The 54,586-nt window shown below is 52.2% G+C and overlaps 3 protein-coding genes, 1 long non-coding RNA gene and 1 other non-coding gene across 7 annotated transcripts; 3 read left to right on the top strand and 2 right to left on the bottom strand.

Moving 5' to 3' along the window:
- Nucleotides 1-1,136: 1,136 nt before the first annotated feature.
- LOC123603467 lies at nucleotides 1,137-4,526 on the bottom strand. Of its 2 annotated transcripts, none has more exons than XR_006714898.1 (3): nucleotides 3,494-4,526; nucleotides 1,785-2,226; nucleotides 1,137-1,340 (listed from the first exon to the last, which is right to left on the bottom strand). It is a non-coding gene; the product is annotated as an uncharacterized LOC123603467 (long non-coding RNA). The 2 variants fall into 2 exon arrangements; XR_006714897.1 differs by lacking the exon at nucleotides 3,494-4,526 and adding an exon at nucleotides 2,789-2,897.
- ACSF2 (acyl-CoA synthetase family member 2) lies at nucleotides 2,522-37,122 on the top strand. The gene is made up of 16 exons (XM_045488433.1): nucleotides 2,522-2,957; nucleotides 23,936-24,131; nucleotides 24,506-24,634; nucleotides 24,894-24,947; nucleotides 25,315-25,433; nucleotides 25,575-25,740; nucleotides 26,314-26,409; nucleotides 26,551-26,708; nucleotides 27,001-27,092; nucleotides 27,376-27,452; nucleotides 33,773-33,880; nucleotides 34,741-34,892; nucleotides 36,156-36,297; nucleotides 36,395-36,505; nucleotides 36,666-36,734; nucleotides 36,964-37,122. The coding sequence occupies exons 1-16, from the start codon at nucleotides 2,830-2,832 to the stop codon at nucleotides 37,012-37,014; spliced, it is 1,848 nt and encodes a 615-aa protein (XP_045344389.1). The 5' UTR covers nucleotides 2,522-2,829; the 3' UTR covers nucleotides 37,015-37,122.
- TRNAQ-UUG lies at nucleotides 10,165-10,250 on the top strand. Its single transcript has one exon. It is a non-coding gene; the product is annotated as a tRNA-Gln (tRNA).
- On the bottom strand, nucleotides 27,656-31,836 carry CHAD (chondroadherin). 2 transcript variants are annotated; one of them, XM_045488436.1, is made up of 4 exons: nucleotides 30,834-31,836; nucleotides 28,818-28,981; nucleotides 28,398-28,543; nucleotides 27,656-28,062 (listed from the first exon to the last, which is right to left on the bottom strand). In XM_045488436.1, exons 1-3 carry the CDS (start codon nucleotides 31,605-31,607, stop codon nucleotides 28,402-28,404), a joined length of 1,080 nt encoding a protein of 359 aa, XP_045344392.1. In that variant the 5' UTR covers nucleotides 31,608-31,836; the 3' UTR covers nucleotides 27,656-28,062; nucleotides 28,398-28,401. The 2 variants fall into 2 exon arrangements, with proteins under 2 accessions (XP_045344392.1, XP_045344391.1); XM_045488435.1 differs by having other exon boundaries at nucleotides 27,656-28,154; nucleotides 30,834-31,823.
- A 952-nt stretch (nucleotides 37,123-38,074) lies between the features above and the next one.
- On the top strand, nucleotides 38,075-46,670 carry RSAD1 (radical S-adenosyl methionine domain containing 1). Its single transcript, XM_045488434.1, has 9 exons — nucleotides 38,075-39,390; nucleotides 39,800-39,933; nucleotides 40,047-40,251; nucleotides 43,148-43,513; nucleotides 43,708-43,771; nucleotides 44,166-44,313; nucleotides 44,533-44,587; nucleotides 44,962-45,065; nucleotides 45,250-46,670. Exons 1-9 carry the CDS (start codon nucleotides 39,256-39,258, stop codon nucleotides 45,365-45,367), a joined length of 1,329 nt encoding a protein of 442 aa, XP_045344390.1. The 5' UTR covers nucleotides 38,075-39,255; the 3' UTR covers nucleotides 45,368-46,670.
- The last annotated feature ends 7,916 nt before the right edge of the window (nucleotides 46,671-54,586 follow it).

Raw genomic sequence — 54,586 nt, 5'->3', positions numbered from 1 at the left:
TGAGGAACTGAGTTGGTTGCAGGGACTGGATGGCAATATGCCCTGCTCACCACTCCCTCAAAGAGACCCAAGAATTCTGGTCAACAGACTCAGGGGCTCCCTCATTAGGCCCTAGCATTTTCTTTCCTCCCAACCGTTCTCCCCTTTTATAGAACCAGTGCCTACCACATCTTTCAAGGTTTTGCAGAGATGAAAAACAATTCCTCCTGCTAAAAAAAGGTTTGCAACACTGAACACAGAGGAAAGTCTCAGAGTGTAGACAACAGGAGGAAGGAGAGGATAGAGAGAGAAAGTAACAATCGCTGAAAAAGGGTCAAGTGCTAGGTCTGTGCCACCACACCCAATCCTTACCCCAACCCTCTGCATGAGGCTGGTGTTATCTCCAGGTTTTTTTTAAGTTTTGAGAGAGAGAGAGAGAGAGAGAGAGAGAGAGAGAGAACAAGTGGGGGGTGGGGGGTGGGCAGAGATAGGGAGAGAGAGAATCCCAGGCAGACTCCGTGCTGACGGTGCAGAGCCCGATATGGGGCTTGAACTCACGAATCATGAGATCATGAGATCATGAATCACTCACGAATCACTGAGCTGAAGTCGGACGCTTAACCGACTAAGCCACTCAAGTGCCCCGTCCCCATTTTATTATATTATTTATGTTGAAAGAGAGCGCATGCACAAGAGTGCAAGCAGGGGAGGGCCAGAGAGGGAGAGAGAGAGAGAGAGAGAGAATCCCAAGCAGGCTGTGTACTGTCAGCGTGGAGCCAGAGCCGGATGCGGGACTCAACTGGGAGCCCAACTTGGGGCTCAACGCAGAGCTCAACCTCACCACCCTGGGATCATGACCTGAGCCGAAATCAAGAATCAGACGTTTAACTGACTGAGCCACCCAGGTGCCCCTATTATCTTAATTTTAGACATAACGACTTGAGGCCCGGAGAGGCCCTGTGACTTGTCCAAAGCCACCAAGTGAGTACAGGCTGAGCCCTGGCCTGCACTCACTGTGCTCACCTTGACCTTGGGCAAGTAGCGGAACCTCCCTGGGGCTCGGTTTCTTTTTCCTTTCTTCTATTTTTGTAAAGATTTTATTTGTAAGCAATCTCTGCTCCCAGTGTGGGGCTCGAACTTACAGCCCCAAGATCAAGAGTCACGTGCGTTAGTAACTGAGCCAGCCAGGCGTCTTTCAGTTTCTTCATCCATAACACCAGAGACATATTCCAAGGCATGTCTGTTCCTTGCGGGGTGATTGTGAAGGGAGATAATGCCTCTTAAGAGTAGGGATTGAGGAAGGTATCCTGAAATCGGTGACTGTTATTCCATGGCACTCGTGTCCGGGAAGTCAGAAAAGCCTGCGGATGGAGACCTGAGGCTGAAGCAAAGTTCGAGGAGGAACCCATCCTTCTCTTGCCCCAGGGCTACCCTCAAACTAGCAAGGTAACTACCAGGACCACACAGCCAGTGACTGGCAGAGCTGATACCCTGGACTTGGGCTGTGCCCCGGGGCACTCCGTCCCTGGGCCAGGCTGTCGGAGTCGGAGAGTTAGTGTCATTAGAAAGGTGTGTCCTTGCCAGCTCAACTGGTCGTAATTTCTCTGCTCGCCTGTCTTCCTGCCCCATCCCCACACACTCTGAAGTGTGGAGACCGTCCCCCAGGAGCCAGGGTTTCGGGAGGATCTGAGGCCACTCCCATCATGAGGACGGATGCAGCATAGACTCCTCAGGACCTCAGTCAGAGGCCAAGTCCCCAGATAAGGGCAAAGATCTTCTCAGGCCAGGCCCCACCCCTCACTAACCTTTCTGCTTGGCCCAGATTGTCACTGCTTCCTCTGGGGCAGGAGCGGGGAGGTCACCCTGCCAGGGCCTTTCCCCCATTGCTGTCCTCCTCCTCTGGAGAAAGGGTCAAGACAGTGTGGACCTGGCACTTGTGCCACTCGGGTGCCCGGTGCCGCCTTTCCCAGTCAGGACCGGAGATGGAACAGGTGCGGTGGGCTGAACCTCTGTCCACTGCTGCTTTCCATTCACGCCTCGGACAGGGCACGGAATGGGGCCCTGGGCCCGAGCTGGGGTTGGCAGATGGCGGTGAGAAGCCCAGGTTTCAATCCCTGACGCCACCTTACACGGTGCACTGCGAGCCGGGGCGGAGGGAGTCGAGGCAGAGGCCCAGGGTGGGAGGCTGCCCGTGGGAGAAGGGGGTACCAACTGGTGTCCGTTCTGAAGCTGACTTCTGGCTTCCACCTGGAGTCGACCGAGAGGGGGATCGCCCACGGCACCCTTTGTCTGGGCCACTTCCCTCCCCCCCCCCCCCCCCAGCAACCCACCCCCGGGAGCCCTCTGCTCCAGCTGGCACGCCTCGGGGCGCTTCTCGGAGGCGCCTCTGGCTCGCACCCCGGAGGGGAGCTGGCAGCCTATGACCCGCTCTCTAAACCGGGCTGGGGCGGGGTGGGGGCACGGACGCGTCCGGGCCTCGCCGCCCGGCCCACACTCGCGCCCCGCGGGCTCCCCCTCTACAAAATCAACAAGCTCTTGAGCCCCCAAACTTAGGCCCCCGGTGGTCGGCAGGGGAGCCTGGCCTCGGGCTGTGGCCGGGGCCTTGGGATCCGCAGGGAAACCCGGGCACGTCTTCGAGGTGGGCGGGGAGGGCCGCGGGTCCGAGGGGAAGGTGGCCCCGCGCGCCGCAGCTTCCTCCACGCCTCGCCCCGCCCCCCGCCCCGGCGGGACCGAGTCCTCCGCGCCCCATAGGCAGAGGCGACCCTCCCCGCCTCCCCGCCCGCTCCGCGCTCGCCCCGCCTCGGCTCACTTTAAAAGTTTCCTGGGGCCGGGACGCGGGCGCAGAGAGCCATGGCCATCTACCCCTGGGGGCTGCGCCTCGGGAGGCTGTGCGCCGGGAGCCCGGGGGTGCCGGGGACCCGGGCCGTCCTCGCCCGGGCATGGCAGGAAGCGAGACTGCAGGGCGCCCGCCCGCTCAGGTACTCGGCCCCTGGGGGGAGGGGGGAGGGGGGGCTGGGGGAGAAGGGGGTGGCAGGGGCCCCCGGGAGGGAGGGAGATTGGGGGTTCCTGCAGGGCTTTTCTGGGGGGCCGAGCCCACCCCAGCTGGCAGGCCCGCGGCTGGGCTGCCGCACCTCTGGATGGCACCCGCTGGGGAGCAGGTAGCCCGCGCTCAGCGCCTGGGCAACAGGAAATGCTGGCCTGGCCCGCGCAGACCCGGGCTGCTGCGGCTGGTGGCTGCCAGCGACCCTGCACTGACTCTGAGTTCTGGTCCAGGACTCTAGGTTGTTTCCGTTCGTGAGCACAGAGGGCCAGGCGTGTGGGCCTTTGGCGATCTAGCCTGAGAAGGAGGGGCAGGGGCAAGGCTCTGTCTTCAGAACGCTGTCTCCGAGCTGGACCCCCTTCAGGGATAAACTTGGGCGGGGGGGGGGGGGGGGGGGGGGGCTTTGGGACCGCTATGCTCAGCCGCGTCCCCACTCCTCCTGCGGTGCTGACAAACATCGGTTTCGCACCTTACCGCCTCCTGGGCCTGTCTGCTCATGTCCTCCGTGCAAAGGTGGGATGGGGACTGGCAGGTTCCCACTCCTAGTGGCTCCGCTGCCTCCAAAGCCGTGTAGGAATTCGTGCCATTTTCCGGTAAGATCGAAGTTTGAGCGCGCGTTGGCTGCTTAAGCAGAGCTGGGCTCCAACTGATGTTATCGGTGGTGGTTGTCTTCAGCACCCAGAAGCGGGAGGCCTGGGCGCCACCGAGCCTGCCCTGCCTCCCAGAAGGGCCAAGAATTAAGTTGGGGGAAGAAGAGGGAAGAGAACAGTGGGACTTCTCCTCTGAGAGAACTGTTTGCTTCACAAAAATCGGATGGGGGCGGAGGGGATTGGAAGGAGAGGCAAATTCCTCTTTGGGCTGAAACTTCGAGATCAAAACCTCTCCCACTTGCTGGTTCCGACAACTAGAAAGCACGCCATGCTCTAAGATGGCTATGCCTAGTTTTCCAGGAAAACCCGGTGGCTCAAGGCTGCTCGGTAGATGGGATTGTGAGGAAAACAGCTGGGTTTTCTCACCGTGCCTCCCTAGGCAAATTCTGTCATCGACACCCCTAGCCTCCAAGCCCCACCTCTGGACTCCTGGGTGCCCTCTTAGGATGTGAGGACCCTATGGAAAGTTACCCCCCAAAGTGTACATGTTTCATGATGCTAAATCAGGCCACTTCTGCTCACATGGCAACATTGCTGACCTTTGATGTTTTTATGTGTAAACAAAGCAGGACCCTTACCTGGTCCAGGCCTACCATCTCAGGGTAGGGGCACCAGGCCTCAGAGAAATTCTGACCCTGCTCCTGGAGGAGATCCCTTTGTCCAGAGAGAGAAGGTTTCCTAAGCATTTGGTTTAATTCCTTCCCATCCCTTCCCCCCCCCCCCTCGTTTTCTGTTGACTATGATGATTTGGCCTAAGTTCACTCCCACTTTCCCCTAAAGAAACCCTCAGGAGTCTCAAGCATTCAATAGATATTGCCGAGTACATACGTCATGCCATGTCAAGCACCTGGTGGGCGCTGTGGATATAGAAGCCAAAAAAAAAAAAACCCCGACTTCCAGGAATGTGCAGTTTAGTGGGGGAAAAGCTAAGTCAGGTGATCACTACTCAGTGTTCCGGTGTAATGATATGTGGAAAGCTCCTGGAGTTCTGTTCTTTGCTCTTCCTAGTTACACATAAAACCTGCTCTTCTGCTGTCCACCCACCACCCACCCAGGCCTATTACTTATCAGATCCCCAGCTTTGCCTGTCAGGAAAGAGCAAGAACTTTGAAGCCAGACTGCCTTGGGTTACAGTCCTGGCTCCTTCACCTACTCACTGCGTGACCTTGAGTGCGTTACCTAACCTCTGAGCCTGGTGAGTTTGTCGTTAATGCTACCGGTCCGGTCCCCGAGACCTTCAAATGATGTCTGGGTAGGAATTCCAACTGACTTAAAAGTGGCAGGGCGGGGGGGATCAGTGACCTCTTTCTTGCACCTGCTTCTTCCTTCTGCCAGTTGCCAAGATGGTAGTCTCTGCCCAGCCACAAGTCCAGCCCTTGGATCTCCAGACCGCTCCCTGTCCATCAAAATCAGGGTTGTTCAGAGCCTTTTTCCCCAGAAGGAAAGAGGAAGCAGTCCATTGCTCTCCGGATCTCCTGAACCACCAGCTCCTTCCCCTTGTCCACACATCCCCTTCCCCTGAGGAAAATGGATGGGCTAGTCTGGGGCTTCAGGGAGCCTTGGAGGGAAGGTTCCTTGATGAACCTGAGATGAGCAGGTTTCCTCCAGACAGACCTCTAAAGCTGGCCTGGGGTTGCCTGTGGGGCAGTTGCATCTGGGGGCACTCGGAGCTGAGAAAAGCAGAAAGAACATTGACTTACGCCTTTCAGAATCGGGAACGATGTTCGGAGTCGGGGCCGCAGTGACTTGATGCTGGTAGTAGGGCAGAGGGGTACGTGAGCTTCATGGACTACCCTCTAGGGGGATGGCTGTTATCAGGTGGGACCAGTAACAGCAACTATAAAATGCCATCCCTATATGAGGCATCCCTATATATTAAGTCAGGAAGTGTTTTGGTTGGAAACCATAATGGTTGAAAAAATTAGACTCTTCCCATAGTTCCCCAAAGATGATTAACAAGTGATCTAGTAATGATTTCCCTACACATTCCACTGGGGATCCTCCATTCTAAATGTAACAATAGAAAATAAACTACGAACTTGGACGTTGTAACCAGTGAGTGGTACACATCAGCTTTGGTTACCCTTTTGGGCCTGGCATGCAGTAGAGGGAGGTGCTGTCTACTGTGGAAGGTGCAGAGAGAGTATAGAGATGAACTTGTTTTCACTGAGTTCTTTTTGCCTAAAAGGGATCTACAGGGGAAGACCATAGACCCCCCTGATTCAAGGCAGAAAGGGTGCTGTTCCTTGGAAGATGCCGATCAAAGCAGGAAACAATCTGATTGGTGGGAACGGGACCGAGGAAGCCTTGCTGGCGAGGCTGAAGTTTGAAATTGATCCCTCCGGCGATAGGGCTGTAGTTCGAAGCATGAAGCCTATATACTCACGTGAAATCTTGCCTGTGCTTGAACTCTTTTGAATCCTGGGTATGCACCTCTCCTAACACCCCCCACATTTCTATAGGCAGAAACTTTGAAGCCAGGCATATCTGGGTTCAAAGGAACCATTTTAGCTGGTTGCTTTGGGACGAAGTTGAACTTGATCTTTCTCATGTGTAAATAATATTGTCTGAGAGTTAAAGAAGGTCACGTGAAGAAAATTCTTGGGGCACCTGGGTGGCTCAGTTGGCTGAGCGTCCAACTCTTGATTTCGGCTCAGGTCATGATCTTGAGGTCCATGGGTTTGAGCCCCGAGTTGAGCTCTGTGCTGAGTGTGAGAAGCCTGTTTGGGATTCTCTCTCTCTTCCTCTCTCCCTCTGCCCCCGCCCCCTCCCTCTCTTTCTCTTTCTCTCAAAATAAATTTAAAAACTTAAAAAAAAAAAAAAAAAGAAGAGAAAATTCTTTTTTTTTTTTTAATTTTTTTTTTTTTTCAACGTTTATTTATTTTTGGGACAGAGAGAGACAGAGCATGAACGGGGGAGGGTCAGAGAGAGAGGGAGACACAGAATCGGAAACAGGCTCCAGGCTCTGAGCCGTCAGCCCAGAGCCCGACGCGGGGCTCGAACTCACGGACCGCGAGATCGTGACCTGGCTGAAGTCGGACGCTTAACCGACTGTGCCACCCAGGCGCCCCAAAAGAAGAGAAAATTCTTAACTCACACCCTGATGCTAAAGACATCTTCAACCCTTGCACTGATGAGCTATTATACAAGTAGTGTGCTTGGTAACAGTGGGTTAGTGCATTCCTATAATGATCTCAAGGCCCACAGTTCCACAGTTTAGTAACTGTCTGAAGAGTTAAGAGGGAGACAGTTCTGGTAGGGCAACTGCCTAAACCAAGCTGGGCTGCTCGGGGTATATAACAGGCCCATGCTCACACTTTCTGTGTGTGTGGGGGGGGGGGGGGAGGGGGAGGGGGAGGGGCAGGAGGGGTGTCATATATTGAGCAAACCAAAGTACAGTACAGGATGTAATTTCATGTCTTGAGTAGGCCTTGCTAGGGGAGTGTCCTAATAAATGACAAGTACCAATAATTCTGCCAGGTGCCTCTCCCTACATAAATAAACAAGTTGTGTCTCCAGCTCACAAATCCTGTTTTGCGGACCTTGCTGGCGTGAGTGTGTGTGTTTCTCAGTTTGGGAGTTCGATGACAGGAAAGCAGGTCCCAGCCCTGTCACTTCCAACTCAGTATCGTGTTGGACAAGCCACGCCATCTCCCTGCACCTTGTTTGTAAAATAGGCCACTTGGACAAGAAGCACTCTACATTTCTGGAGACATTCTGTGATTCCTAAGGAGGCTCGGCTTTGAGCCCAGTCCCCTAATTCAAGAGGGCTGTGGGTGAAGTGGGAACCCTAGTGAATTCCTCCTAACCTCCTGACACTCTGTGACTCGCTCTGGTCCTCCAAGTGAACAGAAAACATTGAGGGTTTTGTTAGATATCTAAGGTCGTAAGCTCACCTCGTCTGTACCTCGGCGACCCCATCAAGGAGCAAGTGTTCTGAATCAGCCCCCACTCTGTACAAGTGACCCAGGGGAAGACTTACAGTACGAATGCCTCACATACAGTACGTAAGCTTCGCAGACTTACAGCATGAAGCCGAGAATGTCAGGCTTTCAGAAACACCTTCTTGGGTTTGCTAGAGTCAAATAATAACTTCCTGCCTGTTTCTATATACGTGTAAACACACACGTGCCAGTAGTTTTAGTCAAGATGCTAAAAACGGAAGCTTCCACCAATACAGGGTATCTTGCTCACATCTTTTTTTTTTAACGTTTATTTATTTTTGAGACAGAGAGAGACAGAGCATGAACGGGGGAGGGTCAGAGAGAGGGAGACACGGAATCTGAAACAGGCTCCAGGCTCTGAGCTGTCAGCACAGAGCCCGACGCGGGGCTCGAACTCCCGAGCTGTGAGATTGTCACCTGAGCCGAAGTTGGACGTTCAGCCGACTGAGCCACCCAGGCGCCCCTGCCACTCCGGAGTTCTTTGTAGTCTGTGTCCTTTGTAAGCTGTAGACCCCTTCGGGAAGGTTCTATTGGGTGGCGGAAAAATCAGGAAGCTTTGTGGTATAATTAGAATGCACAAACTTTGTACAGTTTGACGCACTTTAACAAATGTGTGTATATACTCAACCCCCCAAGATACAGGACTTGCCTATCACTTTAACCAGTGCTCTTCAATCGATATATGAGCCCCATGTGGACTTTTAAATTTTCTAGTAGCCATATCAACAAGATAATGAGAAATATGTGACATTAATTTTAATGGTGTACTTTCTGTAACTTAGTATAGCCAAAATGTCATTTCAGCAGGTAACCAACCTTTTAAAACTTTCTCATAAAATGTTTTACCTTTTTTTAAAAAGAAAGTCTTTCAAATCTGTTGTATATTAAACATTTTTTTTTAATGTTTATTTATTTTTTGAGAGACAGAGCACGAGCAGGGGAGCGGCAGAGAGAGAGAGGGGACACAGACTCTGAAGCAGGCTCCAGGCTCTGAGCTGTCAGCACAGAGCCCGACGCGGGGCTCGAACCCATGAACTGTGAGGTCATGACCTGAGCCACTCAGGTGCCCCTCAATCTGATGTATACTTAACACTTACAGAACACCTTCATTCAGACTAGCCACGTTTTTTTTTTTAATTTTTTTTTTTAACGTTTATTTATTTTTGAGACAGAGAGAGACAGAGCATGAACGGGGGAGGGTCAGAGAGAGAGGGAGACACAGAATCTGAAACAGGCTCCAGGCTCTGAGCGGTCAGCACAGAGCCCGACGCGGGGCTCGAACTCACGGACCGCGAGATCATGACCTGAGCCGAAGTCGGCCGCTCAACCGACTGAGCCACCCAGGCGCCCCGAGACTAGCCACATTTTAAGTGTTCCACAGCCACATGTGACTAGCAGTTACCGTATAGACAGCATAGCTCTAGAACTTTGTCTCTGCTCATTTCCAGTCAATCTCCTTCCCTCACCAGAGGCTACCACTGTTCTGATTTCTAATCTCCGTAGGTTAATTTGGCCTATTCTTGAATCTTAGAGTATATGCTCCTGTGTCTGCCTTCTTTTGCTCAAAAACCAAGGGGGTGCTTTTGGGAGGAGGGACCTGTTAACCTTGACAAAAAATCTTGAAAATGTGTGTATTATGCATTAAACAGCTTAAATAGTTAGCTTTCCTTGATAACCCTAGGGAAACAGACATGATCTCATCTGCCCTATATTTTACCTCTTGGGTGTGACAACAGAAAGGCAAACTGAGAAATGGGGCCTCAGATGTGTCAAGGGGCCGTCCCAGCAGAGAGTGGTGGGGACACTGTGGCTTCTGGACCTACTGAACTGGGTAGCCTGGTTATACCTTGTGGTCCCCAACATTATGTAATCTAAGTTAACCTTTTTATTTTGAGATAATTATACATTCACATGCAATTGTAAAAAATAGTGCAAATGGGGGCACCGGGGTGGCTCAGTCGGTTAAGTGTCTGACTTCGGCTCAGGTCATGATCTCGCGGTCCGTGAGTTCGAGCCCCGCGTCGGGCTCTGTGCTGACAGCTCAGAGCCTGGAGCCTGCTTCGGATTCTGTGTCTCCCTCTCTCTCTGCCCTTCCCATGCTCATGCTCTGTCTCCATCTCTGTCTGTCAATAATAAATAAACATTAAAAAAAAAAAAAAAGAAAAAGGAAATAGTGCAAACAGATCCCATATACCCTTTAGTCAGTTTCCCCTAATTGTAACCTTTTGCAAAGCTAGCACGGTATCACAGCCAGGATACTGACATTGATATAGTCAAGATACAGAACATTTCCATCTGCACAAGGATCTTTTCATAGCCACACCCAATTCTCTTCCACTTCCAGCCCCTGCTTAATCTCTAGCAATCTGGTATTGGTTCTCAATTTACGTGATTGTGTAATTTCAAGGTATTATGTAGATAGAGTTATACCATATGCTACCTTTTGATACTGATTTTTTCACTCCACATAATCCTCTGGAGATTCATCCAGGTTTCTTTGCGTACCAATAGTTCCTTTCTTTGTATTGCTAAAGAGTAGTCCTTAAGGGGCGCCCGGTTGGCTCAGTGGGTTGAGCATCTGACTTTGGCTCAGATCGTGATTGCACAGGTTCGTGAGTTTGAGCCCCACATCGGGCTCTCTGCTCTCAGCCCAGAGCCCGCTTCAGATCCTCTGTCCCTCTCTCTTTTTGCACCGCCCCCCACTTGCACGCCCGCATGGTCGCTCTCTCTCTCTCTCAAAAATCAATAAAACATTAAAAAAGAAGAACATTCCTTGATATGAATGTTACAGTTGGCTTACCCACTCACCACTGAAAGACATTTGGATTGTTTCCAGTTTTTTCAAATAAGGCTGCTATAAGCATTTGTGTACAGATTTTTGGGTGAACATAAACCTTTGTTTCTCTGGGAGTAGAATTCTTTACCTGGGATAATTGCCCCTAATGTGTAATTGCTGGCTCGTATGGTAGTTGCATGTTTGGTTTTAAAGAAACTGTCTGTTTTCCAGGATGCCCATTACCATTTAATGATGCCACCAACCGTGTGTGAGTGATCAGCATCCTCGCCAGCATTTGCTATGGTCACTATTGTTTATTTTTGCCATTCTGATATGTATGCCATGATATGGCAGCTCTAATATGAATTTCCTTAATGGCCAATGATGTCGAATATCTTTCCATGTGCTTTATTTGCCATTTGTATGTCTTCTTTGGCAAAATGTCTCTCTGTGTCTTTTGCCCATTTTGTAGTTGGATTATTTTTAACCATTGAGTTTTCAGTATGCCTTATGTATTCTAGATACTTGTTCTTTGTCAGATACGTGTTTCGTGAATATTTTCTCCCACCCTGGAGCTCATCTTTTTATCTTTTTTTTTTTTTTACGTTTGTTTATTTTTGAGAAACAGAGTGAGACAAAGTGTGAGCGGGGGAGGGGCAGAGAGAGAAGGAGACACAGAATCCGAAGCAGGCTCCAGGTTCTGAGCAAGATGTCAACACAGAGCCTGATGCGGGGCTTGAACCCACGAACTGTGAGATCATGACCTGAGCCGAAGTCGGATGCTCAACCGACTGAGCCACCCAGGCGCCCCTCATCTTTTTATCTTCTTTTTTTTATGTTTATTTATTAATTTTGAGAGAGAGAGAGAGTGAGAGGGTGCATGAGAGGGGCAGAGAGAGAGGGAGAGAGAGAGTATCCCAAGCAGGCTCCACACTGTCAGCAGAGAGCCTAACGTGGGGCTCGATCGCACAAACCATGAGATCATGACCTGAGCCAAAATCAAGAGTCGGATGCTTGAGCCACCCAGGCGCCCCCTCATCTTTCCATCTTAACCAAAATTTAATTTTGATGGGGCCCAGTTATCAATTTGATGGGTCATGCTTGTGGTATCGAGCCTATAAACTTTTTGCCTAGCCCTAGATCCTGAAGATTTTCTTCCATGTTTTTTAAGTTTTATGTTTTACATGTAAGACTGATTTAGTCTGGGGTTTGTTTTTTTTTTTTTTTTTCCCTAAGAGACTTAAGTAAAAATTCCTTTTTTTTTCTTTCTTGCCGAGACTCTTTTTTCACATCAGTCATTCTGTGCTATCAATTAAGAAAACGACCATTCAGTCGTGCTCTTGTTTGGGTTTTGTCACAGCAGCACTGTCCTTTTCTTGAACAAAGCTGTATGTTGTCGCTGTCGTAAATGTGTCGCCCATCTATGCAGATACATGAAAACTAGAACTTTATTTCAGGGTGAAACAGCTATTACAGGCTCCACGTTGTCCCCTCCTGCCCAGGCATCTGCTGTCTCTACTCCCATATCGAGTGCCACTCCCAGGTCAACCAGCAGCCTGGTGTCTTTGTACAACTTAGGGGGAGGACGGGACACAGCCCCATGATGGGATCAGTGTGTAGTCCAGGGGCATGAATCTTGGGGTCATATCCAAGCGGGATAGGAGAAGAGGAGAATCTGCCTCTTCTCTGCCACGAACTAGGAGGCATGCTGGCACTTTTAGCTACAACTGTGCCTCCCACAAGAGTGAGTGTGTTGACTGAGGACTGAGGCTTGCCTGTGAGTACGGCACGTGAACTTCATGCACAGACCGGGGCTCTTTCTCTTTCATTAACGTTGGTCTTACCCTGGCCCTTCACATGACAGGGCCGGTGCGTCTCACGCCTTCCACGCCAGGAAGTTGCTCAGTCTTTTGAACGTTTTAGGTGCCCCTTCTTGGGAGTTTATCAACCTCTGGTATTCTCCTTCTTGAATATTTCATATAGAAAAAAAAAAAATTAACCACGATCACAAGCTAAAATAAGAAACACCTGTGTACCTACCACTCCAAATGGACATAGAGCTATGCTTGGTAAAGAAATTTATGAATAAAAGAAATAAAACATTATGGATCAAGTTCAAGTCCCTTTCGTAGCCGTCCTCCAGCCCGTCCATCATTGAGAGCTATAGTTCGAATGCATGTCGTGTCGGAGTGAGTTTTTTGCTTTTAATATGTCTCTGAATCCATAAACAGTATATTGTATCCCGTGGAAAGCACTTTGAATCGTATCAAGCCGGTAATCAGTGCTTTCAGTTTCCCTATTTTTTGTTTTCATAAACAGTGCTTAGGCTTTTATAATTTCAGCACAAGCTGCACCAGAGTGCCATTCTTTTTTTCTCTCAACAGTAGGTTTCTAAGATCGATTTACACGGACGCTATAGATCTGGATTATTCTTTTTCCATTTTATGACTATGCCTCTAGCAGTGCAATTGCTCTATTAAAGGGTGGACATTTCCAGCTTTTCTGGAAATAGCCCTGGAGAGGCTTTGCTGCTGTGACCACCAGAAGAAACCCCGAGTCCCGTGTGCACGCATTCTTGCAAATGCTTTGTATTGCCTAATGAACATTGAAATGTTTGCCCCTCCAGAAAGGGCCCAAGCATATCTCACTGTGGTCTGAATGGACCTTTCCCTGATTAGCAGGGAGATCGGGCTCTTTTGAAATGTCTTCTGTGAATCTCTATTCATAATCTTTGCCCATTTCCTACGTTGGGTTCCTTGTCCTTATTGATGTGTGAGTTTGTTTTAAATACAAGCGAAATACGAATCCTTGGTCTCTTACGTGTAGAATGAAATTTGTAAACCCAGGCAGTTACTTGTCTTTTAGCTTTGTTGATGATTTATGTTTTTCTTAGGGCCCGGGGACCAACCAGCCTGGGATCAAATGCCTGTGGCGGGGGAAGGGCAGAGGCCAGTCCATGACTTGGAACCAAAACAGTCTATTGCTTTCAATTTCGTTTCTAAAGCCTTCTTGCTGGTGGCTGGCATGGCACCTTGCCCAGGGGAGCAGTGGCCTGCCTCAGCATGGGGTGTATTCCTGCAGTTCCCAGGGGGCCCTCGCATCCAGCCACCCTCCCTGCCTGGTGGCTTCTGAAAGGATTAAGAGCTTTGGCCTAAGTAATTTCAACCCCCAGCAAGGGCAGGATCCACCTGCAAACCTCTGGCCCCTGTCCCGAGCGCCTCCTCCCAGCAGGTAACGTGTAACAAGAGTCAAAAGAGTTTCTAATCCAAGCAGAGAGTACAGACCTGTTTTCTCAGGTGTCATGAAGGTCCCTGCCTCCCTTGACTCCTTCCAGGCTCAGTTCTGCCCCTGTCAGGACTGTGGGATGCTTCGCGCCCATGGTGGCCTCCAGCCCTGACTTTAGCCGCCAGCCCTGCAATGTCCAGAATGCCACGGGACCTCCCCAAACCAGCCAGCCCCCTCTTTTCAGTCTAGGTCCTGCTGGAAGGCCAGGCCGGACTGGGCAGGGCCAGCACTGGGGCACAAGGCTTACCATCTTGGTGTAATGGGGGAACTGGCTATGCACTTATGGGGCAAAGCCACTGTGGTTGGTGCTAGGAGAGGTGAGCTGGAACATGAGAACGGGACAATGAGATCAGAGGCAGTGAAGGTAAATCAGTTTCCACAAGTAAATCCCAGAAAAAGACCAGTGTGTGCTGAAGGTCTGGGAGGTAGGGGCCGAGTGGAGATATTTCTCAATGGGCTGGTGGCATTCCTAGGGCCCCATCAGCCTCAGGTTTGCTGCTCCAGACCCCATAGGGGCCCCCAGAGGAGGCTGTGGACTGGCTGCAGTTTAAAGAGCAATACACATAGAAAGGGACCCAAAGTTGCCACCCACCGGATTTGGAACCCTAAGAAAACCAACCTCTTTCTTCTTCGTTAATAAACCAGAATAATCCTTGTTATAGATGGTGCAAGACTGATGTTCATGTAACACACATGGGGAAGCCCACTTTTAGCCATAAATTCACTTTGTATTGTATGGAGGCCTTGAAAGTCCTGGGTTTGAATCCCAGCCTGGTTACTCATTGGCATTTCTTTGGGCTTCATTCCCATGTGAAAGTAGGTATGAATCTTGCCTCCGGGAGCACTTAAGAAGATTATAAGAGATCAAACATAATGGAGTATTTAGAAGAGAACCAGCATGAGGACACATCAGTAAATGTCTGTTCACATTATTCTGAAATGTGCTTTTTCACCTCAAATGTATTAGACATTTTCCATATCGTTAAATATAGAATGTCTTCATTTTTTTTTTTTAATGGCATAGGTTTCCATTATACAGATGCCCATGATGTGCTGATCTAATCCCTTACTTCTAGAAATAAAGTGTTTTTCTCAATTCTTTGCTAAGCAGCAATTAATCATACTTTTAGGCATTTGCTAGTTTGTTGTTGTTGTTGCTTGTTTTTTAGGATATATTCCTAAAAGTAGAGTGGCTGGCTGAAGGGCATGCGTATTCAAATGTTAACAGATAGTACTAAATCAGAAGGGATTCAGATTTGGGGGTCCTGAAGTTTATTTTTTTTTAATTTTTAAAAATTTTTTTAAACGTTTTTATTTATTTTTGGGATAGAGAGAGACAGAGCATGAACGGGGGAGGGTCACAGAGAGAGGGAGACACAGAATCTGAAACAGGCTCCAGGCTCTGAGCTGTCAGCACAGAGCCCGACGCGGGGCTCGAACTCACGGACCGTGAGATCATGACCTAAGCCGAAGTCGGACACTCAACCGACCGAGCCACTCAGGCGCCCCGGGGGTCCTGAAGTTTACACAATTTTGGATGTGTCTTTATAAAAACCAAATTGAATGCAAATTGACTATTAACATAACAAAAGAATTTGCTACATAAGAATTGCTGGGGCCTTGAATATTCAGGTCCTCCTGAGATTTTTATGCTGTTTGCCAGAAATGCTGACATATAAATGCTTCTTTTTTTCTTAAGTTTATTTATTTATTGGGGGCTGGGCGGGGTTAGGGGCAGAGGGAGAGGGAGACCGAATCCCAAGCAGGCTCCGAGCTGTCAGCACAGAGCCCATCATGGGGCTCGATCTCACCAACCATGGGATCATGACCTGAACCAAAATCAGGAGTCAGACATTTAACCAACCGAGCCACCCAAGCACGCCAACATATAAATGTTTCTTAATTTGCAATCAGCCTCCCTTTTGAGTTTCCAGGAAGTTCCGGCTCTGGGAGGTGGGGCGGGGGGGTCCTGATGCATAAGCAGCATTATGGCTGCTGTCTTTACTGCCTTGTTAAAATTTTGTACCAATTTACACTTAGGCCCATTTCTTCACATCCTTGCCAACAGTCTGTGTCATCAGTCATTCTTGTTTTTATGTTGAGATTAATAGCCATGTTATTAATCTTGTCTAATTGGGGAGCTTTGTTTTGGCAATATTGAGGGCAGTGTTGTAATCCATGGGCTCTCTGCTGAGTCCTTCTCCCTGTCCTGGGATAAGCTCACATATTGGTTGCACAAAGCCGAGGATGCCACAGACTGGGTATCCAGGGGTACCCTGAACTCTCATTGAGCTGAAAATGCTTTCCAGTGTTGCCTGTGGGGACTCTTTGGCAAGAACACCTTGTGGGGAATTTTGAAATTAGACTTAGACTCCTCTAGAAAGACAGCACTCTTTGCTTGGGGCAGAGGATTACTGGTTTGTTACATTTTCCCCTGGAACGACTTTTCATTTATTACAGAATCAGACAGATTGAATCACTTTCAAGATATGTACATATATACATACATATATACACACATACATATATACATACATACATACACGTATATATAATTTTTGGGGGAACAGCTTTTTGGGTCCGGTGCTACCATAACCTAGATGAATGGCCGAAAAGACCGAATTTGAAATACCAGCTGCTAAAGTGTCGGGGAGTACGTCTCTCCCTCCATACATGCCCTGTCTCTCTCTGCACATACATGCATGTGCCACACCACACCACACACACACGCATCACACACGATGCACCACACCACACACACGCACACGCACACACCTCACAGTTCTTGCCACCACTTGAAAATAAGTTGCAGACGTTGTGACATCAGTATTTCCCACCTTTGCTGATCTCTTGGGAGACAAGTGCCTCATGGTTGTTTTGCCCTGACTTGGGCAACATAGCGGACATCTTTCCCTATGCCTACCCGCCACTTGTCGACTTCTTCCCCGAGTCTGTGGCCCATTGCGTTTCGTGGGTCGACGCCGCTTGGTCTGTTTTTGCGGAAAGCGGTTTGCGATCAAATGATGAGGCCGTTTTTATCAACTTTTACTGCAGCATTTGGACAAGTCGCTTAACTTCTCCCTCGATTTCTCCATTTGTAAGACAGGGACAAAAGCACTTGGGACGATTTCCCCCCCGAGAAAACCCACATGACGGCCTTGCGGGGGAGATGCTGAACGTTCTCTTCCTGCCTTCGGGTCACCCCCCTGCAGGAGATTCACCCACCTCCGCCCTTCCTCCCGGACAGCGCCCACCTCTTCCGTGAATCAGGACCCTCACACCCCCGACTTGTCACTAAACGTCTCTACAGACGTCCCTGGATATTACATTGTAAAGTAGATAGCTATCCAGTGGTCCTGGCTTCCCGCTGGAGCAGTATTCCACAGCCTTTGCATCCAGTAAGCGACATTCTGAACAGCAAGCAATGTGTCACAAGCTGCTCTGTGCTCTTGAACCTGGAGAACATGCGGCCTTGTGGGTCACGGGGTGGTTGGCCCAGGAGCCCCAGTGTATCAACAACGGCACAGAGGACACCTAAACTGCTTTACCATCTACTGGGGTTCTCAGGGCGGAAGATCCTGCCGCGTTCAAAACAGAGATTCTCTCTTTGCTGGAGTAATTTCTAGAACAGAGATCATGTGTCAGCTTGACTTGCCCAGCATTTTCTATTAATGTATGGATGGGTTTTGCACGTGCTGCTTTTTATTTTTATGACAAAATGGTAAAGAGATGCCATAGTCTGTCACTAAATTTAGTTTATGAATCTCGAGGATAACAATACTACCAGCTTTAGCCCTAGGAGAGCTTTCTTTCAAACTTTGTATTGAAGTATACCACAGATTCAGAAAAGTACACATGTTTGAAGCACCCCCTTTAGCGAATTTTCTATGAACTCTACACACCCATATAACCAACACCCATTTGGCCGCTCTCCTGATTTCCAGCAGCTTAGATTAGCTTTGCCTGTTTTGTGCCTGCGCGTGGAATCCAGGGCACGTGGGTGGTTCAGTGAGTGAAGCGACCGACTCTTGATTTCAGCTCAGGTCGCAATCTCACAGTTCGTGAGTTCAAGTTCCCAGTGGGGTTCCGTGCTGCCAGTGCAGAGCCTGCGTGGGATTCTTTCTCTCCCTCTCTCTCTCTGCCTCCCCCACTCATTCTCTCTCCCCGCCCGCAAAGTAAGTAAATATAAAATATATTTATATAATATAAAATATATAATATAAATATAATACAATATAAATATTATATATTAAATATATTTAATTTAATTTATATTAAATATATATAAATCTATATTAAATATTATATATTTATATATAAATATAATATAAATATAAAGAATATAAAATATAAAACATAAAATATAAAACTTATATTTACAAAATATAAAAAAAGATAAATGGAATCAGACAGTATATACCTTTTTCTATCTGGCTTCTTTAACTTTTTAAAATGAGATTCACCCACATTACGGGGTATAGTCATAGTTCATTTGCTGTCATTACTATATAACATCACAAATAAGAAATCACCATTTATGTATCTGTTCCACGGCTGGTGGATATTTAGGTAGTTTTCATATTGGAGATAACGCAAGCATCCTCGGACCTGTCGTTTGGTGAGCCACGCATGAATTCTGCTGAATACGTATTTATGAGTGGAAGTGTCTACGTTGCTTTTTATTTAAAAAAAATTTTTTTAACGTTTATTTATTTTTGAGACAGAGAGAGACAGAGCATGAACGGAGGAGGGTCAGAGAGAGAGGGAGACACAGAATCTGAAGCAGGCTCCAGGCTCTGAGCTGTCAGCACAGAGCCCGACGCGGGGCTCGAACTCACAGACCGTGAGATCATGACCTGAGCCGAAGTCGGACACTTAACCGACTGAGCCACCCAGGCACCCCTCTACGTTGCTTTTTAAAGTATACAGTTCCACAGTTTTTAGTATAGTCATGAATATGTGCACCCCAACCACAGTCAATTTTAGAACATTTCCCTCACCTCAAAGAGAAACCCCATTCCCTTCGCTATCAACTCTGGACCCTTCCTTCCCCTCAGCCCTAAGCAACCACTGAATCTACTTCCTGTCTCTGTAGATTTGCCTTTCCTCCTCCTCAACATGTCATATGTAGGGACTTATACAATATGTGGCTTTCTGTATCCGGCCTTTTTTGCTTACTATAATATTTTCACCGTTCACCCACGTTGTAGCGGATATCAATACGTTTCCTTTTTATGGCCAAATAATATTCCATTGTGTAGACAGTCCACGTTCCGTGTATCCATTCATCCCGTCGCTGGAACCAATGGGTTGTTTGCATCCTTGGCGATTGTGAATAGTGCTGCTGGGAACATTTAGGTACAAGTGTTTGTTTGAGTCCCCGTTTTTAATTCTTCCGGGTAGATACCTAGGACTGGAATTGCTGGGTCATCTGCTAATTCTGTGGTTAACTTTTTGGAGAAGCACCCATCTGGTTTGCACCTTGGCTGCACCATTTTACATTCCCACCAGCTGTGCACAAGGCCTCCAGTGTCTCCACATGCTGGCCATCACTTGTTATTTTGCGTTGTTTGATTCTCGCCTCCTTAGGGTGTGTCACTTTTCTTTCGCATTTCACATGCTTGTGGGCCAAATATCTTCTTTGGAAAAACGTCCATTCAAGTCCTTCACTCATTTTTTTTTTTTTTCCGTTGGGTTGTTCGGAGCATTATTTATAATTCACTCATTTGGTCATTCCATTGAACACCTCTTACATTCCAGGCACTGTGAGGCACTTGGGGATAAAACAGTGAACGCATTCGTTGCCAACAATAAAAGGTCAAGAGAATAAAAGAAAAATCCTCATTTCCTGACTTCTCACCTGAATTCTCAAGTGCAACTCTCCAAGGACACCTTTAGGTGGGGCTTTGTCTCCGGTTTTTCACGGCTCCCACCTGCCTAATTTATGTGTTTTAGGACGCCCAACCCAAGTAGCTGAAGGCCTCACTGAATATTTACGGTAGTTTCTCCTTATCCATGGGGGGTATGTTCCAAGACCCGAAGTGGACACCTAAAACCACAGCTAGCACCATAATATACATACAAAGTTTTTTTCCTATGGGGACATACCTATGGTAAGGTTTAATTTATAAGTTAGGCATGTATGAGATTAACAACAATAATAATAAAAGAACAACTATAACAATATACTGTAATAAAAATTACGTGGATGGTCTCTCTCAAAATATCTCCCTGTATTGTACTCACCATTCTTGTGATGATGAGACATGGTAAAATGATGTAAATGATGTAAAAGGATGTAAATATGAGACACTACTACTGACCTTCTGACAATATGTCAGAAAGGGGATCCCTTGCTTAGCCATGGGTAACTGCAGATGGTGGGGAGACCATTCGACTTTAGTTCTTTGAGTTGGAAGCCACAGGAACTGCTGGCTCTCCTCCTCTGACTCATTAAGCTTCCCACCCAAACATTAAAAATATTAATAAGAGAGGCGCCTGAGTGGCTCAGTTGGTTAAGTGTCTGACTTCGGCTCAGATCATGATCTCACAGTCTGTGGGTTCGAGCCCCGCGTCGGGCTCTGTGCTGACAGTGCAGAGCCTGGAGCCTGCTTCGGATTCTGTGTCTCGCTCTTTCTTTGCCCCTCCCCTGCCCACGCTCCGTCTCTCTCTCTCAGAAATAAACATTAAAAAAAAAAAAAAAAAAGAACAGAAAAAGAAAGGGGGGCCTGGGTGGCTCAGGCGGTTAAGCGTCCAACTTCGGCTCAGGTCATGATTTCATGGCTCTTGAGTTTGAGCCCTGCATCAGGCTCTGTGCTGATGGCTCAGAGCCTGGAGCCTGCTTCAGATTCTGTCTGTCTGTCTCTCTCTCTCTGCCCTCCCCACTCATGCTCTCTCTCTCAAGAATAAATAAACATTAAAAAAAAGAAGAAGAAGAACAGAAAAAGACGGAGTGCCTGGGGGTTCAGTTAGTTAAGTGTCCTACTCCTGATCTCAGCTCAGGTCTTGATCTCAGGTTTGTGAATTCAAGCCCTGGGTTGGGCTCTGCTGGGGTGTGGAGCCTACTTAAAGAAAAAACAATAAAAGAAAAAGAAGTGGCTGCCCCTTTTTGCCCAAGGCCCTTGGGGTGTGTTCGAGGAAGGAGAGTAGAATCAATTGTTTGCGCTTGGAGTTTCGAAAGGATGGGTGGTTCTTACCTTTATGAGCAAACTGCATTCATACAAGTTTCTAGAATTCTTAAGTCCTCTGGAGGAGAACCTGTTTCCACCTCTGTTCTGCCCTGCTCTGGTCCCAGGTTCCTGAGTTCAATGAGTAAACAGTGGTGGAAAAAAACAAAATGGAGATTAGACAGTCTGGGGGGACACATGCAAAGCCTAAAGAACAGAATTGCCCACCCACTCCTTCCTCCCCGATGTGTGTTCCGGGGGCAGTTTCACTGGCTTACCGGCTGCAGACTCAGCTACTTGGGCTCTGTGCATTTCACTCTCTTTACCTATAGGATGGCAGTTCATGCTTCCCACCTGTACGTTTTAGGATTTGCTTAGCATATGTCAGAGAAACCCACTCTCACTGTGGCTTTGAGGAGATGGGAATTTCTTTTTCTGCGTCCTGTGTGACAGCCACCTTGTGGAGGCTCGGCGGCACAGTACGCCCCCCCCCCCCCCATCAAGGCTCCAGCCTCTTTGTCTCTGCCATTCCCTTCCTGTCGCAGATGGCACTCCAGCCAGTGGGAAAGGAAAAGGGAAGATGCCCCTTTCCTTTAAGGGAAGTTGCACCTAGTACCTCTCTTTAAATCCACACCTTCACCTTTGGGCCAGACCACCTGCAAGGGAAACTTGGGAATGTGGTTTCTATTCCACATGGCCATGGCCAACTAAACTCCCCGAGGGTGGTTTCTTAAGGACAAGGACCTATTGGGGGCCTTTGTACCTATCAGCACTGCTGTGAAGATAAAGGATATAACATATGTGACAATTGAAATGGATTTTTCTGGTTTTTTGGGTTTTTTTTTAAATTTTTTAATGTTGATTTACTTTTGAGAGAGAGAGAGAGAGAGACAGAGTGCAAGTGAGGGAGGGGCAGAGAGAGAGGGAGACAGGAATCTGAAGCAGGCTCCAAGCTCTGAGCTGTCAGCACTGAGTCGGACGCGGGGCTTGAACTCACAGACCATCATGACCTGAGCTGAAGTCGGCCACTTAACCGGCTGAGCCACCCAGGAGCCCTAGTTTTGGGGGGAATTTTTTGCACATAAACCAACCTGTTGATCTGCCAACTAGAATTTCCAGGAGGCCACTCTCTGGTCTGAAATCTATGGTTGAATGAGTAGAAACCCGGGTTCCGAACCAAGGACAGTGGTCAACTTTGAGGATAAGAGGAAACCTGTTATGCTTTGTTGACAACAAAACCTTTAAAGTGCCTGAGATTTTCTCTTGGCTGCCTCCTGATTCCTATGCTGGGCTGTGGGAGGCTGCCTGCCAGGCCTTCAAGGGCACTGGTTATCCACTGAACCTGAAAACTGTAGGTATATTAGGATGTATCCATTATAAGCAACAGAAACGCAACTCAGACTGGCTTAAGTTTATTTTGGTTTGTTTACTGATTTATTAGAGTCCACGAAGAAGTGAGATCGGGCAATGTTTGTCTTTCTGAGTGTGGCTTATTTCACTTAGCATGATGTCCTCCAGCTTCCTCCTTGTTGCAAATGGAATTTGGCATTCCCCTCCCCCCCCCCCTCCGAAACTGGCTTAAATTTAAAGAGGGAATTTATTGCCCTTTGACAGTGGAAAGTCCAGAGGAAGGCAGACATCACCTGTGGCCGGGCCTAGGGATTCAGAACCTCAAGATGAACTTTGTTACTGTGCCTTCCTGTCTCTGTCTCTCTCTTCCTACTTAGTAACCCTGTGTTCGTTTTCTTCTTAAGCAAGTTCTCCACATGCTTGTTCTTGCAACTATCACTTTTGGCAAACCCAAAGGAAGAAAGCATACTTGTTTCCCAGTGGGCAAAAATGCATGCCCTCCGCTGCTTGCCTGTGATGTAGGGATTTGGGGCGTGTAATCCCTTTTGAGGGGTGTCATAGTGGCCACTGGGAGCCCGCTCACCAGTATTTTAGGTTGGTCAACCTAGGGATGGTAGGGTGTGGGGCCTCATAGGATTTTACAGCCCTGCTGTCTGGGCTGTTTTCTGCCCCCAGTACACCTGCAGGAACCACCTGGCCTACGTGGCTGGCCACAACCCTTTGATAAGATTAACTGGGTCATTTACATAGTATCCCCTTTCACTTGAGAATAACCACCGATTCAGTCCTCAGACTACTCCTAGGTGGGGAAGCTGAGGCCTAGAGAGGAGAAACCTGCATCTTTTCCTGATGCCCCTGAGAACAAGGCCTGCAATTGTTTGTAATGCTAGGAGGCAGGAGGCAGGAGAAAGAGGCAGGAAGAGAAGCTGGCATAGAGTGTTTTATTCAAGTCACAGCCAAGGCAACAAGGGCTTTACCCACCAGGACCTCTGAGAAGGTACAGATGCCTCCCAGCTCTGTCCAGCTGCAGAACGGGAGAGAACGGAAGTCCCTGAGCAGACAGGATCCCAAGGAACTGTCCCAGTAGCTGAAAGCAGAGATGCTCCATGGAGGTGACATGGGACACCAAAGGTGACTGTGTCGGTTGCCCACCCAGCCAGCAGCATACTCGGGAGGAGCCCTCAGACCCCCGATCCCAGCCTAGTGCTCCCTTGCTCCCCACAGAGCTGCAGCGGGTCCCCTCAGCTTCCCAGTCCGCCTGCCTCGTGACCCACCCTCCTGCAAGGTGGCAGCGACTTCCTCTCCCATTTATGGGGAAATCCAGTGTGGCTCCCCTCTATCCTGCATACCTTGTTCTTGCCCCAGACTCTCCCCTACAAGACCCAAGCAGTCAATCAACAAAAGGGACACGTGGTCCTTTTAGCGTAGCAGCTGCAGCACCGAATCGGCCAACATTGGCCCTCAGGCCCCACACCACACCCTCTCTGATGGGAACAGGGTCTGAGACCTGTTACACTCCCACATTTAACCGACTGAGCCACCCAGGCGCTCAGAGTTTTTTTGAGTACAGCTTTAGAGTTGCAGAATAACTCAGCCTTTCTATCGGGTCGTGGTTCCTGGGGATGGGGCAGGGGCGGGCACTTGCGCACGCTGTGAGCAGCCTACCTCCCGGCCGGGTGTGCCAGCCCCTGGTGCCAGAGCGGCTTGGCCTGGCACAGTGGAGTCCATCGCCTCTCTCCCCACAGCTCCGCAGGGGCAGATCGCACCGTCCCCCTGCCCGTCGGAGGCCTCAGCTACATCCAGGGCCTCACAAGACAGCGTCTTATCAACAAGACTGTGGGGCAGTGCCTGGAAGCCGTAGCGCAGAGGGTCCCCGACCGGGAGGCCTTGGTCGTCCCGCAGGAGAACATCAGGCTGACCTTTGCCCAGCTCAAGGAGGAGGTGGGTCCTGATCTTGAACCCTCGAAGTCAGCAGGTGCTAGCCCCCCAGGCTGCACTGGCTGGGTGGAGCCCTCAGGGCAGCACCTGGCTATGGGGCAGGGTGAAGGGGCTGCCTGAGAACCCCAAGGGATGGCAGGAGAAGGGGACAGGGCTGAGGCAGAAGGGGCCCGAGGTCACCTGCATCACTCACTCCTGGGCTGCTTGTTCACAATGCACATTCCCAGGCCCCATCCAGGCCCACTGAGGCCTGGGAATCTGCCTGTCCCTTGCTCCCAGGTGGTTCCGGTGACAACCCCCGGGCCAAGGGCTGAGGTGGGAGTCAGGGCCCCTTCCGGCTCGCCCACATCTCACCCCTTGTGCTCTATTTACACCAGGTGGACAAAGCTGCTTCTGGGCTCCTGAGTATCGGCCTCCGCAAGGGCGACCGGCTGGGCATGTGGGGACCCAACTCCTATGCGTGGGTGCTCATGCAGCTGGCCACCGCTCAGGCAGGCATCATTCTGGTGAGCGGGAACAACTGGGTATGTAGGGGATGCAGAATTCACGGGGAGTCCCCCAGCTCCTTGCCCCCAAACCGAACCGGTGCCTGACTGGTTTCAGACCGCGTAGTGCTTTCTTCCGAAGCTCCCCAAGGAGGCCTGGACGGGTAGGGCACTGCCTCTGACGTCATGGTGTTTCTGTGCCTCCTGAGAGTGGAGAGGCAGCGGGAGGGACAGGGTCTGGCTGAGACACTCACTGACATACCCTCGCTGTCTCCACTAGGTGTCTGTGAACCCAGCCTACCAGGCTGTGGAGTTGGAGTATGCCCTCAAGAAGGTAGAACCCGCTCCTGGGGGAGGGGGCTGGCCAGCCAGCCAGCCAGGGGGATGATGGGGTGGGGGGGGCGGGGGCGGTCAGAGAGGGCATGCACAGGTGTGCGACACCCAGAGTCTGTCCGTCCTCAGGTCTGCAGCGGGGGGAGGAGAGGGTGGTCGGTCAGACCCAAGGCCGGCGTGTGTGTCCCGGGGTCAGCACAGGTGTGTTGGAGGCAATATGCGTGTGAGCCGGCGTGTGTGTGGCACCTGCGTGTGTCGGGGTGGTGGTGTGTGTGTGTGAGAAGGAGTCACTGTTAGTGAGAACTAGCCCGGAGCCCCCGCCTGGAGCTCCCTGCTGACCAGGGGGGCGGGGGGCTCCCCCTCCACAGGTAGGCTGCAAAGCGGTCACATTCCCCAAGCAGTTCAAGACCCAGCAATACTATAACATCCTGAAGCAGATCTGCCCAGAGTTGGAGAAGGCCCAGCCGGGGGCCTTGAAGAGTCAGAGGTGGGGCTTTCCCACACTGGGAAGGGGGCGCGTGGTGTGGCCCCCTGGCCCCCTGATCCCCTCCCACCCCCCAGGGATGAGGCTGGTGTCTCCCTGGGCCTCCCCTCAGCCCCTGATTCTCACTACCCTCCCTCCCCGCAGGCTCCCAGACCTGACCACAGTCATCTCGGTGGACGACCCTCTGCCGGGGACCCTGCTCCTTGGTGAGGTGGTGGCAGCTGGAAGCACAGAGCAGCATCTGGCCCGGCTGCGGTACACCCAGCAGTTCCTGTCCTGCCACGACCCCATCAACATCCAGTTCACCTCGGTAGGGCAGCGCTCTCCAGGCCCCAAGCCCCGGCTGGCCTGCTAACCCCTGCCCGCCCCTGTGACCCTTGCCCAAGAATGAGGAGATGACAGAAGAGGCCCAGGGCGCGGACACTCTTCTGGGGCCGGCCCTAGCTGTCCTCTCGGCCCCGGGAAACATCGCCAACTGGCGTCCTTGTCACCTGCCCCCCCCCCTCCCCCGGCCCTCTCTTCCTCAGCACGGAGGCAGGTGCACTGGGCCACGTCAGGCCAGAGCTGACCGATGTGCCTCCTCATTTAGTAGATGAGGAAACTGAGGCCCAGAGAGGGAATCCGCCGCTGGGCCACAGAGTTCTCTGAGCCACTTGATGAGTGGCTTAAGGACAGAGACCTTCTCTTCCACATTTCTGGATCCTCACACCCGGCACCGTGCAGGCACATGGTAGACCTTTGTGAACACACGTTCAATGAATGAATGGATCAGGGACACTGGTCCCGGTCTCCTGACTCCCGGTCCGGTGCTCTCCCATATGGTGGCCCAGGGTGGGAAGGACATGGGGAGCAGGAGCCAAGCGTCACCTGCTTGTCTTATCAGGGGACGACAGGCAGCCCCAAGGGGGCCACACTCTCCCACTACAACATTGTCAACAACTCCAACATGATAGGGGATCGGCTGAAGCTGCACCTAAAGGTGAGGGGGCTAGCCCAGGCCCTGCAGGGGGTGGGGGTTGCTGGGCTCCCCCTGCTGGCTAGTGGAACTGGCTGGGGGTGGGGGTTGGGGGGGGGCACTTCTGGCTCCAGGGTAGAACCAGCTTCCTGCCTCCATTTCCAGACGTCAGAGGAGTTACGGATCATCCTGCCCAGCCCCCTGTACCACTGCCTGGGTTCTGTGGGGGGCACGATGGTGAGCCTAATGTATGGTGCTACCCTCATCCTACCCTGTCCGACCTTTGATGGCAAGAAGGCGCTGGAGGCCATCAGCAAAGAGAGGTGGGCATCAGTGGGTAGCCCCCCAGGGGCCGATGAGACCCTCCGATTCCTCACTCCGGGGCTCTGATCCCTTTCTGAGATGTGTCCCCGCTTCAGCCCAGAGAAATGGAGACAGGGGTAGTGGGGGACTCCCAGGGGAGGACGAGTTCCTGCCTCCAAAGAGCTTCTCCTTCCTGTTTCCCACATATACAGCCTTGGCCCTTCCTGGGGGGGTTCAGGGTGGGGTGGGTAAGAAGAGGGAGCTGCCTTCCACTTCCAAGCCTGATTCTGAGACTCCCCCCACCTTATACAGAGGCACCATCCTGTACGGCACCCCCACAATGTTCGTGGACATTCTGAACCAGCCAGACTTCTCCAGTTACGACATCTCGTCCATGTGTGGAGGTGGGGTAGGGCCAAGGGTAGCCGAGCCAGGATTGACCCGATGAGCTGGATATGTGCCCAATCTCTTATTTAGGAGGCAACAAGACATTGCAGAAAAGCGGGTGGGAGGGAGGCAAATCCCCAGTGTCCTTGGACACCAGCCCAAGGCCACCTGACAGGTGTAGGAACAAGTCCAGGGTCAAGGGCAAGAGGGGAATGTTCTGCTCTAGAAGGAGCCGTAGGTGAAGGGGGTCCACAGGGCCTGGAGAAGCAGGGAGCTGTGTCAGTCTTCTCTCTGATTCAGGTGTGATTGCTGGGTCCCCCGCACCCCCAGAGCTGATCCGAGCCATCATCGACAAGCTAAACATGAAGGAGCTGGTGGTGAGTGGCAGCTGGGCTGGGGCTGCAGGCAGGGGGCAGGCCAGGCCCGGGGTGAGAACAGATTGGTGTCTGTAGGGAGGAGCTCAGGCCAGATCTCCAAGGAAGACCCTCTCGGTTGGCCCTCCTTCCAGAAAGCAGATGTGGGAAAGTGCAGTCTGACCTCATCAGCAGCTGGCGAGTCACAGAAACGGGTGACAGGGGAGTAAATATTACCCATACATAAATTTATATTTATGGAAATCTGGAAGAGAAGGGCAGCATGGGAGGGTAATGCGGCAAAGCACCAGTATCCCGCTAGAGTGTCCTGGCAGGCAGGGGGCTGGCGGAGTTGGGGTATGGGCTCAAGACCCTTTCTGGAAGAAAGGAGTAGGGCAAAGATCTGGTATTCGTTTCCAAAGGGCAAGGCCAGGGGAGCAAAGGGAAGGAGGATTCGGGTTCTGGTTCTGAAGGACTCGGGGTCTTGGCAATAGCTTCTCTGAGAGGAGCCGTGGCGGTGGGGCCAGGCGTGATGGAGCTCTCACCGTCAGGGGGAGCTGGGTTCGTGCTGGAGTGCCCGAGTCCCCCTGCCAGGACGTGTCTAGGTGTGAACAGCTCTGTGCATCAGCAGAGGCTGTGGGGAGAGGTGGGGGTCAGAGATGGGAAGGTCAGTAGTTTCTCCAGCTGGAGGCAGAGGCCGGTCACCAGGACCGGCTGAGTCAGGACCTGCAGTGAGGCAAGGTTCAGTGTCAGAAGCCCGATAGCCTTGACAAGGCTTGCAGAGAATGGTGGGAGTCCCAGGCAGCGTCATTTTCCCCTTTAGAGGGGAGCCCCAGTCCTCCCCTCCCCTCCCTGCACAAATGGAGAGTATGCATGCCCCTCTGTGGGCACAGAGTATCCTGGGACCCCCTCCTCACTTGCTAGAATCTCCAGAGAGGGGGATAGGGGAGCTGCCCACCCGTGCCCCACCTGTTCAATGGCGGCCGGCTTTCTTGGACCTCTTAGTGGGGAACTTGCAGCCGCGGAAGGCATCGGTGTCACGGATATGCTGGCCTTTGAACTTGGCGGGTGAGGCGCAAGTAGCATCAGGGCGGGAAGCCTTGGCTTCCAGCCACCTAGAGAGACAGAGAGTCGCTGGGATTGGGGGAGAGATGGCAGGGGGCGGGGGGGGGGGGCGCGGGGGGAGGGGACAATGTGCCAGGGGGCCAAGATTTACTTGTCTCTAGAATAGCCTGGAACTGTCATCTTCATTTTACAAACTCCTAGGGCCCACACCTGTTAGGCAGCAGATCTAGGACATGTGCCCCAGACGTCGTACTGCAGGGCCAGTGTGCCTCCACTCCATCCCATGAGGGCAGGTCACAGCGGGTAGCATGGGGGTGTTCTCACCTCCGAAGACCCCGGAGCTGGCAGGTGCACTTCCAGGGGTTGTTGGTGAGGGTGAGGGTCTCTAGGCTGTCAAAGGGGAAGTTGGAGGGCAGCTGGTTCAGGCGGTTGTTCTCCAGGTGGATGTGTTTCAGCGTGGTCACACCCAGGAAAGCACCGTCCGAGACCTGGAGAGTGAGGTGGACGTGAGTGAGGACCCCAGCCCCGGTGTCCAGCCTCTCCCAGCTCTAAGGTCCCACGGCGGTGGCTCCTGAGGCTAAATTGTCTCAGATGACCTAAGCCATACAGCCACTGGTTGAGATAGGTGGTGTTATTTCCAAAATGCAGATGGGGGGGCGGGTTTGGGCGTGCTGGGGGGCGGGGGGGGGGAGGGCAAGTCTCTTGCCCAGGGTCACACTAGAGAGTAAACAGTAGCTGCAGGACCACACCCAGCTCCTCTTCCCCTGGCATCACACTCCCTGCACAAACACTGGGCCTGGGGAGGCAGCCAGAGTTTGGCTCCAGCGGCCTGCATTGGCACACGGTGAAGCTGGTCAGTGTTTGGTGGGATGGGCAGTGGGCCCAGGCTCCCCGCAGCCCCAGGGTCCTGGGACTTCCCCCAGCTCTGTCCTCACTGCTCCCTCACTGCTTGCCAGATGCTATTTGTGGAGCCTCCTTGGTGGAGCCTTTGGCCAGGCTGGACGGCTCCAGAGGAAACATTCTATTGGTGCCCGCATCTTGGCCCAGGCATCACAGTCCTGCCTGGCCGCACCGCCCCCTCCCCCCCCCCGCCCCCGCCCCAGATCAGCCCCTACTGCCCTGCCCTGCTCTGCGACCCACTAAAAGGCCACTCTGGCACCGGTGGCCCACAGGGAAATCCGACTTCATGTCTGCAGGGGCCGGGGCTGAAGAAGGGCGGGCCGCATCCACCCAGACAAAGTTGGCTGCCATCCAGGTATGATTCTGCCCTCATCTCTGTGGCTCAGGGAGGGGTGTGAAGTTCCCTGGCAACCAGACTGTTCTGATGACGGTCTTCTACACCTTGCCTTGGTCCTCGCCCAAACCTCCTGGCCGAAGCCCCTGTACCAGAGTGATTTTCCAGTCCCACGGAGAGATTCCACCGCCATCCAAGGCAACCCCACCTGGGTATCACAGGGGAGGACGGGCTGAGCAAGGATGCAGCCAGGAGACGGGTCTGGTGACTGCGGTGGGCAAAGGGCAGTCAGTGTTCTGGGGGACAGTGCGGCCCAGCCAGTCTTCCCTGTATGGAGACACCCGGAGTCCTGTGCCAAAGGCTGACAGTGTCATGGGGCTCTTGCCTTCGTCCCTTGGCAGAGCGCATGGGGCCATCCCTGCGACCTGGGGAAACCCCTCGTTCCTGGGCCCCCTCTGTTGAAATGAACCTGAGAACGCAGCGGAGTGTGTCTGTGGGTGAACTGGGAGGTGGGGCGGGGTGGGGAGGGGAACATTCGCCAGGGCCTCTGGGGGGCATGGAGGAGGTCTTCTTCCTCAGCTACTTGCTTTCCTTCACCCCCCCAGCCCCCCCCCCCACTTTTGCACACACGCACTCCCCCCGCCCCCCCAAGAACAGGGTCTCTTTGTGGGCCTGATTTGCCCAGCTCCTCTGGAAACCTTCTCAATAAACAAACCTTTCTTTATGGGGTGGTAGGCCTGCTGGAGACAGGAAAAAAACAGCAGAGGAGGGATGGAAGGGCCCGACAGGAAGAGGTGGCTCCTGCCCACAGCAGGGGGTTGGGGAACACTGGATGTGCCTCCCAGGGGCCGACCGAGGGGCCAGGGCAACCCCAACTCTGTCTGTCCGTAAGTAGGAATCCTAGGAGGGCGGTGGCTGAGACTAGGCACAGGGGTGAGGATGTGACAAGATGAGGGACGGAGGTGGCAAAGCTCCTCACCTTGGAGACAGCCAGAGAGACAGAAGCAATTTTAGGGGAGAAGGGACGGTGCCCGGCTGTGGCCCTGGATCCCTGGGCCTCGAGGCAGAAAAGGAGCCCGGGCAGAGCTCCGCAGCTGGCAGCTCACCTTCTCCAGGTTGGTGTTGTCCAGCCAGAGGGTCTCCAGGTATCTGCCGAAAGACTGGAAGGCATTGTCGGGAATGCTTTTCAGGGGGTTGTGGGACAGCTTCAGCTCCTCCACCACCCGCAGCTTGCTGAGGGCGGCCGAGGGGTAGCCGGACAGCTGGTTCCTGTCCAGGTAGAACTTGGCGAGGTTCTCCACGTCGTCCAGAGCGCCGGGCTGCAGCGACGTGAGCGCATTTTCCGACAGGTAGAGCCAGCGCAGGTCCTTGGCGCCCTGGAAGGCGCCGGCGCGCAGCTCGCGGATCTTGTTGTTGTTGAGCTGCAGGATGAAGAGGTTGACCAGCGGGGAGAGCAGCCCCCGGGGCAGCTCGGTCACCTTGTTGTGGTCCAGGTAGAGGTAGGTGAGCTCCGTCAGGTCGTCGAAGGCGCCGGCGCGCAGCACACGGATGTCGTTGTGGGACAGGTACAGGTAGATGAGCTGCTTGAGGCCTCGGAAGGCGCCGGCGGCCACCTCGCGGATCTGGCAGTGCTGCAGGTGCAGCGACACGAGGTTGGGCATGGCCCGGAACGAGTTGGCGGCCAGCACCGGGAAGTTGTTGCGTTGGAGGTTGAGCAGCTTGGTCTTCTCTGACACCTTGGGGATCTTCTGCAGCCCCACCTTGTCACAGATGACGTGCTGCAGGTCTCCGTGGCAATGGCAGTTCTGGGGGCAGGCGGCCAGCGCCGGCAGCAGGCCGGCCAGGAGGCCGAGGCTGAGCAAGAGGAACGGACGGGCCATGGCCGGACGCCGGGGGGCCGGGGGGCCGGGGGGCAGCGGCGGCGGGGCGCGGGCAGCGGCAAGTCCTGGGCACTCCGGTCTCCCGCCCTATTTATACGGTGGCCCTGACCGCAGCCTGCAGCCGGAGCCAGCTTCTACGTGGAGCATCCAGGCCACCGGGCTTAACTCCCTCCCGCCCAGGGATGCGCCCCCGCCCTCGACGGGGAGGGGCGGGGCCCTGCCCCCAGCTGGCGACCGTGCGAGGTGGGGGGGGGGGGGGGGCTGGGACCGTGACCCCAGAGCCTCGTCCTGGCCCCTGGCCCCTTTCTCCCTGCTCTCTCCCGACCCTTCCCGCCCCCCCCCCCCCGCCCCGCATCTCCTTTCCCCATCCTTTGGGGGGGGTTGGGGGATACGAGTGCATCCAGAGCCCCAAGTTCACACCGGAGAGTGGAGGCGTTCCCGAACGTATTTGTTTGCTCAAGTTTGCGCCTGAAAGCCGCCCCCCCCCCCCCCCCCAATACACGCTCGGCGGCGCGGAGCCCTGGCCCCGGGGAGGGAGGAAGCGGGGCCGGACAGCCGGACGCGAGTCTCGCCGCGGTCGGCCGGCCGGCGGCGCTTTAATAGCACTCTTGTGCGGCGCCGGCCGAGCGTGCGAGCCGCGCTGGCGTCGGGCTCCCCCTTCCGGCCGGCCAACCCCAAGGCGACGGGCGCTCCTTCCCCACCCTTGGGGTGTGGTCTCTGGCCCCTCTCGCCCAGCCCCGGGCTTGAGTTTCTGTCCCCTGCACTCCCATCCCGTTTTTCCACTGCCGAAGGCTAACCAGAAATGTGGGAACAGGGGCGGGGAGTGGGGGGCGGGGAGGGGGGTGACCCGTAGAACTCGCAGACACACCTGAAGAGCACAGACGCGGTGCGGGGACAACTGAACCAGCACAGTCACACCATCTCTCCCCGACCCCCTCCTTCATTTCCCTAAAATATCTCCATCTCCTCATCCCCACCGCCGGCGGTCAGGACCTGCCCCTGAGGGGTCTCTAGGGTGGCGGCCAGAGTGGCGCCAAGGTGTACTTGGCAGAGGCCACACCTGGGCAGTGGCCCCAGGACTATGGCGAGGTGGGGGGGGAGGGGGGTCAGGTCCTGGCTACCATCGATCAGCTCTGGACAGCTTAGGTCCTGTGGGCAGCCGTCCCCCAGCCGACCAGGTCTCTGTGTGTCCATTTGCCAGCCATGGTGTCCGGATTCCTGCGGAAAGGGGAGGGTAGGTAGGCAGGGTAGGAGCCCTGGGCTGCCTGGTAGAGGCTGTTGTCTGGGTTTGAGAGGGGGAGGGGAGGGGCCCCAGCGGTGTGCCAGCTACCACAGAGGAAGTGGGGAGTGGGGTGGGGGTGGGGGGTGGAGGATGGACAAAGGTCTGTTGTCCGTGTTGATCAGGAGCCTAGATTACAGGGTACCTAGCCCCTCTCCTAAGCCCCTTTCACCCGTTGCCTTAGACGGGGGTCATAGTTGGCTCAGAACATTCCCTGATGGTATTTAGGTTCCTCCAAGGTTGGCTTCTGGTTTTCTGTTGCTCAGGATGTTCCAACCACTGGAAGTGTTGGGTGGGAGTTGGGGGGGGGGGGGTGTGACTGGCTTTTAAACCCTGCTCTGGCTATATTTTAATTGTGATGGAAATACACTTACAGGAAACTCTCCAAAGCTTCGGGGTCACCCACCACAAGGCCAGGCATTGATCTCGGGGTTTCAGGCGGGTGGGTGGGTTGTGTCTGTGCAGTTTCCAACTGGGCCAAGGCAGGCTGGCTTTCTCATCAAGTTTATGGGACCTTCAGTTTGGAAGGGAGGGAGAGGGGATGTTGCGGCCTGAAATCAGGGAGGGGGTGCTGAGACAGCCTGGGGAGGAAGGAGAGAAGGCTGGGGCGTCGGGAACGCAGGGAACCATGGGCTCAGGCACATGGCTGCTCCAGGAAGCAAGAAACAGAGAGCCCTGGCTAGAAAAGAATGTTCCTGGATCTCAATTTTATTTCAGACCTGGGGCCCCTGCTAGTTGAGCTAGTCCCCTCTGCCGGGGTGCCTCTTTTCCCATCACCCCACTGCCCTCCACTTTCTCCTGGGTGCCTTCACATTCCCCCAGGGTAGCTCACCCTTCACACTGCATCTCCAGTGCTCCCTCCAAACACCTTTCCCCAACCCTCTAGGTGGCTTACGGAACAACAGAGAACAGTCCCGTGACCTTCATGAACTTCGCCGAGGACACTGTGGAACAGAAGGCAGAGAGTGTGGGCAGAATTATGCCTCACACAGAGGTTAGCCCCAGACGGAGACCTTTGGACCCCACCTCCTATCACTCCACTGGGGCGCATTCCTTGGAGACATTTATTGCTTTCTTTCTTTTCTTTTCTTAATTTTTTTTTTCATCTTTATTTTTGAGAGAGGGAGACAGAGCGTGAGCAGGGGAGGGGCAGAGAAGGAGGGAGACACAGAATCCGAAGCAGGCTCCGGGTTCTGAGCTGTCAGCACAGAGCCTGACACGGGGCTCGAACCCACAAGCTGTGAGATCATGACCTGAGCTGAAGTCGGATGCTTAACTGACTGAGCCACCCGGGCACCCCCATTTCTTTCTATCAGACAGCCACACAGCTCACTCAAGGTGCCAAGAGCACCCCGAGCCCCCAGCAGTAAGGTCCTCCCCAGGCCTGGCCTAGGGCTTTTTCTGAGCCTGAGGCTAAGGCCTGAGAGGAAAGAGCTGGAACAGTGGCCTTGAGCAGCCGCCAGCTGAACTCCCGCAGCCTCCCTTCCTGTCTGAGGTGTGTTTTTGCCAAGCCCCACTGTCTGTTTCAGGGGCAGCCAGGATGGCCTCAAAGAGGAGCCAGAGCACAGAGATTTTTCCTACACAGTTTTTTTCTCTCCCATACCCCCCGCCCCTGCCTTCTACAGAGCCCGTCTTTTTGCTTGGCATAAACACTTAGTTTCCCAGGCAGCCTGTCCCTTTGAGGGCCCCTTGCACCTTGAAGGCTGACCCAGAGCAGCTCTCACTGATTGGGCTGGGCAGAGCCAGGGGCTGGAAAGGCGAAGCTCCCCCCTCCCCCCATCCCGAGGCACCCCCCCCCTCCCCATCCTGAGGCGAGAGGGCAGGAGGCCCCAGCCTGAAGTTGCCCGGTCCCAGGCCCAGATTGTGGACATGAAGACGGGGACGCTGGCCGAGCTGAACACGTCCGGGGAGCTGTGCATCCGAGGGTACTGCGTCATGCTGGGCTACTGGGGTGAGCCCCAGAAGACCGAGGAAGCGATTGGACAGGACAAGTGGTATCACACAGGGTGAGGAGGCAGCTGGGGGCCAAGGAGAGGCTGGGGGGGGTGGGGGGTGGGGGGGGTGGGGGTAGGGCCTGAGTCTTAGCTGGAAACATCAAACTAACACAAAAAGAACTTGTTTGTCAAGAGGGCTCCTTCACATCTTGGAGACTTCATTTCCAAAATGTGTCAGATGAGGATGATCGTGCTCCCTGCACAGAGCACCCAAAAAGATCAAACACAGCATGGGTGAGAGCGCCTAGGACGGGGCGCTATACGGGTGTCTGTAAGACCTGAGCCAAGACTCAACTGTCAATTGAGAAAAACGATTTTTTCTCAAAGCTTTTCTTCTTCTTCTTCTTTTAGCGGTTTATTTATTTTTGAGAGGGGGGGAGAGAGAGAGAGAGAGAGCACAAGCTTGGGGAGGGGCAGAGAGAGAAGGGAACAGGGGATCCGAAGCGGGCTCCACGCTGACAGCGGAGAGCCCTAAGTGGGGCTTAAACTCTTGAACCGCGAGATCATGACCTGAGCTGAAATCGGACCCGACTGAGCCCCCGGGCGCCCCTCGAGTGAACAAATTCTTTTTTTTTTTTTTTTTAAATTTTTTTTTTTCAACGTTTATTTATTTTTGGGACAGAGAGAGACAGAGCATGAACGGGAGAGGGGCAGAGAGAGAGGGAGACACAGAATCGGAAACAGGCTCCAGGCTCTGAGCCATCAGCCCAGAGCCTGACGCGGGGCTCGAACTCACGGACCGCGAGATCGTGACCTGGCTGAAGTCGGACACTTAACCGACTGCGCCACCCAGGCGCCCCTCGAGTGAACAAATTCTTACCGTGCACCTCCGATGTGCCAGCACTGTTCTGGACACTGGTGGTCCAAGGGAAGACAAGATGAACAGGGTCCTGCCCTGACTTTCCACACGTCTTGGGGAGGAAGACAGAGACGAAAGAGATCAGTTCAGACATTGATAAACGCCAGGAAGACAGTAAAACAGGGTCCGAGAAAAGAAAGCAGCAGTGGTGGGGACAGGAGCTTCTCTTAGATTGGGGGGTCACCTCTTTAAGGTGGACGTGTTTAAACTGACCCCCGAATGATAAAAAAAAAAAAAAAAAGAAAAGAAAAAAAAAGCTAGCCACGAAAAGCATATATCCAGAACGTCTGATTTATGCCGTATCCCCCAGAGTCTAGGGCAGTGTGAGGCACACAATAGGTGCTCAATAAATGTTTGGTGGCTAAGCCAGTCAGAAGAGGCAGAGGTGAGAGGTCATCCCTGGGCTTTCCTCACAGAGACATCGCCGTGATGGACAATCGGGGCTTCTGCAAGATCGTGGGCCGCTCCAAGGATATGATCATCCGGGGCGGTGAGAACATCTACCCCGCCGAGCTTGAAGACTTTTTTCACACACACCCACAGGTTCAGGAAGTGCAGGTGAGGCGCCCAGCCCAGGCGAGCCCAGGCGAGCCCCCAGGCGCAGGAAACCGGGAGGGGCATGGCAATGTCTGACATGTGTCTCTGGCGCCGCAAGGTGGTGGGGGTGAAGGACGACCGGATGGGGGAGGAAATCTGTGCCTGCATTCGCCTGAAAAAGGGGGAGAAGACTACAGCAGAGGAGATCAAGGCTTTCTGCAAAGGGAAGGTGGGAACCTCAACCCGCCCCACGCTGATGTTGCTTTGTGCTTCAACCCCCTCTCCCTGCCAGCCAGCCAGGCAGCCCACTGCCCCCTCCTCCTCCTCCCCCACTTCCTGCCCCCCCCCCCCCCCGCCATCCTCATGCTTTATCTCCCTCTGGTCTGCAGATCTCCCACTTCAAGATTCCCCGATACGTCGTGTTTGTCACAAACTACCCCCTCACTGTCTCAGGAAAGGTGAGTAAAGGAGACCAGAGAGATGCAGGGTGGCCTGGGGTCCTAGGTACAGAAGGCCAGGTGGCTCGACCTATGCCTCCCTCTGTGATGGGCAAAAGAGTCTGGCTTGCCACAAACTTTCCCCACTTTACCCTAAGAAACACCTCAGTCCCAGGCAAACCAAGCCAGCTGGGAACCATGGTTGGCAGAGGCCCTGAGCCTGGCTCTCACTCTGTTCTTTTTCCTCTAGATCCAGAAATTCAAACTTCGACAGCAGATGGAACAACATCTAAACCTGTGAATAAGGGCGGGGGGGGGGGGGGTGGATCCTCCCAGGCCCTCGCTGCCCTCCTCCCACATTCCCCTGTCTGTCTTTGTGATTTGGCATAAAGAGCTTCTGTTTTCTTTGGTTGGTCTCTTGCTGGTGTGCTCTCTTGACAGCTGCTATGGGATGGAGGAGGGAGGGGCACTTTCAGACCCTCTGGTTCCTTGTCACGAAGGTGCCGACTTTGGTGTGCATTATCTATTTCATTTAATCCTCACTTGATCCCTTTGAGACATGAACCCAGATCATTGCTTTTTCACTTTGTTGTCAGATTAGTCCAGCAAGAAGTATCCTTTTTAAAACAATAACAGCTTGGGGCGCCTGGGTGGCTCAGTCGGTTAAGCAACTGGCTTTGGCTCAGGTCACGAACTCGAGGTTCGTGAGTTCGAGCCCTACGTTGGGTTCTGTGCCGACACCGTGGAGCCAGGAGCCTGCTTCAGAATCTGTGACTGCCTCTCTCTCTCTCTGCCCCTCTCCCACTCATGCTCTGTCTCTGTCCCTCAAAAAATAAATGTTAAATTTTTTTTTTTTTTAAACAGTAACAGCTTGGGGCGCCTGGGTGGCTCAGTCAGTTACACATCCGACTTCCGCTCAGGTCATGATCTTGCGGTTCGCGAGTTTGAGCCCCATATCAGGCTTTGCACTGGTGGTACAGAGCCTGCTTGGGATTCTCTCTCTCTCCCTCTCTCTGCCCCTTCACCACTTGCATGCACGCGCTTTCTCTCCCTTGAAATAAATAAAAATACTTAAAAAAATTAAAACGATAACAGATTTACTAGTATATAATTTCACATACCATCCAATTCACCCACTTAAAGTATCCTATCGATGGTTTACAGTATATTCACAGATACGTGCGGTCATCCCTGAAGTCGATTTTTTTAATTGAAGTATATAGTTGACACACAAATGCTACATGAGTTTTCCAAAGTCAGTTTTAAACATTTTCATCACCTTAAAAAGAAACTCCATACCCTTTAGGGATCATCCCACATCCTGTGTTCCCTGCTCCCCCCCCCCAAAACCAACCCAATTTTGATTTCAAAAAAAAAGATGAAGCTGGGGCTTCCTTGAGGGGCTGGGCCAGTTCAAGCCGCTGTAGCTTGACCCAAGAAATAAAAACAGCTGTGTTCCAAAAGGCACATCACTTTCCAGTTCACAGAGGCGGAAACTTTCCTGCTGTTTTGAATACCTACCTCCCTGCAGCAGAGGCGTCCTCTTTACTTTTTAGAAAACGAACTTAAGTTTAGCGTGCTCTGGGTGCCCAGCCCTAGGCTAGGTGCTTTCATATGTATTTTCTCTTGGAATTTTCCCACCAACCCTCCCAAATAGGCACTTGCCCCATTTCACAAACGGTGAAACAAACTCGAAACAAACTCGGAGAAGTTCAGAGTCTTACCCAAGGCCACACAGCTGGAATTAGAACCCAGATATCTGGCTCCAAAGCCCGTGATCTTTCCACTTTATCAAAGAGTTCTTCAGATGCCTGCTTTCCCAGCCCTTCACCTGCACCCCGTCCCTCCCAAGGACACGGTCTGTGACTTTCCTCCCAGCAGGTGCCCAGGCGGGCCTGACCCAGGAGATGACAGCTTACTCTGCTGGCCAAGCTAATTGTCCTTGGGAATCTCTGCTCCTTCAACATCCAGCCCAAGGTGCCCTCTCCTTCCCCACTGACTCCATGGCCCTTGCAACAGACCAGCCACACAGCACAGAGGACACTGCCCTGATATCCAGCAGGTTTTGAGTTAGTATCTATTGCCTGCTGTCTCTTGGTTTGTCTCTCTCCTGTCGCACCTGTACTGCGACCTGATCTTATGTATCTAGATGTCCCCAGTCCCCAGTCCCCAGCTTTGAGTCAGGCACATACAATGTGAAGGACAGAACGGACCAAGAGCTCCTGCATGGGGCGGGGAACTCGCCCTCGGACACGGGGCCAAAAGGCAGGCGAGGCGGCTCAGCCCACAACCCTCTCCCGGAAAGGACGGACGGGCGGCCGCGGTGAGCGCGTCCGGGCCCAGCAGGTGGCGCCGCAGAGGCGAGGCCCGGGGCCCTCCCAGCCCGTCCGGGGACGCGGCGCGCGGTCACGCAGTCCCTCTTCCTCCTGCCGGGGCGGCCCGGGCGGCCCGGCTGGCGCGGCTCTGCGCACTCCCGTGCGTCCCGGGAGCGTGTCTGCCGATCTCTCCGCGCACCAGGCCGCTCCCCGCCGTAGCGGGTGCCATGGCGCTCCCTGGGGCCCGGGCCCGCGGCTGGGCGGCGGCGACCAAAATGGCCCAGAGGCGCCGCCACGCGGCGGGCGCCAAGGGATCCCCGAGTCCTGCGCCCCCGAGCTCGCGCGCGGCGCTTTACGTGCACGTGAGTGGGGCGGGGGCGGGGCTCGCGGGGCGCGGCGGCGGCGGGGCTGGGTCCACGTGGCGGCTGGTCACGCCGTGAAGCCACCTGCCGTCCCTTCCCCGCCCCCAGGCGAGGTCTGGGACGGGACGCGGTGCCCTGGCAAGGAAATGCCCCGGTCCGGAGTCCTGAAGTCTCTTGGTGCGCTCACCAGTTCGGTGACCTTGACCGAGTGATTTCCCGCTGAGCCCCAGTTTTCTCCTAACGAAGGGGGCATAATATTCCCCATCCCACCTTCCTTGGGGAGTTGTGCGGCTTAGATGGCTGAGCCGCTGTTGACGACCTTGGGGTGGGGATGCGTGCGACGGAACCCTGCAAGTGGCTGGAGCCGCTGGGGTCACACCTCGCCCGGCCCTTCCACCCCTGCCCCCAGTGGCCGTACTGCGAGAAGCGCTGCAGCTACTGCAATTTCAACAAGTACGTCCCCCGCGGCGTGGAGGAGGCTGCCATGCGGAGCTGTCTGGTGACTGAGGCGCAGACGCTGCTGGGGCTCAGCGGCGTGCGGCGGTGGGTGCTGGGGCTGTAGGCGGGGTCTTGGAAATTGGGCGAGCGGCTAGGACCGGTGCAGACGTCCCGGAGGGCTCCCCCCAAGTCTCATCTCCTCCATCTTCTCTCCCCAGAGTGGACTCTGTGTTCTTTGGTGGGGGCACCCCCAGCCTGGCCAGTCCCAACACTGTGGCTGCTGTCCTGGAGGCGGTGGACCAGGCAGCCCACCTGCCTGCAGACTCCGAAGTCACATTGGAGGCCAACCCCACTTCGGCCCCAGGCTCTAGGCTGGCAGCTTTTGGGGCAGCAGGGATCAACAGGTTGTCCATTGGTCTCCAGGTAACCCATCTTACCCACCGCATCCCAGGGCACCCAGACCCTCCGTGCGGTCTCTCCTCTGGTCACATTCATTAACTGGGCTCCTCTGGGTGCCAGAGCCCAGGAGGCATGTCTGCTGCTGTGCTAGACCACAAGCTCCATGAGGCAGGGATGCCTACCTTTTTTTTTTTTTTTTTTTTTTTAAATCATAGTATTCCAAGCACCCACCATAGTGCATGGCACATAGCAGACGCTCAGAAAAAGTTTTTGTTACATGATTGGAGACATAGGAGGAGGCAGAAGGGTCATCAGATCACTGCACCATGGTAAAGGCTGCCAGTAAAGGGAGTCTCAGCAAAAAGCTTTCAGAGTACAGCCTGAAGGGTGTCTCAGTCTGATGAAATCCTGGAAACCTTCCTGGAGGAGGTGATCTTTGCGGAGGAGGAGTTCCACAGGAGAGAGGGTGTGAGAGGAAAAGACACAGGAATGGGAGAGCCTTGTGTGTTCTGGAGAGCTGTGAGTCACTTGCCATTGGAGAGGCTGGAGGCAAGGCTGCAAGATAGGGCCCCAAAGCCTTGAGCATCACACAAGGGAGTTTGGGGTTTTGCCTGGTGGTGATAAGGGACTTGTTGAAGGTTTTTAGGTAGGGGAGAAACATATTCTTTTCCGGTTGACTCCTGGTACTTCCATATCCAGTATTGTCCATCCTTCTAATACATCTGCCACATAACCATACAGTTTGGGGTTGGGGCTTTGTCCCGATGGGATATACCAAAAGAGACACATCATTTCTGAGATATTCTGGCCCCAGATGTATATCTCAAATCTACTTGTCGGGGGGGGGGGGGGCGCCTGGGTGGCTCAGTCAGTGGAGCGTCTGACTTCGGCTCAGGTCATGATCTCACGGTTTGTGACTTCGAGTCCCGTGTCTGGGCTCTGTGCTGACAGCTCGGAGCCTGGAGCCTGCTTCAGATTCTGTGTCCCCTTCTCTCGCTGCCCCACCCCTGCTTGTGCACGCTCTCTCTCTCTCTGTCTTTCAAAAATGAATAAACATAAAAAAAAACTTTTTTAAAGACTTTTTGGGGGTGCCTGGCTGCCTCAGTTGGTGGAGCGTGCAACTCTTGGTCTCGGGGTTGTGAGTTCAGGCCCCACCTTGAGTGTAGAGATTACTGAAATAACTAAATAAACTTAAAAAACAATGTTTGTGTGTGTGGTAAGAACAGATAACCTGAGATCCGTTTACCCTCTTAACATATTTTTTAGCGGACAGATCCGTGTTGGTAACTATATGCACAGTGTCGTACGACAGGTCTCTAGAATTTATTAAGAGACATTTTAAAAACAACCAGCCAGCCGGTATCCATCAAAAACGTCATGGCCTGAAAGACAAAGGCGGTGTATCTAGCCTAAGAGACAAAAGAGACAACGAGGGCTGAATGTAATGTGTGACCCAGTTGGATCCTGGATTTGGCTGGGGAGAGGAAATTACTCCAATAGATATTATGGGGACAAGTTTGACTCTGACTGTGTATTAGATAATGGCATTGTGTCAATGTTACATTTCCTGAACTCTGTAATTGGATTGTGGTTATGTAAGAGAATGTCCTTGTTCTTAGGAAATGCACACGTAAGTATTTAGGGATACTGAGGGATAACGTTTAAGTTAATTACATTTAAGCAACCACATCGCAAGTGCCCTCTAGCATGTGGTCAGCGGCTACCATATTCTCCGAAAACGTTCTATATCTGCAGTGACCAATAATACAGTAGCCACTGACCACATGTCAGTAAACACTTGGAATGTGATTATTTAAATGTAACTAACTTGAAATTAAGTAGCCACATGTGGTTAGTGTCTACAGCATTGGACAGTGCACACAGAGAACACTTCTGTCATCCCAGAAAATTCTTTTGGTCGGTGCTGGTCTATAACTTACCGTCAAGTGGCTCAGCATTGTAATCACATACACGTATATTTAGAGACAAAGCAGATGTGGTGAAATGTTTTTCGGTGAATCTAAAAGAAGGTGTTTATTGTACTTGGCTTTCAAACGGTCTGTAAGTTTGAAGTATCTTTAAAAGTAAAATTTAAGGGGCGCCGGGGTGGCTTGGTCGGTGAAGCGTCCGACTTCGGCTCAGGTCATGATCTCACGGTCCGTGCGTTCGAGCCCCGTGTCGGGCTCTGTGCTGACAGCTCGGAGCCTGGAGCCTGTTTCCGATTCTGTGTCTCCCTCTCTCTCTGCCCCTCCCCTGTTCATGCTCTGTCTCTCTCTGTCTCAAAAATAAATAAACGTTAAAAAAAAATTAAAAAATAAAATAAAAGTAAAATTTAAAAATACTCTCGGGGGCACCTGGGCGGCTCCGTCGGTTAAGCGTCCCAACTCTTGATTTCGGCTCAGGTCATGATCTCACGTTGGCTTCGTGTGATTGAACCCCACACGGGGCTCTGCGCTGACAGCACGGAGCCCGCTTAGGATTCTCCCTCTGCCTCTCTCTCTGCTCCTCCCCCGCCCACCCTCTCGATCTCTCTCTTTCAAAATAAAATACATTTATAAAAAAACTTTTAAAATAATATAAATAGATAAATAAACAAAAACACTCTTGCCTTTGGAGTCAGACAGTCCTAAATTCCAGGTCTGACTTTGCCATTGTATGGCCTTGAGCAAGTGATGTAACACATCTGAACCTCCGTTTTCTTATCTGTAGAATGGAGCTAATGTTGGAGGATTAGAAGGATGCATTAGATAGTACTTAAAAATGCTTTGCACATAGCGAACCATAGTGAGGCGGAGCCCGTGGTACCCTTGGCTTGCGGCTCCCTGCCGTGTCCTGTGTATCTGTCCACAGTAAGGTCGGTCACCTGTTCCCGTCTGCCTCTGAGCTGGCCTCCGTGTTATACCTGGCCCTCTCTCCTCAGTCCCTAGATGACAAGGAGCTCCAGCTGCTGGGGCGGACGCACACGGCCAGCGATGCGCTTCAGACACTGGCAGAGGCCCGACGTCTCTTTCCCGGACGAGTATCCGTGGACCTGATGTTGGGGCTTCCGGCGCAGAAGTCGGGGCCGTGGCTCCGGCAGCTGCAGGAACTGCTGGGCTACTGTGACGACCACATCTCCCTCTACCAGCTGACCCTGGAGCGGGGCACCGCACTCTTCACCCGGGTGCAGCGGGGCACCCTTCCCGCCCCTGACCCCGAGGTGGCTGCTGAGATGTATCAGGAGGGACGGGCGGTGCTCCGGGAGGCAGGCTTCCGCCAGTATGAGGTCTCCAACTTCGCCCGCAATGTAAGTCTTGGGCTGCTGGCTGAAGTTGGGGGATGGGCAGCCTAAGCCGGGAGTGGAGAATTGTGGGGTGGGAGGTTGCTGCCGGGTGCTCTGGAGGCCTGAGACAGGGGACATTCTAGCCAGGTGCCCCTTACCTGAGCCGATGCGGGCCCACCTTCTTCTCGCTGAGCGGGCTATTCCCTCCTTCCCCACAGGGGGCGCTTAGTACCCACAATTGGACTTACTGGCAGTGCGGTCAGTACCTTGGCGTTGGGCCCGGTGAGTCCGCCGAGAACCATAGAAGGGATGACTCAGGAGCAGAATGTCACGGCTGTGTGATCTCGGGCCACTTATTAACCTCTCAAAGCCTCTGTTTCTTTATACGTGAAGTGCCTTGGTAGAGCTAATGAATATGTATTTCGAGATGCTTGAAATCGTGGCTGTGGCACTGTAGTGCTCACTTGTTAGTGTGTATCAGAATTAAAACTCGGATTGCTGAGCCCCGCATCCAGAGTTTGGTGGGGCAGGGTGGGTTGGGGTAGGGCCCAAGAATTTACGTTTCCGGCATATTAGCGGCTAATTGTCCAGGGACCGCATTTTGAGAGCCACCGATTTAACATCTGGCGAGCACACACAGCATTAAGCTGCTACTAAAGGTTGCTGATGTCGTCAGGGGCCCACGGGCGATTTGTGCCCCAGGGGGCCGGGGGCCACACCCGGGAGGCTCGGATCCAGACCCTGGAGCCCGACAACTGGATGAAAGAGGTGACGCTGTTTGGCCACGGCACCCGGAAGCGCGTTCCCTTGGGCGAGCTGGAGCTGTGAGCATCTTGAGAGCACAGGGCTGTTCACCCCGGCTTTGCCTGCACCCCCAGAGCCATCCCTACCGGCACAACTTAATTTCCTGCCTTGCCTTGCCCCCTCCCTCCCCGTCCTGCATGGCCTCACGAGCCCCCGTACACACATCCCAGCATAGGGTTTGAAGAATGGGGGTGCGGCCAGGTCTCCCCTCTAAGACACCTTAATGGTTTTTCTCCCAGGCTAGAGGAAGTTTTGGCCATGGGGCTACGTACAGACGTGGGGATCACTCACCAGGTAAGGGTTGGGGGGCTGTGGCACATCACTTCCTTCTCCTGGGTCTTTCGGAATCACTGTCTCTTCTGTGCTCACACATAGACACACATACGCACATCTGTTCCTCTGGGGCTGGCAGCTGGAGGTTGGCCTTGGCCCAGCCGAGCCCTGATGGGCAGAAGCGGTGGGCAGTGTGGGGCAGTGGTGAGAACCCTGGACGAGGGCCGCAGGCACCCCCACCCCCACCCCAGCTCTGGGTGTGCGTGAGTCCCTTGCAGAGACCCCTGTGCGGATGGGACCCTCCCTTGCCCTTCACCACACCCCCAGACGTGTGCCCAGACCAGCCAGCCACCCACCCTGCGGTCCCTGTCCCTCTCACCCTTCCGGTTTCCCAGCACTGGCAGCGGTTTGCATCCCAGCTGAGCCTATGGGACGTGTTTGGATCAAGCCAGGAGGTGAAGGCCTTGCTGGTACAGGGCCTGTTGCTGCTGGATCACAGGTGTGTTGGGGGGGGGGCATGTCAGGAGTCCCCGGGAGCCCTGACTACAGATCCACAGCCCCAGGAAAAACGCAAAAGACCCATGAGGAGGGGCCTGTGGGGGCTGGGGGGTTCGTACCGGTGGATGGTGAAGATTGAAGTTGGTAAACTGAGGCAGTCACATCCAGGCTTCTTGGTTTTCCAGGGGTCTTCGGTGTTCCTGGGAGGGTCTGGCTGTACTAGACTCTCTGTTGCTGACCCTCCTGCCCCGACTCCAAGAGGCCTGGCTGCAGAGAGCCCCCTCCCCTGGGCAAGGGGGATGACCAGATGTTTCTGTGATCCCAGGACAGTGCCAGGTGGGCTCTGGGGGCCGGACTGACGCTCTCCACTGGCAGGTGCCGTCCCAGCTCCAGTCAATGCCCTTCCTTGGTATCCCCAGGGGGTATGGCTACCATGAGGTGCATGAGAGGACATTGCTGGTTTGCAAACTGGCATTGAGTTTGCCCTCCGCTGCCAGAGAAGGAGTAATGGTTTCTGCAAGTGCCTCTCATTAGTGGGCTTCAAAGGAAATCCTGGCTGGCAGAAGCTTCTGAGAAATCTAGCTCTCAGGCTTCTTCTAGCCCCTCCAACATAGGGCAGGACTAAAAGGGCCCAACCTGTGCGGCTGGACCCGTGCCCATATCCAGTACAGCCACCTGCTGGACTCTGAGGACAGTGGGAAAGATCAGAGCAAGCCTTCCCCTTTCTCTTTTGGCAACCGGGTTATGTCTGGGGTCCCAGAGCCACACAGACCCTCCTGCGTCCCCGGCTCCCCTCCCCTCCCCTTCTCTCACGAGAGTGAAGGTCGCAGGGAGCTAAGCAGGGAAAGGGGAGGGGAAAAGAATTCAGGAAAGACCCAGAGCCTGGTAATTTTCCCCTGGCCTTTTACCTGCACAAACGATTGCCTGGTTTTATTTAAACAGCCCAACAAGCCCAGGGAGGGAGCCCGCCTTGACCTTCGTCAGCTCCTTTTTCTAGGTTCCTTCCCTGGAGAGTAGAATCCTGATTTGGGGGCTCGAGGCTTAGTCTAGAGCCGAGATTCCTTCCCCCACTGTACATTCCATTTTAAAAGATTTCAAACCTACAGGAAAGTTAAAAGGATAGTTCAATGTAAACTACATAGCCTTCGTTGCAGGGTGCCTTGTACAGTCTGGAAAGAGGAAGGATTCATAATGTCATCAAGGACATCTTCAACCTGTAAAAAAATAAAATAGCCATGTTTCCAGACTTTGTGCTCACCCTGTAGAGTTTGCGATTGCTACATTTTGGCCACATTTACTTTACCTTTGAATAGCTAGCTAGCTCTTTCTTTCTTTCTTTCTTTTTCTTTGCTGCACCATTTGAAAGAAGGGTGTAGGCATCAAACATTTTAGCTTGTATCTCCTAAGAAAAAGAACATTGTCCAATATAGCCACAGGAATATCACCAACCTAAGAAAGTGTATGTTCGTGCAATACTGTGTGGTCCATTTTCAAATGTTCCCGAATGTCTCCAAAACGTTGTAACTCTCTTTGGAGCCTGGGGGGGTGGGGGGGCCGGTGTCGAGAACACAGACTCCAATAAAGTTTTATGCTTTCCTTTCGCTGTTATGTCTCCTCGTTCTTCTTCTCCTTTTTTTTTTTTTTAAAGCCCCCTTCCTTTTTGCTTATTTTTATGGCACTGGGTTTTTCAGAATCAAAGCTGCTTGTCTTGTAGAATGTCCCACATTCTGAGTGTATCTCTTTGCTAATGATTGGGTTTAGGTGAAATATTGTTGGCAAGAATACATACAGATATTGTGTAGCTCAAGGTACATAATGCCAGGTCAGGCCCCTATCGATAATACTAATTTTGACCACTTGATTAAAGTGGCAGATGTCCAATCTGTCCATAGTATATTTCCCCCCACCTTGGAAGTTAATAGTTTATCAGTAGCGTGATACCTTGAGACAAATGAATGCCCTGTTCTCTGACAATCATTGCCCCCAATGATTTTAGCATTCATTAATGACCCTTTGCCTAAATCAGTGACTAGAGTAGGAGATGCAAAATGTTCATTTTTGACTCTAACATTCTATCGACATTCGTTAACTGGCATTCATCTATTAAAAAAAAAGAGCTTTCTCTCTCTTTCTCTTTTTAATGTTTATTTTTGAGAGAGAGAGAGCGCGAAAGACACAAAGTGTGAGCGGGGGAGGAGCAGAGAGAGAGGGAGACACAGAATCTGAAGCAGGGTCCAGGCTCTGAGCTGTCAGCACAGAGCCCGACACGGGGCTCGAACCCACAAACCACGAGATCATGACCTGAGCTGAAGTCAGATGCTTAACTAACTGAGGCCCCCAGGTGTCCCAGCTTTCCCTGTTTTTGAAGGGCTGAAACTCTTCACCTAGAAATTGTATGCAGGGGGTGTGTGTGTGTGTGTGTGTGTGCGCGCGCGCGCGCGTTGTGCGCCTGTGACAGACAGGCAGAGAGGGGTGGGGGACAGAGAGAGAGAGAGAAGGGGGCATTTTCCTGTACAGAGGCTCTGTAACTTTCATACCTTATCACATCAAAGGGTACGGTGATGTCGAAAGTAATTTAGTTACTGCTGCAGATCTGGGCAGGGGAAGCTCAGCCTCCAGCTGGGGCACTAAGGTTGGGGTTCCCTCCACCCCTCAGAGGTGAGCACGTGCATTCCCTGGGTGCCCAGTGGGTGTGAATATCAGTCCTTCTGTGACCCTGTGGTAACATGGTTAGTGATACTGCCTCTCCTTTATTCGTGAAATATTCAGCACGCACTAATGGGGCGCTTGGCCCTGTGCAGGGCACGCAGGGAGGAGTGAGACCTGTCCCAGCCCTCGAGGAACTCACTGGCCTGTTGATAGATGTGTCAAGAGATAAATCCCCGGGTTATCTTGTAAAGATGTGCCAGCAGGCTGTGGAAGCCTGCAGTGCTTTTGGTTCTGAAGGGCTGGGAGCAGGAAGGGGGAATATATTTTTTCACTACCTTCTCTGGCCCTGGGGCAGCTTGCAGGGTGACCTGTGTGAGGGGTGGGGGGAAGCCTGTCTTCCAGAGCCTTCCCCTGATCTTGATATTCAAGAAGTGAACACAGGGCCGGAGCAGGTGAGCCATCAGATAACCTGGGTGCACTCGGGTTTCTCCCAGCTGCCAGGGCTCCTGCCACCTGAGATGTCTGGGCCCTGCCTTGCTGGGGCACCTCACGAGGCCCATGCAGAGGGCCTGGACGGGAACCAGGACCAGGTGGGGGTGGCACAGATCACCTTCGGTGACTCAGCCTGGTCCCACCCTCACCAGGTGAATCAGAATCTCTGGGAGATGGAGCCCAGGAAGCTCGCTTTTGAAAGGATCAGGCCAGTTTGGGAAGCCCTGGCATCTCGTGCCTTCCATCCTGAGAGGCTGGAGTCAGGAGGAACAAGGGGGGGATACGGGTACTTCTCGACGGGACGAAGTGGAGTGGGGCCCTTCCCTCTGCAGCCCAGGCCTTCCGTGGCTCAGCCATCAGAGGGGTTCTCCTCCTCCTCCGAATCGAGATTTGAGTTGTCAATCTTTTCACACACCTCACCCACCCCTTACTGGGAGCACACGAACACCAAAGGGGAGGACAAGCCACTTTGGGGACGAAGCGATGTGAGGGGCTGGGGAAATGTAATATGTGGGAGTGTGTGGTTACAGCTTCAAGCACCAAACTTTCCACGTGCAAGAGCTCTACAGTTTTAAAGCCTGAGACTGAGCCACGCCTCCCCTCCCCCCCCACCGGGTATTGTGAAGTAGGCAGATCAGCTATTTTATTTTATTTTATTTTATACTTTATTATTTTATACTTTATTATTTTATTTTATTATTCTATTTTATTTATTTTTAATTTTTTTTAACGTTTATTCATTTTTTGATAAAGAGAGACAGAGCGTGAGTGGGGGAGGGGCAGAGAGAGAGAGGGAGACACAGAATCCGAAGCAGGCTCCAGGCTCTGAGCTGACAGCACAGAGCCCAATGCGGGCTCGAACTCATGGACCGTGAGATCATGACCTGAGCTGAAGTCGGATGCTCAACCGACTGAGCCATTCAGGTGCCCTTTATTTTATTTTATTTTATTTTATTTTATTTTGTTTTATTTTAATCTTTTTTAAAGTAAGCTCTATGCCCACTGTGGGGCTCAAACTCGAGACCCTGAGATCAAGAATCCCATGCTGTACCGACTGACCAGCCGGGAGCCCCTGGAGCAGATATTTTAATTTCCATTTTACATACGGGGACATTCAGAGAGATTCTTGAATCTCAGGTCGTATGAGTGGTAAGTAGCAGACCTGGCATAACACTTCTGGACATCCAGAACTTTCTGTTACATTGTGGTTTTAAACTTACCCTGGGTCCAGGTCGATTAACCTGCCTCCTAAATTAGGCAGATTTCTGACCTCTTTCAGGCCTCTCGGCCTCAGGCTTGAAGCGGCTATCTATGCCTGGTGACAAGCAGCTTAGACTGGGTGTCTCTTCTCTTTCTCCCTCCCCTCCCTCCCGTGGAGTCTCCAACAGTGAGACCACCCACTTCCTAGGACAGAACTACATTCTGCAAAGAAAAGGACTTTATTTTATTTATTTATTTATTATTTTTTTAACGTTTATTTATTTTTGAGACAGAGAGAGACAGAGCATGAATGGGGGAGGGTCAGAGAGAGAGGGAGACACAGAATCCGAAACAGGCTCCAGGCTCTGAGCCATCAGCCCAGAGCCTGACGCGGGACTCGAACACACGGACCGCGAGATCGTGACCTGAGCCGAAGTCGGACGCTTAACTGACTGAGCCACCCAGGCGCCCCGGAAAGGACTTTAAATAATAGGATTGCTATAGAGTCAGTGTTTGTGTTATCCCCCCTCCACCCCCACCCCAGGAATTCATACTGTGGAAACCTAATCCCCAAGGTGATGGTATTAGGAGGTGGGGCCTTCAGATGGTGACAAGGCCAGGAGTCATGAATGGGATTAGTGCCTTTATAAAACAGGCCCCAGAGAGCTCTCTTGCTCCTTCCGCCACCGGAGGACCTGGAGAGGAGGTGGACGACTGCAAACCAGGAAGTGGGCCCTCACCAGACACTTGAATCTGCTGGCGCCTTGATCTTGGACTTCCCCACCTCCAGATCTGAGAGGTAAATGTGTATTGTTTTTTTGTTTATTTTTTTATTTTTAAAAATTTGCATCCAAATTAGTTAGCATAGAGTGCAACAATGATTTCAGGAGTAGATTCCTTAGTGCCCCTTACCCATTTAGCCCATCCCCACTCCCACACCCCCTCCCGTAACCCTCTGTTTGTTCTCCGTGAGTCTCTTCTGTTTTGTCCCCCTAGCTGTTTTTAAATTATTTTTGTTTCCCTTCCCTTATGTTCATCTGTTTTGTCTCTTAAAGTCCTCATATGAGTGAAGCCATATGATTTTTGTCTTTCTCTGATTGACTAATTTCACGTAGCATAATACCCTCCAGTTCCATCCACGTAGTTGCAAATGTCAAGATTTCATTCTTTTTGATTGCCGAGTAATACTCCATCATATATATATATATATATATATATATATATATATATATATATACCACATCTTCTTTATCCATTCATCCATTGATGGACATTCGGGCTCTTTCCATACTTTGGCTATTGTGGATAGTGCTGCTACAAACATGGGGGTGCATGTGTCCCTTCGAAACAGCACACCTGTATCCCTTGGATAAATGCCTAGTAGTGCAACTGCTGGGTCGTAGGGTAGTTCTATTTTTAGTTTTTTGAGGAACCTCCATACTGTTTTCCAGAGTGGCTGCACCAGCTTGCATTGCCACCAACAATGGTGGCATCTCCACATCCTCGCCAACATCTGTTGTTGCCTGAGTTGTTAATGTGAGCCATTCTGACAGGTGTGAGGTGGTATCTCATTGTGGTTTTGATTTGTATTTCCCTGATGATGAGTGATGTTGAGTATCTTTTCATGTGTCAGTTAGCCCTCTGGATATCTTCTTTGGAGAAGTGTCTATTCATGCCTTTTGCCCATTTCTCCACTGGATTATTTGTTTTTTGGGTGTTGAGTTTGATAAGTTCTTTGTAGATTTCGGATCCTGACCCTTTATCTGATATGTCATTTGCAAATATCCTCTCCCATTCTGTCGGTTGCCTTCTAGTTTTGCTGATTATTTCCTTCGCTGTGCAGAAGCTTTTTATTTTGATGAGGTCCCAGTAGTTCATTTTTGCTTTTGTTTCCCTTGCCTCCAGAGACGTGTTGAGTAAGAAGTTGCTGTGGGCAAGATCAAAGAGGTTTTTGCCTGCTTTCTCCTCGAGGATTTTGATGGCCACCTGTCTTACATTGAGGTCTTTCATCCATTTTGAGTTTGTTTTTGTGTATGGTGTAAGAAAGTGGTCCAGGTTCATTCTTCTGCATGTCGCTGTCCAGTTTTCCCAGCACCACTTGCTGAAGAGACTGTCTTTATTCCATTGGATATTCTTTCCTGCTTTGTCAAAGATTAGTTGGCCATACGTTCGTGGATCCATTTCTGGGTGCTCTATTCTGTTCCATTGATCTGAGTGGCTGTTCTTGTGCCAGTACCATACTGTCTTGATGACTACAGCTTTGTAATACGGCTTGAAGTCTGGGATTGTGATGCCTCCTGCTTTGGTTTTCTTTTTCAAGATTGCTTTGGTTCTTCGGGGTCTTTTCTGGTTGCGTGCAAATTTTAGGATTATCTGTTCCAGCTCTGTGAAGAAGGCTGGTGTTATTTTGATAGTAAATGTGTATTGTTGAAGCCACCCCATCTATGGCATTTTTGTTATAACAGCCCAAGGGACTAAGACAAGGGTGAGATAATGTGTGTGGTAGATTTACTACTGTTGAAAATGTTTACTACCCCTCCTTGATTACCCCTCCCTGAGGACCCATGGGAGATCATATGCCTGCCCTGTTGGACCTGGGAAGGGCCATGACACTTGCCTAGTGCCGTCTGTAAGAGCCATATCTTACATGGGTGGGCCACCATCTCCTTCCTCTGCCACAGAGACCTGCAGTGTTCGGGAAGAGAATGTCACCCTGGGCCCCGCAGTGAAGATGGGGGGCAGAGGAGTAGCCAAGCACAACAGACATGAGCTGAGTGAGAAATTATCTTTGCTGTTGGAAACTGATAGGTTTTGGGGCTGTTTGTTACTACAGCATAGTTGAGACTACACTGGCCCCTGCAATTTATAATCCCACCATTGAGATTAATCACCGTGAGAAATTCTTACATGAAAATGAACATGTTTACATACATGATCCTTTAAAAAAATTTTTTTAATGTTTATTTTTTGTGAGAGAGAGAGGGAGACAGAGCATGAGTGGGGGAAGGACAAAGAGAGAGGGAGACACAGAATCCAAAGCAGCCTCCAGGCTCTGAGCTGTCAGCACAGAGCCCGATGTGGGACTTGAATTCACAAGCCATGAGATCATGACCTAAGCCGAAGTCAGACATTTAACCGACTCAGCCACCCAGGTGGCCCCACAATCTTTTTTTTTAATGAACAGATTTTTTTTTTAAAGTTTATTTATATATTTTGAGAGAATGTGAGCAGGGGAGAGAGAGAATCCTGAGCAGGCTCCAAGCAGTCGGCACAAAGCCCCATGTAGGGCTCAAACTCATGAACTGTGAGATCATGGCCAGATCGGAGACCAAGAGTCAGACGCGTAAGCGGCTGAGCCACCCAGGTGCCCCTGCATACCTAACCTTACAAAAATGGGATAATCTATGTCTTGCCTCGGTCTTCTACCTAATATGTGGTGAGCATCTTACCATGTCAGATTTGTTATCTAGGGGCGCCTGGGTGGCTCAGTCAGTTAACTTGACTCTTGATTTTGGTTCAGATCACGATCTCACAGTTCATGGGTTCAAGCCCTGTCTGGCTGTGCGCTGACAGCACAGAGCCTGCTTGGGACTCTCTCTCCCTTTCTCTCTGCCCCTCTCCTGTGCTCTCTCTCTCTCACACAAAATAAATAAACATCTAAAAAAGTTGTTATTTCTACCCTAGTGTAGCTCCATAATGTACCACTGCACCGTTATGCCAAAATTTGGTTTACCAATTCTTTTTCGATGAAACTGTGTGTGATGAACATCCTACGTAAATATTTTTTTTTTATTTTTTTTATTTTTAATTTTTTTTTCAACGTTTATTTATTTTTGGGACAGAGAGAGACAGAGCATGAACGGGGGAGGGGCAGAGAGAGAGGGAGACACAGAATCGGAAACAGGCTCCAGGTTCTGAGCCATCAGCCCAGAGCCCGACGCGGGGCTGGAACTCACGGACCGTGAGATCGTGACCTGGCTGAAGTCGGACGCTTAACCGACTGCGCCACCCAGGCGACCCCTACGTAAATATTTTTATGCACCGACTTAATCATTTCCTTAGGTTGAGGATAAGTCCTAAGAAGCGGGGTTGCCGATTCTGAGGACACGCACGTTCTTTGGCTACACGATGCCAAACCACCCTCCAAGAAACCTGCCCAGTTCACCCTCCCAAGCTAGCGCTCGCTTCTCTATAATCTCGTCAATGGCAAGCCTGACGGACTTTTCCCAATGACCCCAATCTGAAGAGCACTCAACCCTAGCTTTATTACCAGCCTTCTTAACCTGGGCCACTCTGCTGTCCGTCTGATCACTCTCAAGTCAGGGAGCAAAGTGGGTGCAACCTGGGAAGCCACCCAGGTAAAAGGCCACGCTGGAAATGTTGCCCTGTATTTTAGATCGACTCTGCATTTCACTTCTCCGGAGCCCCTCCCTCTTATCTACCTCTCCCTGCTTCCCCTTCTGTTCCCCAAGGGGATTTCAAAGCCATTTTTGAAAATGTTATTTATGGGGCGCCTGGGTGGCGCAGTCGGTTAAGCGTCCGACTTCAGCCAGGTCACGATCTCGCAGTCCGGGAGTTTGAGCCCCGCGTCAGGCTCTGGGCTGATGGCTCAGAGCCTGGAGCCTGTTTCCGATTCTGTGTCTCCCTCTCTCTCTGCCCCTCCCCTGTTCATGCTCTGTCTCTCTCTGTCCCAAAAATAAATAAACGTTGAAAAAAAAATTAAAAAAAAAAAAAGAAAAGAAAATGTTATTTAGTTAACATATAGTGCAATATTGGTTTCAGGAATAGACTTCAGTGATTCCTCGCTTACATACGACACCCAGGGCTCATCACAAGTGCCCTCCTTAATACCCATCACCCATCTAGCCCATCTCCACTTATATTTATTTTTATTTTTAGAAAAAGAGAACGTGAACAGGTGCACACAGGAGCAGTGGGAGGGACAGAAGCAGAGAGAGAGAGAGAGAGAGAGAGAGAGAAAATGTTAAGCAGGCTCCACGCTCACCGCAGAGCCCAATTTGGGGCTCGATCCCACAACCCTGAGATCATGACCTGAACCAAAGTCAGGAGTTGGACGCTTAACCGACTGCGCCACCCAGGCACCCCAATCTCCATTGAAAAAATTATTTCACAGGAGCGCGGTTAAGCATCCAACTCTTGATCTCGGCACCGGTGTTGATC

The sequence above is a fragment of the Leopardus geoffroyi genome, chromosome E1, assembly GCF_018350155.1.
Source record: "Leopardus geoffroyi isolate Oge1 chromosome E1, O.geoffroyi_Oge1_pat1.0, whole genome shotgun sequence".
NCBI classification, from domain to species: domain Eukaryota; kingdom Metazoa; phylum Chordata; class Mammalia; order Carnivora; family Felidae; genus Leopardus; species Leopardus geoffroyi.
This window is presented reverse-complemented; position numbering and strand designations above follow the sequence as displayed.

Coding starts and splice junctions, on each gene's coding strand:
- ACSF2 (XM_045488433.1), top strand. CDS start 2,830: ATGGCCATCTACCCCTGGGGGCTGCGCCTCGGGAGGCTGTGCGCCGGG. Junction 24,635..24,893: donor CTCAGGCAGGCATCATTCTG/GTGAGCGGGAAC, acceptor TGTCTCCACTAG/GTGTCTGTGAACCCAGCCTA. Junction 36,735..36,963: donor CCCTCACTGTCTCAGGAAAG/GTGAGTAAAGGA, acceptor TTTTTCCTCTAG/ATCCAGAAATTCAAACTTCG.
- CHAD (XM_045488436.1), bottom strand. CDS start 31,607: ATGGCCCGTCCGTTCCTCTTGCTCAGCCTCGGCCTCCTGGCCGGCCTG. Junction 28,982..30,833: donor ACAACACCAACCTGGAGAAG/GTGAGCTGCCAG, acceptor CTCACTCTCCAG/GTCTCGGACGGTGCTTTCCT. Junction 28,544..28,817: donor CAGCTCCGGGGTCTTCGGAG/GTGAGAACACCC, acceptor CTGTCTCTCTAG/GTGGCTGGAAGCCAAGGCTT.
- RSAD1 (XM_045488434.1), top strand. CDS start 39,256: ATGGCGCTCCCTGGGGCCCGGGCCCGCGGCTGGGCGGCGGCGACCAAA. Junction 39,391..39,799: donor GCGCGGCGCTTTACGTGCAC/GTGAGTGGGGCG, acceptor CCCTGCCCCCAG/TGGCCGTACTGCGAGAAGCG. Junction 39,934..40,046: donor GGGCTCAGCGGCGTGCGGCG/GTGGGTGCTGGG, acceptor TTCTCTCCCCAG/AGTGGACTCTGTGTTCTTTG.